Source organism: Jaculus jaculus, chromosome 7 (assembly GCF_020740685.1).
Source record: "Jaculus jaculus isolate mJacJac1 chromosome 7, mJacJac1.mat.Y.cur, whole genome shotgun sequence".
NCBI lineage: Eukaryota > Metazoa > Chordata > Mammalia > Rodentia > Dipodidae > Jaculus > Jaculus jaculus.
Window position 1 is genome coordinate 136,734,192 of NC_059108.1, and position 72,089 is coordinate 136,806,280.

Below are 72,089 nucleotides of genomic sequence, written 5' to 3' on the forward strand. Positions count from 1 at the left end.
AACCCAAGTTGGATTCCCCAGGATCCACGTAAGCCAGATGCACAAGGTGCCACATGCATCTGGAGTTCGTCTGCAACAGCTGAAGGCCCTGATGTGCCCTTTCTCTCTCTCACTCTCTCCCTCTCACTCCCTCTCTCTCTGATTGCAAATAAGTAAATAATAAGAAAATAATAATTTTGAAAACAATGCCTGGCGTGGTGGCAAGCACTCACACGACAGGGGCTGCCTGTCTCTTCCCACCCCACGCCAGCCCTGGTAGTCATCAGATAACAACTACTTCTTGTTGGAAGACAGAAGTTGCTTGCACAAAAAAGAACTATGAATGCACATTCCTGTTTCCTGAGTAAAATAACTTCTTACATTTTTGATTCTATGAAAAGAGAAGCCATAGAACAGCTTGAATAAATATAGGAAAGAAATGTTCAAGGAAAATTAACAAAGCCATGGTAAGTGGTCATTACAGGCAGGCGGGGTGACTCATATCTACAATCCTAGCAGGTAGGAAGATCGCCATGAGTTTAAGGCCAGCATGAGTTACAGAGTGAGTTCCAGGTCAGCCAAGACTAGAATAAAGCTCTGCCTCAAAAGAAGGGGGGAGGGGGCCTGATGACCAGGTTCAATTCCCCAGTAAAGCTAGATGCACAAAGTGGTGCATGCATCTGGAGTTTGTTTGCAATGGAGGCCCTGGCACACCCATTCTATTTCTCTCTGCTTGGAAATAAATAAATAAAAATATGTTTAAAAATTAAAAAATAAACTAGTGCCATGGCTCAAATGGACAGGACTTGACTAATAAGATGACCAAAGAGGAAAATAAGCCAGAGTTTATGGTAAAAAATAGAGGCAGTCAGGGGTGGGGAGGTGGTTAAGTAGATAAAACGCTTGCTTGCAAACATGAGAACTTGAGTTTGGCACCTCAAAATCCCCATAAGGCTGGGCACTGTAATGCTAGCGTCTGTAACCCCAGCGCATCTACAATGAGAGTGCAGATGGGAAAATTGTAAAAGCCTCAGAAGTTCATGGGTCAGCCAGCCTGGCTTACACAGCAGTGAACAGAAACCCGTAAACATGGTGAAAGGCAAGGACCAGCACCAGGGCTTGACCTCTGACCTCCACACATTTACAAATACACATGAAAATTACAGGAAGTCTGTAGAAGCACTGTTAATTGCAGAAATGAACACAAGAACAAAGGAAAATGCAGAAGAAGAAATGACAAAAAACAAAAAAGCAAAAGAAAAAAGTTGTAGCTGGGTGTGATGGCTCATGCCTGTAATTGCAGCCCTCAGGAGGCCAGCCTGGGCTGCATAGTGAGTTCCAGGCCAGATGGGGCTATATATAGTGTGAGACCCTGTCAAAATGGAGTGCGTGAGAGAAAAAGAGCGAGGAGATTTATAAGATATCATTCCTTCATCCCCTCTAATGTGAATGATGGAAAACAAATGCTGAGGGGTGTGAAGACACAGGGTCAAGGAGAGCTTTTCCCAAGCCCTGAAACATGCCCCAGGCTGGGCTCCTGCCCTGAGAGCTGACCACGGACTGGTGCTGGGAAAGCAGAATGAATGACACAACGTGATTAAGGAGAAGGTGACAGCACCAAGCCTCGCCCTGCTATGGGGTGGGGGTGGGGGGCAGGAGGGGAACAGGCTGAATCAACATGAGGCCTTTCTGTCTGCAAATGCCTTCACTGTCACCTCTGTCTCCACACACACAGGCTACCTCCCTTCATGTGGTCAAAGAAAAAGGGCTCAGTGAAATATTTCACAAGACAGTGGTGAGGACAAGTGTTTTAACGGATTTGAAGAACCTATTGGCACATGTTCTGGGATGGAAGATATTGCAGTAAAACTGAATACTGCCATTGAGACCATCTTCACTGCATGAGACTTATTTCTTCTTGTTTTGTCAGGGAAAAGAGGACTGGAAATGTGTTGCTCTCCTGCTTAGGTAAAAGGTTTTATAAACAGGTATTTAAAGAACTTAGGTTGGGCTGGAGAGATGGCTCAGCAGTTAAAGGCACTTGATTGCAAACACCTGATAGCTCATTTCGATTCCTCAATACCCAGAAAAAGGCAGATGCACAAAGTGGTGCACGCATCTGTAGTTCGTTTGCAGTGGCAAGAGATCCAAGTGTGCCAATACTCATTCTCTCTGTGTGTCTGCTTCTTTTTCTATGTTGCGCTCTCAAATAAATAAAAATATTTTTCTAAAAGATAAAAAAATCTACATAAACAGTAGTACTACTTTACCTGAGTTTTTTTTAAATACCTGTTTTTTTAATTGTTTTTAAAATTCTGAAAATTTTCAATCTACTTGTTGCATTTTTTTTCTGCCTGCTCACCTCATGTCTAACTCAAATTTATACAATAAACTGAGATTCTTAACACATAAGTTCTTACTTTTTATAATGTTCTGTTTCTTAATAATTATTCTGAATCCAAGGCAAAAGAGTCCTGTGTATACACACGCTTAGCCAAATACGAGCTACATACTCCTTGTCTTCAGTGTGGCACCTGCGCTTGTAAGCGGCCCCAACAATGGACTACGTTTCCCAAGAGCGTAAGCCGAGTGAGTCTCATGAAGTGCATTATGGGAGTTGTAGTCCTAGGGGAAATCGCTCTGTGATTCAGACGCTACCAATTAGCTGGGGCCATGTCAGGGAGGCCGTGGTCCAACTGGGAAAATCGGTGTGTAAACCTCGCACGGTGATTGGTTGAGGGTGACCTCGGGGGCGGGGCAGCGAGGAAGGCGGGGAGACCACGGCAATTGGGCGAGGAGTCCGCGGAGGCGGGCGGTGATTGGCTGGCGCATTGGGTCGAGGGCCTGGGAAGGGGCGGAGGGAGGAAAGTAGAGCAGGAAGAGCGGCGGCGAGGCGGCGGCGGCGGCGGCCGAGGCAGGCAGAGGCGAAGGCGACGGGTCTGGACCTCCAAGGGCAGGATGCAGGTCCGGGTCGGGCTGACGCTTCTGCTGTGCGCGGTGCTGCTGGGCTCGGTGTTGGCATCCTCGGGTCAGTATCCGCCCCTCGGGCCGAAGGCCTCGGGCCGTGGACAGGGCCGTGCGGGTTCCGCGCTCCGGACCTCGCTGCCCCTGGTCACACCCTCGCCCTGGCCTGTCACTTGCTCTTTCCTTGGGCTTCGGTTGTCCTGGACCAAAGAGGGTGGCTTAGGAAGCTGTAGGTAAGGAAGGGATGGTCGCCTTGCCCACGCCTCTCCGCACGTAGCAAAGTTTACGTGACTTCCCACGAATGAGGACTTCGCCCTGGGGGGATGGATCCCGACAGCTGCCCGACGCCGGGACCCTTCCCCCGCCTGGGCCCCGCGTCGCTGCCGAGGGGACGTGTGTGCATGGTCCCGGAGCCCTGCGTCTTGTAATTGGCACTTGTGGAGCTGTCACTTTGGGCAGTATGTTGACAGTGAATGAGGTGAGCAGCATTGCTCAACATCTGAGGTGATCCCTGATAAGTTAGTCTTGTTTTTACTATGATTTTTTTTTTCCTCCAACGGAGACCTCTGTTTTAATTGTAGCCACTCTCCCTTTTTAGAAACCTTCCTGAGAAATCGTAGTGTTTCTGAGTTGTCCCATGCTTGGGTTTAATGATTATGATTGTTGACAAAGATTTGGGCCTTATAAAAAGAATGGAAAATAGTTTCATCTTTTTTTACATAGATATAGAAAATCATGTGCTTTTGAATTGATTTTTCAATTAGCTGTCATAAACTCTCATCCTGAAAATTATTTCTTTTCTCATGTTTAGATCTGCCTGTATCAGAAAACTTGCATGTGAGAAGTGCTTATTTAAGAAAAAAAAAAAAACAAAAAACGGTACTGCTAAGTGTTGATACAGTAAAATTTTGGAATGTTAATGTTCCCGTTAAGGAGACAGCTGTTAAGTGGCTTTAAGGTTTTTTTGAAACTGTTCACAGTGTAAATGTCAACTCTGTTCTTTTGCAACAATTTCCCAGATGTTTGTCTGAATCCCCAAATTATCTGTCCCAGTTGTAAATCAAAGCCATAATGTCATCCTACTTCTAAAATAAGAAATACAAACCAAAATTTTGTCCATAATTTGCTTTGAGACACCATTTCAAAAGCAACAAGCATATGCCAGTTACTGCCAGCATCATGCTGGAGGTCCGTTCTACTCCAGTGCCAGTGATAACTTGTGTTTATGATCAAATCTTTAAAGACTATACAGTGTGTAACTCTTGATGTAATTTTAGCCATTATTTGTTCGAAATAAGTAGGCAGAGAAGCAGTGAATTTCATGGGTGGCGTTCCTGATTATGGACCTCCTGCAACAGAATTGCTCCAAGGAGTTTGTTAGGAATTAAGTTTTAGGTCTAGAATGAATACATCATGTATTTACAAGCTTTGTGGGTGATTCTTCACACTATAGTTTGAGAATTACACTAAACATTAACTGTATACATGAATTTAATTTGCAGAGCTTAAAGAAATTAAAACATACAAATTTGCACACCTCTTCCTTTGACTGTATTTCATATACTTAGAGTTTGGAGTCAATGGATCAACAGTCGAGACACTCAGCAGGTTATTCTAGAAAAGTGTTATTACTGACTATTGAGTCTTGGGATTGTACTGATGAAAGCCAAGTACTGAGCTTAAGAACTGTCTGCTCTAATGTCCAACACAGTGTGTCCCACTGTGCTGAAACATTTCTCCAGTACAGGCAAAAACCTTAGCCAGAACTGCACTGTAGAGATGCATGGTGAAAGGCAACTAGGGCCAGTAGGCCCTCCTGATGCACAAGTTCCCCACCATCAGAGTCAACCAATCCAGGTAGAAAGTGTTAGGGGGAAAGACTGCTGCTGCACTGAACATTTATTTTTTAATTTCTGTCATTATTTCCTGAACAACTAGTACTTGCATAACATTTACACTGTATTTGATACTGTAAGTAATGTGGGTTGTATGTACATGCTGTGTTATTTTATATAAGGGACCTGGCTATCCTTAGATTTTGGTACTCAGGGGTAGGGCATCCTGGGGTGTCCTGGAACCGGACCTCTGATCCTCAAAGTTTAAATACCTGTAAAGTTTTATAAAGGCTGGATTTTTGATTTGGCTTCTTCATTGAAGTGTATATTTACATAGGATTTCAGTCTCATTTTTAAAATTTAGATTTAAAACTCTGCTCCTATATAAAAAATCAGATTTAGGGCTGGAGGGATGGCTTAATGGTTAAGGCATTTGCCTGCAAAGCCAAAGGACCCAGGTTCAGTTCCCCAGGACCCATGTTAGCCAGATGCACAAGGGGACGCACACATCTGGAGTTCATTTGCAGTGGCTGGAGGCCCTGGTGCGCCCATTCTCTCTCCTTCTCTGTCACATAATTTTTTTTTAATCAGATTTAGCTGGGCATAGTGGTTCAGATCTTTAATCCTAGCACTGGGAAAGCTGAGGTATTGTTGGTTTGAAACCAGCCTGAGCTACAGAGGGAGTTCCAGGTCAGTATGGGCTAATGTGAGACCCTGACTCAAAAAACAGTAACAAGAAGCCCAGCGTGGTGGCGCACACCTTTAATCCCAGCACTCAGGAGGCAGAGGTAGGAGGATCGCTGTGAGTTTGAAGCCACCCTGAGAATGCAGAGTGAATTCCAGGTCAGCCTGGACTAGAGTGAAATCCTACCTCGAAAAAAAAAAAAATTTTTTTTTTTTGGTGGTAATTCTGTGTTTAAATGTTAATGGTACCCAGAAAAGGTTGAGTTTACAATCAAATAAAATGTGTTTAATCAACCAAGTGGATTCCACACCTGTCACTGTTAGTGGCTATTATCTAATATGTTGTTTTAGAGACACATAAAAGCACAGTACTTACATTAGGAATATTTTTTCTTCCCTGTCAATAAGTAAAATTAGAGTAAAAAATACATTTCTGGGTTGTAGAGATGGCTCAGTAGTTAAAGGTACTTGCTTATAAAAGTATATTTCTCCATTTTCTCAAGACAATGGTGAAAAGGTGATCATTTTTCTCACTTAGAAATACATAGTCTGTTGAGGGTGGGATTGCAGCCTATTGATGATAGTGCCCCTACTCAGCATTGTAGGAAAAATTCAATCCATAGCATTAAAAAAAAAAAACAAGTGATTTACCTTTTTTCCCCTTTGTGCCAAACAATTCCTCAGCCTTTTAAATTAGATCCACTACCAGATATGTCAGTAAGTTAGATTAATTCCGTGAATTCAGGGAACAAATTTTAGAATGTTTAATCTTTGCTGTATGTTCCTCACATCTTAGTGCACCCGCAGGACAGCTGGTATTATCTCCCTTTGACAGATTAAGAACTGAGGCTGAGCAAGCTTGTCCCGTCATATCCTTGTGCGTTCAAGTTAATTTGATGAAGCCAGGTGTCAGGCTTAGTTCTGCGGTGACTTAGCCTCGGGAGCGTCCTAGGACCTGCACAGATCTGAGCAGAGGGCGGGATAGCTGCTCTCTTCGCCCGACTCCCCCGACTTTCCGTGTTTGCACGGGTGCAACAGGTGCTACTTTGTTAGCTTACTTGGCAGGGGCTAAGGTGAATTTGTCATAATCACCCTTCTCTGAAAACTTGTCCTAGTACTTTACAACTTTATTAGTTAGTATACTAAAAATGAAGAAATAGTAAAATTAAAATGAAGGTGTACAATTAATAAAATAGTAGTTTGACAGTTATATTTTGAATATGAGAATGACAAGTGAGAAATGCATAACTCTTTATTGAATCCTTTTGCATTTTATCTTACTGCTTAATGTCTGTGTTCCAATAAAAGCATTACTGTTTACTTTTTACTTATGTATAACTTCAGTGTCTTTAATATATACCTGAAGGCCGCATTTCAGAAGTGCTTAGTGTTTTAAGCAACTTTTAAAAGAAGTTATGTGAATATCAGCTTTAAAAAAAGAAGCAGCTTTTTCTTCAAGCCTACCATGTGGAGTAAGTTTCCCCAGTTTAGTAACTGAGAATTCTTTTGTTTACCCAGTCATCTTAATATATACTCAGAGTTTGTGAAAGCAAGAAAAGCATGATGCAATTCACATGAAACAACCCTGATGTCACAAGTCATTTCTCTTGGAGTTTAAAAACACATTTTGCTCCTCTAATACCCAACAGCTTGCAGTGTTCCAAATGTGTATTGTTCACATTTATTTACAGGTAACTATTGCTTACCTAGTAGCCACCTCTGTGACCACTGAGACAAGTTAGTGATTAGTATTTCCAGTTCCCATCAATCCAAGGGCCCATGTTTGGAATATGTCATAATGCGTTTGCACACTTAATGTTTGCTCTTTATATATTAACTAGTAGTTTGTGATTAATGGCATTTGTTAAATACAATTTCAATACATTGTAAAGATGGACTCTTCCTCTTTGTGAAAGATTTGCTGAGAACAGAATTTGAGCTACCTGTTAAGATCTGGGCTGAGGGGTGAGCTCAGTGGGACTAACTCACGCCATGGCCTTCCTCCGCTCACGCCTGCCAAAAATATATTTTGAAGGTAATTTGGGAATGTGAATAGTTGCTGTAATCTGAGTTTTCATTGACTTGAGAGCACTGCTGTATGGCAAAACATCACCAGTAGACTACTTTTCTCAGATATTCGAATACTGTTTTGTGTATGAGTTGATTGCACTTCTTAATGTTAGCTCAATATTTTGATAAAGCTATGAAGCATTTTTTTGTTGTAAGACACAAATATATAGGATATCTCTAACTGAAATAAAAATAACCAAGCTTGGCAGTAAAAATCAAATGGCTTTATAGTACTTCATAGTTAATGTCTCATAGAGCTTATGGAGGAGGGAATAGGAAAACTTGCCCCACCATAAAAAGCAGGTAGTTGTTTTTTTTAATTTTTATTAACATTTTCCATGATTATAAAATATATCCCATGGTAATTCCCTCCCTCCCCACCCCCACAAAAAGCAGGTAGTTTTAAGAAGGAAATTCAAACCAGCTGACAGATCTGTTTCTTTAAATTGGCCAGGACTACAAAGACCAAACATTTGCACCTGGATGTTGAGCCAGGTTTACATAAAGAATGGGGGGGGGGGGGGAGTAGCAGCCAGCCAGGCTAGTAGAAATAACCGGAAAACATGGAAAGCATGCTAGAAGGGAAATTGTAATCTGTCAGAACATAAGGAGCAACGTGTGTGAATTTGGAAGAAAGGTGTAACTGATGGCTGAATTTGTTCATTTTACACTGGGTCTGAACGTCTTAATGAATTGTTCTCATGACCGTACAATGCTACATTTTACCTGTACCTGCTGCTCCAGTAAAAGAGAACACACATCCCAATCCCAAGTGTATTTGTGTAAATACATTTTCAAATCTACTGATTAATAATAATAGTTATCCGTAGTTCCCACCCTATAGTGTTAAGGAACAGTAAAACACTAGTTAGTATTATAAATAAGCTAATGTAATTCCAGACCCTCAGCAGAGAAATAATAGGTAGGAACCCAGAATATGAAAGTACAGATTTAGTTTTATGAATTTAGATGTACTCTGAAAAAGAAGCTGAGGTGTGTATATGTGTTTGAGTTTGAGGGGATGAGATGGAGGCTTTTAGTTTTCCTACTTGGAGAAAGAAAATATTTTTACTCTTTCATGAACAATCACAAAATGCAATCAACTTTTAAATAATTCTAGGTTAGCTAATCCAGTGGCTGGTTATTATTTGATAAATTATCAAAACGCTTTCTAATAGCATTTATCATTCCCAACAAAAAGAGATTAAACATTGTCTTAAAATTTCTTTGCAGATGATGAAGGTAATCGGGATGAATCCTTAGATCCCAAGGTGGGTACCAAAATTTGCATTGACCAAATTAAAAGCAGAGAATTGTGTGCCCTAGAAAGGTACATAAGATCTGGATCTTTCCACTATCAGAATTGAATGACAAAAGAGAAAGATAAGATGATACTAATCTTGGGCTGGAGAGATGGCTTAGCAGTTAAGCGCTTGCCTGTGAAGCCTAAGGGCCCCAATCCAAGGCTCGGTTCCCCAGGACCCACGTTAGCCAGATGCACAAGGGGGTGCACGCGTCTGGAGTTCATTTGCAGTAGCTGGAGGCCCTGACACGCCCTTTCTCTCTATCTCTGCCTCTTTCTCTCTGTTGCTCTAAAATAAATAAAATAACAAAAAATTTTTTAAAAAAAGATGATGTCAATCTTATTTCTAGCTCTTTTAGCACAAAAAAAAATTTTTTTTAAATACTAAACCGGCAGTTGGGTGGCTGACGGAGGACTTTGAGGCCAGTTCAAGCTACAGAATGAGTTCATCAGCCTGGGGTAGCAAACATTGAGTGTTATCTGTTAGATTTAATTTCAACTTGAAGATGCTGTGTGCACCCACATAAAAGATCCTTAAGACAGTAATTTGTAGAGAAACTTGATTTTATTCCTTTTCTTCCTCTTTTTTTTTTAGACAGGATTTTACATAGCCCAGGCTAGCCTTGAACTCACTATGGAGTTGAGGATAACCTTGAACTAATGATTTAACTATCTGTCTCCCGAGTGCTGGGATTACAGGCATGCATCTGTACTGTCACATCTGGGTTTTTTTTTTAATATTTATTTATTTATTTATTTATTTGAGACAGAGAAAGACATGGGGGGAATGGGTGTGCCACTGCAAACGAACTCCAGATGCATGTACCCCCTTGTGCATCTGGCTTACGTGGGTCCTGAAGAGTCAAACTGGGGTCCTTTGGCTTTGCAGGCAAACGCCTTAACCACGAAGACATCCTTCTAGCCTACATCTGATTTATTTTACTCCTGTATTTTTATATGTTTTAATTTTGTTTCTGCTTATGACTTTTTTTTTTTTAATCTAAGCAGTTAATGCACTTTCTTGTTGATTGCAGAGTAAGTATAGCTGATGCTCATATATCAAAGGAGTTGTGAGCACTAATCTCAGAGGAAACAGATAAAGTCAGGGAGCCCTAGTTCAGATCTGTCACAGGAGAGGTATCAGAAAAGATGGGAGCATACAGAAAGCCTAGTCTGGCCTCAGAGGATTATAGAAGGCTTCCTGGGTAACAAACGTGTAAGTTGAAATTCAAACTTACATAGGTGGTGAAGGCATGTGATGGACACAGCCACTGCCTGTAGGGAGCTTTGCAAAGAGCTGCAAGAAGGCTTCCGTAGGTTGCCATCACACTGGGTTGGAGCTAGACCACATACAGTTGATGACCAACCGGTACTTTGTATTCCCAGAGTCCTTTGCCATCAGATGAGTCAGGAAAGGACCAAAGCCCCACAGGCAGAGTGGTCGCGGGCCAGATATTTCTTGACCCAGAAGACGCAGAATTGGAGTCTTCAATTCAAGACGAGGAAGACAACCTCAAGATCCAGGAGGGGGAACGTATCGCCGAAGAAATCAGCTTTCTGGACTCTCCGAGTCCAGACAAGGACTATGAAGATCCAAAGAAAGTGCAGAAGCCAGGTAGTGTGGACAGTTTTGTTTGATTTTGCTGGATTTAGGAGAGAGACCCTTGAAGTTTTAACACCAGTGAATGTAGAAACACTGAAGGAGGCCATTCCTGCTGATTACTGACCGACCATGTAGAGTATAGTTTTGCAGGATTTTCAAGATTTTACTAAATCAAAGTCAGTCACTTACCATATGTGATCAGTTACATGGCCTAAGGTTGAAAGATAAAATTGCATGCATTTTATATTAGTATTCTAACATTTATTTTGGATAGTAACATGTATTTGAGAAATGTTTGCAATAGTGTGTCAGGGTGGCACAAACACAATAGATAAACAAATTGTCAGCACACTGATTTGGTTTTCAGAATTGCATTGGGATTTTTAAAAACATTTATTTATTTATTTATTTGAGAAAGAGAGAGGAGGAAATAGAGATTAAGAATGGGGTGTGCCAGGGCCTCCAACTACTGCAAACAAACTCCAGACACATGTGCCATCTTGTGCATCTGTCTTACATGTGTACTGAGCAGTTGAACCTGGGTCCTTAGGCTTTGAAATCAAGTGCTTTAAACTAAGCCATCTCTCCAGCCCTGCATTGGGATTTTAACTATGATAACCTCTTAATAGTCTAATAAGCTTCCCCATCAACCCAGGTATTTGGATTTAGGTGTTTACCCCTCACCACTTGAAACTTTATATAAGCTTTAGCCCCCTTCTTTCACCTACCTGACACTTCTCTTAAATTTGAAAGTGGATCTTTCTCACTAGAGTGTGCTAAGTACCTGTCCTTTGAAACAGTTAGCATTAACAGGTTCATCCTGCCTTCTCCTGCCACTGCCTTGCCGTGTAGTGTGTTATTTCACTTGGCCATTGCAGCCACTTACTTCATTCTTAACCACTCTGAGAAACTGGTCCAGATTTAGTTCTTTAGTCCATTCAGCTACAAATAATAGCTACTAACATCAAGAGAACATGTTACAGCCATTTTTCTCTGTGGATGTGTAAGGTTTAAGAACACTAAATTGGATAATAGTATTTCATCTGTTTCATAGCTAGCATTTTGCACTTACAAGTTTACCATGAGCAGTTTCCCATGTTATTTAGTATTATTTCCAATTTGATATTGAGTATAGTGTTTTGCTGGGAGATCATTCTTGATTTATTTGTGTGCACATTGTGGAAATTTAACATTCTTTTTTTCATGTTTTTGATTTATTTGCAAGCAGAGAGAGAATGAGAATGGGTGTGCCAGGGCCTCTAGCCACTGCAGATGAACTCCAGACACATGCACCACTTTGCATTTGGTTGTTTGTGGGTACTGGGAAATCAAACGCAGACTGTTAGGTTTTACAAGCAATTGTCTTAACCACTGAGCCATCTCTCTAGCCCCAAATTTAGCATTCTTAAATTTGCTACAGTAAGTGTAAATTCAATAATACATCCATTAAATTGGCTTTTAGAAAAATAATTTATTTCCTTTGAGGCTATTCTTTTCCTACACCTCAGCCAAGTGTGTGTTACTATTACAAAATTTTGGCAGGTATTTTACTTTAATTTGTTCTTTTTAATTTTTTACTAGAAAGGTATTTAAATATCCACAAAAAGAGGGTGTCAAGCCCTGTTGCCTACCTGGTCCCCAGCTGTAGCAGCTGTCATATTCCCCTTTACCTGTCCTATACTCTCTCAAACTTCTCTTCCTTTCCTAAAGCGTTTTAAAGTGTAGTCTACATGTTCTTTTACTTGTGTTCAAAAGGATGAGTTGTTTTCAACAAAATCCTAAAATCGGCTTTTACTCCTTTATCCTGAAATGCCCAGACTGTTCAGTTTTCCCAGTTCCTTCAGGTGTTCAGCGTGAACTGTACTGTTTCTCCAAAGCTGTCACAGTTTCCCTGCCCTTGATTGGCAGGTTCATTTTTTCTGTGAAGAACAGTATCCTTTGTGCTGTACACTTCCCCACGGCCTAGATCTAACCGGCTGCGTCCTTGTGATGTTACATAGCTCATTCTACTTGCTGATCCTTCAGTAAGCTAGACGTCAGCTGGAAGGGGTTGAGGGGATTTGGTTCTATTTCTGTGGAGTGTTGTACTTCCTGTTGAATTACACAGGAAGCCTTGTAGTCCTGCCTTAGTGACGTTACAATTTGCCAATGAGGTAAAATAGCAGCCTGACCAGCCATCCCACAGTGCCCCGTGGCCTTTGCCTCGGGTTTGCTTACAACTGTTGGTGGTTGCTTTCTGCATCCTTTGTTTCATTGGGGGCTGCAAAGTGGTAACTTTTAATGGTTACCTTTCCCCATGTGTCTGTTACTTGATATTCTTTCAGAAAGTGCTTTCCCTCATCAAGAATTTGGAGAAAATAAGTTCTTGACTTCCCTACGTTGAACTATTTTCAAACAATAATTTGGTTCCCCACCAAAGAAGCCAAAATGTATGGGACTTTGTATTTGGTTTTTTGTTTTCCATCATCGTTGAAGAGAGATATATGTAGAGAAAAACCAGTGTTTTTCTTTACTCACTCAGTGAGACAGTTTCCTACCTCAAGCAAGCAGGCCTGCCTTGGATCCTTCTATAAACACTTCCTGGCGTCCTCTGATCTAACTCAGCACCTGAGATGGTGGGAGATCCCACAGGATGAGGGCTTTACCCACAGGGCTACCACCTGCCCCACTTCCCATGCTGGCCGCAGCCTCAGGTGGCTGTGCTTCTGACAGACAAGCTGTGTAAATCAGACTTCCCATGACCTTGTCCTTGGCTTGAGCCGATTTGCTTGAACAGCTCACAGAATTCAGGGAACGACTTGTGTTTATTCATTTGATTATTAAGGATGACAAGGACACAGGTGACTAGCCAAAAGAGGCATGTGCACTTGTATGTATCTGACTTGTGCCATCAATTGCATATGCATGGCCCTGCGTGGGCTGTTCAGCCACATTAGATGGAGTGTTGTGACAGTTGCATCTAAGCTTTGCTCCTTTTGTCAGCTCCTCATCGATGTTGCTGCTGGAATAATCATCCAGAAGCTCCAGCCTGGCCCTGTAACCTCTTTATTCATAGCCATTCCCTCCTCATTTTGCCTTATGAGATGACATGTGGACTTCTTATCCTGATTCCCAGAGTCTCCGGTGTCTGGAATATCCACTGTTTTCTGTCACCTCACTTCCTGCCACACTCCCCAACACCCTATGTCAATCGGTTCTTCAAAAGTACTATGCAGCTTATGAAAGTTCTCCCTGCTGCTTAAAAGTGGTCCCTTAGCCAGCGTGGTGGTGCATGCCTTTAACTCCAGCACTTGGAAGGCAGAGGTAGGTGGATCACATGAGTTTAAAGCCACCCTGAGACTACATAGTGAATTTCAGGTCAGCCTGAGCAAGATTGAAGCCCTACCTCAAAAGTAAATAAATAAATAATAATAATAGTAATATAATAAATAAATTAATTAATTAATTAAAAAGTGGTCTCTTGAGTGCTGGAGAGATGGCTTGGCAGTTAAATCGCTTGCCTGTGAAGCCTAAGAATGCGTGTTCGAATCTCCAGGTTCACATAAGCCACATGCACAGTGATGCCAGCATGCGATGCCGCACATGCACACAATGGGGTGCACACGTCTGGAGTTGGTTTGCAAGGGCTGAAGGCCCCGGTGTGCTCATTCTGTCTCTTTCTCTCTGTGCCTCTTTCTCACAAATACTTTTTTTAAAAATGGTCTCTTAGGCTAGGGACATGGCTCAGCACTTACAAGCATTTGCTTGCAGAGCCTGCTAGTCCAGCTTTCATTTATCAGGGCTCATGTAAAGCCAGAAACACAAAAGTAGCACATGCATCTGGAGTTTGTTTGCAGAGGCAGACAGGAAGTCCTGATACAGCCATATTCTCTGCCTCCCTGTCTCATAAATAACAATATTTAAAACCATAAATCTGAATCTCAATTTCATAGGCACTCAAATGGTATTAATATGAACAATTTATTTTAGAAAATGCTTTCTTCACCCCTCAAATAAACTCATCTGTCATAGTTCTGCTCTTCTTTAAATCTCCTTTCTTTAGCAGTTCATACACCTCCTAGGGTAATTAAAGAACATCCTGCACGTAAAAGCCTAGACTAGAGCAGGACCCTACCTCAAACCCCCCCCCCGCGTCCCCCCATCCCCAAAAAAGAGGCAAACTTGCAGAATCACACAGGACTAGCTTAACAGCAGTAAGTTATAACACGTTAAATGTCTTCTACCAGAAGAGCATTAGAGACCCTGTACCTGAACTTTTTACTGAGAGCTGGGAAAGTTCACACATTTTGCCTGGCATGTAGCATCAGTGCAGACTCTCATGAAGAAAGCAGTTGTTCAGCATTAAGTATCTGTTGTATAGTTTGGTTGAGCCACTTTTCTCAGTCCAGAAGGTGGGGACTCAAACATGCCAACAAAGGCAGCCTTTGTCAACAGACCTTTTCAGGGATAGACTTGAGACCTGCTGTGTTAATTCTCAGCACCATCTACCCTGTGCTCGCTGGCCAAGGCATCTTTAAAACAAACTATTTTCAATAAGACCCAGAGTGGTGAGGACATGGGATTATTTTCTGCTTTGTTAGTTGGGAGTCTTGCACTTAACCAATGAAGTTTAAACCTAACCAGTTAAACCAGATCCTGTCAGCTTCCTCCTTACATTTCTGTACTAAACTTTTATAACAGGCCCAAAGCATCAATGTATACCCACCTTGACTGCATCTAGTCAGTTGCAGCTAGCCCAAAAGCCTTCAAGAATTGAGGTAGCTTCCTGAGAAGTTCCATCGCATAAGGCTCATGTGGTAACCCTGCAAACAAGGAGTTTATAGTTGTTGAACACCTCAAGCAGTATGTACATAATGTGGGCATCCACCACACGGGCAGCTCACCCAGGCTTTCTGATCAAGCCCAAATAATTTAGTGCAGGCCTTGATTTCAGAAGAACTCCAGTGGGTTCCATGTGATGGTGCTGTCCGTGACCTCGTCCATCAACCTGATGAGTCCGACCAGCATCTGGAGGGTTTTGTGTGGAAAGGACAGAGCCAGCCTAGAGTGTGAGTCGTAGACAGTGAGAACCCAGTTACTGACAGCAGCTCAGAAATGCAAGGAGAGCTTTCCTGTGGAAGAAGTGGCAGTTTCCAGAAATAGTTTTGGAAACCAAAGATCATTCATGCCCTCTTTGCACCGTCTTGCCTTTCTAGGTACAGAAGTTGTAATTTATTTTGTGCAATTGTTAGAAAAGCAATGCTTCCATTCAGAAATCATAATTGTACTTTTTTTTCGCCATCCCCTAATCTTATCAGTATTTGTCTGGAGGGATTGTATGAAAGAAAGAAAACAGTGTCCCAGAAAAGCCTTTTCACAGGACTGTACCAGAAATTGGACATAATGAAATTCTAAATGTCCAGAAAGTTTTGAAGTGGGTTTATACATTATCTTACCCAGATGATTTATTTAGCAGCCGAGGAAAGAGCAGTCCTGTTGGGAGAGCTGCCCTTGATCAGATTTCACTGGGCTGGGTGGGGAGGTGGTCAGGCAGCCGAGTTAGGTTGTCAGTCCAGTGTTGCAGACTGCAGCTGATGGGGAGAGCAAACACCAGCCACCAGCACAAGATGCACTCCAACAGGAGTCACGACGACCTGCCCAAAGTGAGCGAAAGATCGCAGTCTGTGCTGTGCCCAGTTCCAGAGTGCCATCAGTCACGTATCTGATGTAGACAGCCAGTTAGCAGCTGGATTTCAGGTGGTTCCATCAGAGAGCAAGCCATTCCCTGTGGGCCTTTCTACCTGACCCTGTCAGGCCGGCCAGGCCAAGCAGTAGGGATTTTTTTTTAGACAAGGGCCCTAGTGACCAGTGTCCTAAATGTACAAGGCTGCAGGAGTCTGTGTCTTGTTCATTGAGCCCATTTCTGTTTTCAATTCAGCACAGCTCCCAATGGGGCTGACAACCTATACCAGCCATTAGGTTTTAGGTCAGAATCTAGTCCAGGCAATTAAAGTCTGTGAGCTCAGTATTTAAAAATAAAGAAATAAATAAAAATTTTTTAAAAAAAGCACCCGCCAGACTAGTCTTAAGCAAGGTGCTCAGGGTCAGAAAGTCCAAGTGATAATGATAAGCAAGGTTTTCCTATGTGCTGTTGGTCTTGTCAGTCTTTAGGGTCTAAAGTGACATGTTTAAAGTACATAGATCAAGTTGGAAAGTTGTCAGCCCTCAGCTTTCACAAGAGCTACTAAACTAAAACTTGCTGTTTGAAACTCCAAAAGGAAACCTCCATTTTTCTCATTGCCTCCACTTTTCCACACCTTCTGTAGCAGAAGCTGTCAGCTTTTGAACTTGTTCTGTTTTCAGTTCTGAGTTTAAATACCAACCCAAACTTGTGTCAAAAAGCAAAAAAGCCAGGGGTGGAGAGATGGCTTAGTGGTTAAGGTGCTTGCCTGCAAAGCCAAAGGACCTTGGTTCAATTCTCCAGGACCCACATAAACCAGACATACAAGGTCGCATGCATCTGGAATTCATTTGCAGTGGCTGGAGGCCCTGGTGCACCCATTCTCTCTCTGTGTCCCCTCTCTCCTTCCGTGTGTGTATGCCTCTTTCCCACTCTCAAATAAATAAAATTAAAGAAAAAAGCAAAAAAAAAGCCAAAGGACTGAGGTTTGATTCCCCAGGACCCATGTAAGCCAGATTCACAAGGTGGCTTATGCATCTGCAGTTCATTTGCAATAGCTGGAAGCCCTGGTGCACCCATTCTCTCTCACTTTCTTTTGCACACTTGTGCGCTCGCTTGCACACGCACTCACTCTCTCTCTCTCTGTCCCCCCCCCCCTCTCTCTCTCTCAAATAAATAAAAAAAATTTAAAGCAAAAAAGTTGTTTCCCACTAACAAACCTTTCTCTGTATGGGCTCCCATTGATCAGGTTGATGCTATAAGCATTTATAAAGCCATTAAGTACTTAATGTTTTGTATTTTTTTAAATGTTTATTATTTATTTAAGAGAAAGAGATAGAATGGGCATGCTAGGGCCTCTAGCCACTGCAAATGAACTCCAAACGCAAGTGCCACCTTGTGTTTTCTGGCTTACATGGGACCTGGGGAATTGAACCTGGGTCCTTAGGCTTTGCAAGCAAGCGCCTTAACCACTAAGCCATCCCTCCAGCCCTAATGTTTTGTTTTGACCATATATCCAGATGTACTAGCCACAAAATATAGTCCACTAAATGTGTTTGTTCTGCATTTGTTTTTCTCACTGCAGTTTACTCAGCCCCCAGGACTAAGTTCAGCATTGCTCTACTGCATCAGAGCAGAGCAACCAGGAAGACCCAGCTGGAATGCTGTGGAGGGTGGGCTGCGGGAGTCGCTGCAGCAATGCAGCTGCTCGGTGTTATTCCCCTCCCCCACCTTTTTTTCTGGCTTATAATTTTTTTTTTCTGCAACACTGAGACCTGATTTATCACCTTCCCAGGTGGGGGCCACCCCCTCACACACCTAGGAAAGAGAATACTGTGAATATTTTTGCTTCCTTTGTGGATCCTGAGAGTTTTAGGGCCGATCAGAGGACAGAAACAAAGTCAAAAACATCACATATCGCTTGGGCTACTCTCTCTAACCATTGGGAATAACTGTAGCCAGAAGATGGGAGCCAACTGTATTGGAGGTGGTGCTCTCATTTGCGGGTCCCAAAGGTGATTTTATCTTACTCAGACAGCCCCTGAAAAACTGCCTTGTGTCACAGATAGCTCCATAGTCCACCTGGATCCCTGACATTTACTATAGCTTGCCCCATGACATGGTGCCTGCTGGTGCTTTCACTGTGTTACAGTGAGTCAGTCATTTTAGCAGATCCCCCTGTGAGGCTGTGTGTCAAGGTACCCAAGGCTATCCCAAGGTTGGATTTGCTAGAACAAGCACAGGAGTTTGGCTATGATTTATTACAGCGAAGGGATAGGATGCAAGGGGCAAAGTCTAAAGGGAAGAAGATGCAGGCTGCAAGGTCCTCCCCCAGGAGGGTCACGCTGTTACCTGAGCCCTGCCCTGGGCCTGACTCTGGGTCTGAATACTCACTTACATTGAGAGAAAAAACAGAAACAAATAGAAAAAAAATAGAAACAGAGGAATGGATTTATCTGTAGTTTTGACAAAACTAGAAAGGAGAAATTCTTATTCTGTGAACAGCTAAGCAATGTCACAGCATGTAGACAAGGTGCAACAGAAGTCAGTGAACGTGCATATGTGGATTTAGCATTGTGCCCCGATTATCTGAACTGGATGCTAAGTCTCTTCCCCTGACCAGAGTATTGAAGACTGGCCAGTTTTTATTCCTTGCATGGTGTTTCCTGTGAGAAGTTGGAGCTTGAAAGCAATGTATGTCTAATTCCCAGAGCTTCCATTTTAATATAGGATGCACTCGTTTCCCTCAGCAGAAAATTACAACAGGTAATGAAACACTGCCTGCCAGGAAGTTGGTTAGAGACTTAGATGCCTGATGTTTTGAATGGGAACTAGTCAGGCATTCACCTCTGCCTAGCATGTAACCAAATTGTATACTCACAAAGGGGAAAACAAGTGTCGAGCATGATCCACATGTTTGTACGAATAAGTCATGCACAAGGAATCACTTTTGTTCGTCAGAAGGATAGAAACTCTCCAGAAATCTAAATTCCCAGACACCAGCCAAGAGCCCACTAAGCGGCCTTCCATCAGGCTTGCTGTGTCGACTCCTTTCTCACATCCTCTCAGTAAACATTTGTTAGGAATGAATAAATGCCTACCAAAAAAGGAATGGTTATACTGTAATATTCCCCGTTATAGAGTACGTCTAACTGTTTAAAAAGGAACATTGGCTGCATATAACAAAGTCTCTCAAAGAGTCACCTAACCAGTGCTCCTTCACAGTCTTCTGCAGTCAAGGGCTCTGGTTCTTTTTTTCCCATCTCTTCAGCCTCTCTAGTAGATGGGTTGTTTTTATGGTCAAGCCTGACGGGGGCTGTGCCAGCAGGCCCTAAGCCCTCAGGAGTACCTGCTCATAGACCTGCCATTCTGCTCTCTGCTCCTGAAGATGCTGGAGGTGTATGAGAGAAATGTATGAGAGAAAATGTCATGTTGTAAAATATTTCAGTGTGATTCTTGGATATTTTTCCCCACAGTACAGTCACACTGTAGGCCAAGCTGGCCTGGAATTCATTCTGTAGCCCAGGTTGACCTACAATTCAGCGATCCTCCTCCTTCAGCTTTTTGCTGAGGTACTGCTGTGATTAAAGGCTTCAGCCATGATGCACAGCTTCATTGTGATTCTCTGAGTCAGAGCTGTTCAGGAAACAAAACCAAAGGTAGTCTGTTAGCAGCGCTCTTGTTCAGGTAGGCCTTCAGCTGACTGACACAGTGGGTCTGGAGCGGCTCTGCTTTGCTTAGAGCCCACTTTGCAGAAGGGTGCAGAGAAGTGTTTGACCAGTTATCTTGGCACTGTGGCCCAACCATGTTGACACAGAGTTTGTCATCACAGATCTCTCATATGAAAAGAAAAAGGCCCTTCTTTGCATGTTTGCAAAGAAAAAGAAAAAGGTCCAAGTCTTCTCCACTAACAGTACTTCCTTAACTCTGGAGAAGGAATTTGAAGTGGGAAGTAGATATGATTGCTTTTTCTTTAATTTTGCCTACTTTCCAGATATTTGCATTGTATATTATTAAATTTTTTTCTTAATGTAGAAGAGATATCCAGATCTTTTTAAATAGCGCATAAGGAATTGAAACTTATTAAACCAGATTTGAAACAAGTATGCTGGCTGAGGAGTAGCACAAAGTCTCTGTTTCTTCGCTGCTCAAAGGAAGGTAGGAGGTCAGAAAATGTCAGCAGTGGCCTGCAGCAGAACCTGACTTTGATGGAAAGGAATATATGTGTGTGTGTCTATATTTACATATTGTTCCTGTTGACACAAAACACAGTTCTCCCTGCAGAGGGAATGAGAGAGTTTATTCTGAGCAATTGTGAATGCCTGGGAGCTACCTTGACTGACAGGCTCCATCGTGGAAGCGGTTACATGAACTTTCTATAGTTACAGAACTAAAGAAAGTCACAGAGCGTGCATTTACCAAATACACTGGTGAGGGCCTCAGGTGGGGGGGTTATGGTGAAGGGGGGAAACCTCTGCTCCAGACTCCAGTTGCTATCTGATGACATTTCTAGCTTTGGGGCTGGTGGAAGCTAGTGGTCTGCCAAGGTAATACATTCCACAGGCTTTTCCTGATAGTTCAAAGGATGGTAAGTCCGATACAGGGCTGCTGACAAATGTCTGGCAGGGACTAAAGATAGCCAAAGATCTGCAGCCACTCAGTTCTCCAGTCACTGAATTCTAATCAATCAGGCCACGGAATCTTCAACATACATGCGGCTTTTTTCTAGAGAACTTCAGTTCACTTTCCTCTTGGTTTGGTTTGGTAAGCTTTAGTTTGGTTTTGTGAGGAAGTGCTTGTACAAGCAAATGCCTGTAGGAGAACATCTCTGTGGGACAGCACCCCTTGCTCATCCTCACCAGGGCCTCAAAAGAACTGCCAGTAAAACCTTTATGTAGAGAAATTAACTGTCCTCAGTTACCAGTTTTTCTGGGCAAGTTTTGGCAATTCTGTCACCTCTGCACGTGGGCCAGTGTTTGTTCTATTCCTACTTTACAGTGACTAGTTGCCTCCATACAGGGAGCTGGGCTTTATATGAATTGTAATCTTAGTTTCATTCATTCACTGTATGACTCCATTTCACTTTTCTTCTGATAAATATATTTTAATCTGTAAAGCAATGCCTCCTTTAGTATTGTGTTTGTTTATATGTCTCCAGTCACGATAACTCCATCTTCATGTGGTCTACACCATTTGCTTTATTTTTTCAGTTGACAGATAACATTGTATTTTGTTTGCAGGTATGCGTGGCATGGTGTGTGAATGATGTATGCATATGTGTTGTGCGGATTCACGCTCCCCGCACATGCATATAGAGGTCAGAGGAGAATGTTAAATGTCCTTCTCTCTCGTTCATCTACACGTGTCCTTAACATGGAGGCAGCCCAGAGACAACCCCAGCGATTCTCTGGTCTCTACTCCCATATGACTGGGGTTCCAGGCACACAGCCACATCCAGCTATTTACATGGATGCAGGAGAATGAACTCAGTGTCTGCGCCTAATGCTGTGTCAAGCGCTCCTACCTGCTGAGCAGTCTCCCAAGCCCATTGCATGCCTTAAGCGTGCTCGGCATGATATGTTGAAGGTCCTGCACACTGTATTGTGGAATGGCTCAATGTAGCTGGCTAACAAATATATCCTATCACACAGTTATTTTTGTGGTTAAAAAAAACCAGTTTTGGGCTGGAGAGATGGCTTAGCGGTTAAGCGCTTACCTGTGAAGCCTAAGGACCCCGGTTCGAGGCTCGGTTCCCCAGGTCCCACGTTAGCCAGATGCACAAGGGGGCGCACGCGTCTGGAGTTCGTTTGCAGTGGCTGGAAGCCCTGGCTCACCCATTCTCTCTCTCTCCCTCTGTCTGTGTCTCTGTCTGTCACTGTCAAATAAATAAATAAAAAATGAACAAAAAATATTTTTTAAAAAAACCAGTTTTGCATATGTCATGATAACAGTATGATCATCATCAGCTACAGTAGATCTCTTTAATTTATTCCTCCTGTCTGTAATTATGGATTCTTTGACCAATATCCCCCCAGTCCAGTCTCTTCCCCATCTCCACTCTGGCTTTTACTTTGTACTTCTATGAGGTGAGCTTTGTTAAATGCCACCTGTGAATGAGATCATACTCCACTGCTTACCTTAACTCAGGCTTATGTGGTGCATCTGTACTGGTGCTTTGTTTTGGGGTGATGGATGCTTTGGTGATGGCCTTTTATCTTGGTGTTTAATGAAATTGTTAGACAGTTTCCACTGTACTGTGATTGGTAGTATTTTAACATGAAATAATTGTGTTTCAACAGTATTTGACTGCAAATGTATTTGATTCAAATGCCATATGCTGTGTGCTTAAAATATAAGATTGCTTCAAATGTGTAACATAGATAATCTTTTTCTATTTAACAGAACACCCATCCACATTTATAACTAAATTTATAGATAATATATAATTTTCCTAGCTAAATTCTTTTCATTTATCTGTGTAGATCAAAAAGGTTACTTTTTTTTAATTTTTTTTAATTTATTTATTTTGAGAGCGACAGACACAGAGAGAAAGACAGAGGAAGAGAGAGAGAATGGGCGTGCCAGGGCTTCCAGCCTCTGCAAACGAACTCCAGACGCGTGCGCCCCCTTGTGCATCTGTCTAACGTGGGACCTGGGGAACCGAGCCTTGAACCGGGGTCCTTAGGCAAGCGCTTAACCACTAAGCCATCTCTCCAGCCCAAGAAGGTTACTTTTTTGAGTTTTGTTTTGATTTTTATAATTAAAAGTAAGGAAAGGGTGTGTCGGTATGCACAAACAATTTAACTGAGTATATATGCAACAACATTCCAGCGCAATTATGTTTTCCCCTCTTGGATTCATTCCTTCAACACTCAACCATGCTTATACATTAAAAACCAAAACCTTGGGCTGAAGTGATGGCTCAGTTGTTAAGACACTTGCCTGCAAAGCCTAATGACCAGGGTTCAGTTTCCCAGTATCCACATAAAAGCCAGATGCACAAAGTACCTATTCTCTTCTCTCTTTTATCACTCTCTGCTTACAAATAAATAAATAAAAATACTTAAAAAAAAAAAAAACTCTTGGAGCCGGGCGTGGTGGCACACGCCTTTAATCCCAGCACTCAGAAGGCAAAGGTAGGAGGATCGCCATGAGTTCAAGGCCACCCTGAGACTCCATAGTGAATTCCAGGTCAGTCTGGGCTAGAGTGAGACCCTACCTTGGAAAAAAAAAAAAAAAACTCTTGGGACTAGAGAGATGGCTCAGCAGTTAAGACTTGACTACAAAGCCTAACAACCCAGGTTCAGTTTTCCAGTACCCATATAAAGCCAGATGCACAAAGTGACACATGCATCTAGAGTTCATTTGCAGTGGCTGCAAGCCCTAGCATGCCCATTCTCTCTCTCTCACTCTCTCACTCTGCTTAAAAATAAAAAAGTAAAATAATAAGAATAAAAACCTTTGCCCTAAGGCTGGCCATGGTGGCACACGCCTTTAGTCCCAGCACTCGGGAGGCAGAGGTAGGAGGTGAGTTCCAGGCCAGCCTGAGACTCAATAGTGAATTCCAGGTCAGCATGGGCTTAAGCAAGACTCTTCCTCGGAAAAAAGAAAGAAAAAAAAAACAACTTTTGCGCCCCCCGCCCCAAGTATCTCGCCAACCCCTACTCAACCTCTGCTCCCTTGATGGCACTGTGTGGACACAGGGGTCCCTGACTTCACCTCCTTGCTTCCTGTCTCCAACTCCAGGCGGCTCAGACACCCTCCACACCACTAAGTCTGCCCTTCCCCACCAGCTACTTTCTGGATTCTGTTTGCTGGTCAGTCCTTGATCTTCACCTTCATGAGGCCTCACCAGCATTTGTTCACATTTCGGGGGATTCTCCTGTGGCTGCTGGTTGTGGTGTTCCGTGCCTGAAACGTGAGCTCCCCCTGGCCTCCACCCTCCATGTTCAGGAATTTCCTTCAGTGTCAGGAGTGCCCACGTTTCTGTTGAGTGCTGAATCACCACTAATCTAACAATAGACCTTTGAGCACTTTTCAGTTTTATGATTTTAAAATTACAATGCTACACAGATATCATCTTGCATATACTCTCTGTGTATTCATGCTTGCATTACCGTCAGTAAAATTCTAGAAGAGGAAAAACCAGATCTAAGATAAGAATCTTGTAATTGAAAGAATTATCACCAAATGTCCCTCTAAGAGAGGTTGTATTAATTTATACTCCTGCCAACAGTATAAAGTATGCTTTTGCCCAAACTCTCTATGTTTTCTATGTATGTTTTCAGTTTGTTCTTTTTTTACTTTTTATGGCTTTATTGAATACGTTTTTGTATTTTATATATTTATTTGAGAGAAAAAGGCAGGGAGAGAGAATGGGCGCACCAGAGTCTCTAGCCACAGCAAATGAACTCCAGACACATGCATCACCTTGTGCAGCCGGCTTACATGAGTACTGGAGAATTGAACCTGGATCCTTAGCCTTAACCGCTAAGCCATCTCTCCAGCCTTTTATTGAATAATTTTAATTGAATGTGTGAGAATGAAATGATACAGGAATTTGAGGTGTCTTTGAGATCAGTGGAGCCTTTATCTGCTCTTGGTTGGGCTCAGGAATAGGCTGCCAACCACTCATGGCCACAGAAAACTTCCACTGAGTCAGTGGTCTCGAGGTTCTTGCTTGTCAGTTAGAAGAAGGAATTCCGCAGACCATAGAGGGTGAGGTTTCATAAGATTGTAGTATAGAGTATAAAAAAGAAAGAAGGCAGAGCTCTTGCATAGCAGGAGAGGACTCCAGAAATGGGAGAAAAATATAGAAGGTTTGAACGGGTGAAGGAAGAAGGGATGAGAAGGTCAGTGCAGTTCCCATGCCACTTGCCTTGCAGTCTTCCTTACACCTGGTTCCTAGGGAATGGGAGCTCCTTTAGGGAAGAAGGGATAAGAAAAGGCCTTCTGGTATTTCTGGCCTCTAGCAAGATGGGGGCTGGGAGGACTCCTTTAGGGGAGAAGGTAAGGCAGAAACTGAGCAGGTTCAAGCGCATTTCTCACTTCCATCTACATTGAGCTCATTTTCAGGGCCCTGTTAACCCTGAACTGCCTCGGCATTTCTACTAACTGAGATTCAAAGTGGTCTGTTTATTATTACAAGCGCATTGTTAGGTACCACAAGTTAATTTTCGTTCTCTTAATGTCTAAATGTACTATACTTTGACATGATCATAAAGCCAAATGCTTCCTTCTCTAGAAAAGAGAGTTTTAGCCAGGTGTGGTGGCACACACCTTTAATCCCAGCTCTTGGGAGGCAGAAGTAGGAGTATACCATGAGTTTGAGGCCACCCTGAGACTACAGAGTGAATTCCAGGTTAGCCTGGACTAGAATGAGGCCCTACCTTGAAAAACAGAAACAAAAAAGAAAAGAGAATATTAAAAATGATGTCATGACCTCTTTTCCCCTTTCATTGTAAGCGTCAGATTTTAAAACTACCTCATGTGTGCACGTACACACACGCACGTTCCATACACATGTGTTCAAAGGCTAGAGAAGGATATTGGTTGTTCTTTGTATTATTCACTATTTGTTGCTCTGAGCATATACCTGACAAGCAGCAGCTTGGAGAAGGAAAGGGTTTATTCTGGCTTACAGTTTGGAGGGAATACATTGCATCCTGCAGAGGAAGGCATGCCAGCGGAGAGCTGGCTGGTCACCTCACAGGACAGCCGGGAAGCAGAGGATGGGCAGGAAGTAGGGCCAGGCTGTCAGGAGAATTGGTTTGGTTGAATTTGTCATGTTTTCTCTCATTAGGCAGGAGTTCTGGGAGCTTTTCATGGTTGTTTTGTTTTGTTTTGTTTTTTATTTTTGAGACAGTCTCACTCTGCAATCCAGGCTGGCCTCTAACTCATAACAGTCCTCTTAGGCAGGAGCGTCACAATAGACTTTTAACATTCTATGGTTATGTCTCAAGATCTTAAAGTCTAAGCTCGATGCAGATGTGAGTCGTCAGTCACCCTCGCTAAGGTGACTTGATCTGGAGTCCTCTGCACTTGGTTTAGCGCTGGCTCGCCTGTGCCCCCTGGAGGTCGTTCATCAGGTCGCTTTGTCTCCAGCTTGAAAGAACTGAAATTGCTGAGTCCATAAATAGCAACGGTTTGTTCCCACTTAGGCTTTATCTTTCTTTCCAGTCTTGACAGCCATCGAAGGCACAGCACATGGGGAGCCCTGCCACTTCCCCTTCCTCTTCTTGGATAAGGAGTACGATGGGTGCACGTCAGACGGAAGGGAAGATGGCAGGCTGTGGTGCTCCACCACCTACAATTACAAGGCAGATCAGAAGTGGGGCTTCTGCGAAAGTAAGTACTGCTCGCTCAGAGGTGCGTCCCCAGTGCTCTGTGTCTTGGGCAGCATTCCTAAGGCCTTTGTCTGGCCTGGCTCAGTAAGGGCCAGGGTTCACACACAGCATGGTGAGCACCCAGAGAACCGACTTAAGAGCTGCCAGCATGTGCTGGGCTTGCTTTCAGGCTGTCACTCAGCTTTGCACACCTACGTCCTACTTATTTGTAGGTGGTTTTATAAACACACCAGACAGGCTGTTGAATCAGTTAATGTAAAAACATTTTTGTCAGTAAACAAACCATTATGGTGAAGGTCAGTATAATAAGAAAACTAAATAATACCCTTTAAAAATGCTTTTAGTGAAATATGCTGTGCTAAGGAAACAGTATATTTGACAGATACAGTATATTTCACCATCCCACAGATAAATGTCATTATAACTGTATGACTTCTGTGGGCAAAATCATGTTTGGACAACAAAATTTTTTAATCCCAACTAACATTTTCAATGTAATGGCTCTGGTAGGCTTTTTTGTTTTTGTTTTTTTTTGTTTTTCGAGGTAGGGTCTCACTCTGGCTCGGGCTGACCTGGAATTCCCTACATAGTCTCAGGGTGGCCTTGAATTCACGGTAATACTCCTACCTCTGCCTCCCTAATGCTGGGATTAAAGGCATGTGCCACCACGCCTGCTTCTGGTAGATTTATTTGAGCATCCCTAGAAGTTAACATCAGATACAGGCTATCTTCCAGAGTAGGCCCATATGAGTAGGAACTTTAATACATCAGATTTTTTTCTATACTACCAGAATTCACTTCTATTTCTATAAATATTGATTCTAATGAAATACATATCTTTTGATGAATTCTGTATTTTATTAAGTGGTGTGTTTAAGTAACAAAATAATCTGCAGTAGTTCTGTGATTTTCAGTGTTACATTAGTATGAGAAAATTACCAAACTTGCCTAGGGTTGTAGCTCAATTGGTACAGAATGTTTGCCTAGCATTCACAGAGACCTGTGTTTAATCCTTAGCACCACATAAGCCAGGTCTTGTACTACACTTCACTGTTACTGGAGGCAGGAGAATCAAAAGTTTAAGGTCATCCTTGGCTACATACCAATCCTAGGCCAGCCTAAGATATGTCTCAAATATAGAAAAAAAAAATTAAAGAACTTGAACACTAAATCTGGATCTATATTTAACTATCATTTTTTATTATATAATTACTTCATTCTTGTACAAAAAAAATCATCACTTCAGATAAGACTTTTATTTTGCCACTACTTTTTAAAATATTTATTCATTTATTCATTTATATGAGGCAGAGAAACAGAGAAAGAGAGTGTGTGTGCACCAGAGCCTCCTGCCACTGTAAACAAACTCTAGATGCCTGTGGCACTTTGTTCATCTGGGGACTCGAACCCAGGCCATCAGGCTTTACAAGCAAGTGCTTTTAACTGCTAAACCATCTCTCCAACCCCGTTTTACCAGTATTTTATTGCCATTCTTTTCTAGTATCTTTCTGTTATATTTATTTTAGCTAGACATATAATTGAAATTTTAGTTGAATTATATAAAAAATGTATTTCTGTCAGCAAAGTGCCCTCCAAAAGCAGAGAGTGATTTCAGTGGGTGTTAATTTTGAAAAGTCTCTGTCTGTAAAGGGCACACTTAACCTGAGGGTATCTGGAATAGAAAAAGCTCATTCATTGTATTTGTGTTACCACCTAAAAGGAAGTAAGTGTGTTTGTTTTTGCCAAGGCAGGGTTTCATTCTAGCTCTGGCTGACTTGTCACTTACTCTGTAATCCCAGTCTGGTCTTAACTTCGCAATGATCCCCCTATGTGCTAGGATTAAAGGTGTACATCATAAAAATAAATAAATTAATTAAAAATAAAAAATAAAAGGTATACATCACCACGCGTGCCCAGTGAGAAATAAGTTTTGATGTTGCATAAATGATGCTATATCTGTAATAACTCACTGAAGTAGACCTTTTACTTTTAGCTGAAGAAGAGGCTGCTAAGAGACGACAGATGCTGGAAGCAGAAATGATATATCAGACGGGCATGAAAATACTCAATGGAAGCACGAGGAAAGTCCAGAAGAGAGAGTAGGTAGCCCCATGAGCCCCACTCTCACCCCAGTGTTGCAACAAATAGCCAGGACTGCGTGGCTCAAGACATTTAAGAGTTAAGCTGTACCAGAAAACAATGTGATGTGGACATTAGACTTTTATCAGTCACTTGTTAGGATAAAGAGATTATAAACATTGAGCAAAGTGATAAACAGTAAGGAAAATGGAAATGCTAGACTAAAATTGTAGTCCTTTCTAAGAACCAAAAATGCATATAATGTTCAGTATTCAACATGACAAAAGGAATTGCCATCGGGTATATTGATTTTTGGGTTTGCTTTGTAATTTTCACCTGGAACTTAATTTGTACTTGGAAAGATTGTGAAACAGGTGGGCTGTGTTATAACATTTTATATCTTTTTGATTTCTCCTGATATTTGTAAGTCTGCAAAAAATTGAAAAAAAATTATTAGGATCTTTATTATATTACAGTGCTTTTATTGCAAATCCAGTTAACCTTTTTAACAGATGTTCTTCAAATCACTATTAGTGTAATTAGACTATTCCAAGATATCAGGTAACAGGGAGGAATTGATACTGTGTCTACATCAAAGTGTCCAGGGGGTTTTCTACATAAATAAATAACATGGCTTAGTAGGAATAATGATGACGCTGATTAACAAGTTTATATAGGCTACATTTTAGTATCTTAAAAAAAAAAACCTTAACAGTAGTCATAAATCTCTACTGACTTGTTTTTTCATCGCCTACATGTGAAGAGCATATCGCCATCTTCAGAAGGCAGCAGGCATGAACCACACCAAGGCCCTGGAGAGAGTGTCCTATGCGCTATTGTTCGGTGATCACCTGACACAGAATATCCAGGCAGCTAAAGAGATGTTCGAGAAACTGACAGAGGAAGGCTCCCCCAAAGGACAAACTGTAAGTGCACACAGATTGGAAAGCTTCACACAGCTCCCGTAAGTTCTAACAGCAACCTGTTCTCTATGCCCTGACCTCTTTTAACAAGCCAGACTGGGTGGTACCATAGCTTTGGATATTAATTCTCGGATACTCCTTTTCCATAGTCCAAGGATATCTTTGGTCAGTGAAGACAATTTTATAGCCGTGTCTTGCCTCCATGTCACATGTAGTTTTCCCATATTAGACCTGTAGAGATTGAACTAAGAGGAATTCTGCTTGTCTATATCTGAAGTTACCATTCAATGCATTTTTCCCAAAGATTAGAAAACAGCTTTTGTTAATAGTGATCTCTTTTAAAAATACATTTTATTATAGAAAGTAATATGTGTCTACCATAGGAAATGAGAAACACAAACTTACCAACTAAGAATAATAAGAGAGCAAGCATGGCCTGTGCACCCCCGTGTGGTGGTGGTAAGTGCACACATGCCCTGCTTGCCCGTATTCATGTACGCACGAGGTTTTTTACTGCAATGGGATGCCGCTGTCCACTTTCCCATAACTTGCTCCTTTCAGTTAGCAACTTTCACTTTTGCATTCCTGCACATTTTTACATCACGTACTCACAATATATTCATATAGCACTGAATTAAAACTTGTTATTTTTATAGATTCTTGTCCAAGCAACTTTGTAAAACCCTGAATGGGTTTCTGAGGCTCTTAATTTCACCATCGTGCATAGTTACATTCAAATCTTTCAGTATTTACATAGACTCTTACGTTGTTTCATAGTGTGTAAAACTGTGTGTCTTTGATAAACTTTCACTAAAAAAAGAACTTTTACGTTTTTAATTTTACTTTAGGCTCTTGGCTTTCTCTATGCCTCTGGACTTGGCGTTAACTCAAGTCAGGCAAAGGTAATAAACAGCATTAAATTATTATTTCTTTTTTGCTTATATATGTATGTGTGGTGTGCATGCATGTACGTAGGCATTTTTGTGAGTGTGGATGCACATGCGTGTACAGATGAAGGCAGGAGGTCAACATCAGATGTCTTCCTGCATTGCTCTTTACCTTATCTTCTGAGACAGGGTCTTGCACTGGACCCTAGAGCTCACCAATTTTGCTAGACTAGCCAGCCAGCAAGCACCACCGTCTCCACTTCCCCAGTGCTGGGGTTCCGGGCCCTAGCTAGTATGCCCAGCTTTTAGGTGGGTGCCACAGATCCACACTCATGCCCTGTGCTTCAGCAACAAGTGCGTTAGCAACAGAGCCATGTCTCCATAACCTTTCCTTAAATGTTATTCTGTACTAAAATTTGAGTGAAATAAACACTAGCCAATGTTCTTTCCCAGGCTCTGGTATATTACACCTTTGGAGCTCTTGGAGGCAACCTGATAGCCCACATGGTTTTGGTGAGTATGACTTCATTGGAGGACAAATAACATTAATGACAAAATTTGTGCTTGACCAAAGGTTTTCTAACCTTCAGGTTTTCTTCATACCAGATATTCAGTTAAACATTCTTCAGATTCTTGTTAATGGTCATAACACATGGAATTGACATGTGGATAAAAGTATTTTAAATTGGGATTGTCAGGATTATTTTTAAATTGGATTATCAAATTTTGCATTTAAATTGTTGAAGGTCATACTACCCAAGCAACTATATCCTGTGAAGGCACCTTAGAGCATGTCTGCATTAGCTGATGGTGTTGATCACTTAAGAAGCTTAGATGCTGGTTTGTTTGTTTGTTTGTAAGTAAAAAGTCCCTGCCAGATAAATTTTCAAGAGACATGAAGATTATGAGTTCAGATGGAAAGTGTATATTAAACATTTGTAGAAATCTTTTTAAAATTATATTTACCAACCTTCTTCAATCACGGCTACAGAATCAGGACATTAAGTATTAACCCCTATTATATAGTAATACCAGGGGATGGTAGAGTTTATAATCACTAGTCAGTGCAGAGTGAATGCAGAAAACTCTCCTTTGTCTTACATCTTTGTCCTTGACTCTGTTCTTACTATGAGGTCATTTGTCAGTACTGTTACTGTGCCTCTTTTCAGCAGTCTCAGTTTCCCCACTTAGCTAACTCTGTTTCTTTACTAGCTGGGAAATCACCTCATTTTTGTTACAATTGTGTGTAAAACAAGATTAAAATTAGTTCTCGAGACTACATAGTGAATTCCAGGTCAGCCTGGGCTGGAGGGAGACCTTACCTCAAAACAAACCAAAAAAGAAACCATTGGTTCTTAGGTGTGGTGGTGCATGCCTTTAATCCCAGCACTTGGGAGACAGGAAGGTGACCATGATTTTAATGCTAGTCTGAGACTGCATAGTGAATGCCAGGTCACCCAGGGCTAGAGTGAGACTGTGCCTCGACAAACAAAAACAAAAAATGTTTCTTGAAAGCTCTATGTACATACCTCATACAAGTTGGGCTTACTTACAAGTGGTTGCTTAGGAACATTCTTTCTTAGTTCTCAGCTAAGACTTCTTTTTGAAATCTGTGTCAAAAGGGAGAAAAGTGATATTCCAAATTTGGTTAGCATGAATTATTTCAAGCAGGCCACAAAGGCCCATAAACAGCTCTCTTCTCACTCGAAGGTGTCTTACAGGGTTACAGGTACTGGGCTGGCATTGGAGTCCTCCAGAGTTGCGAGTCAGCACTGACCCATTATCGTCTTGTCGCCAATCATGGTAGCTATTTTTTTTTCTCTTTTACTTCCAAGAAAAGCATAATGAGTTTCAAATACATCTATTTTTATTGTAGTGTTTGCAGAACCCTGAATGGCTTTCTTAAGTGAGCTCATCCTTAAGCTAATGGGCTAAGAAGTACTCTCTTTTGGGCTGGGAAGATGACTTAGTAGGTAAAGCACTTGCACACAAACAGGAGAGCCTGAGTTCTGATCCCCAGAACCCACATAAAAGTCGGACATGGTAGCGCACACCTCTAATCCCAGTACATCTTTAGCGAGATGGGAGGCAGAGACAAGAGACTCTCCAGAAGCTTTGGTCCACTGAGCCTGACATGCACATCAACAAGCAGTAGGAGACTCTCTCAAACAAGTGGAAGGTGAGATTTGGAAACCCAAGCTCGTCCTCTGACCTCCACGTCGGCACACGTCCATCCACAGCCACACACATCAATACATGCATACATTAGTGCTTTCTATATACATTTTGTTTTGGGATCTTTTAAACATTTTATGAAGTCTGATTTATTGATAGTTTGCTGTTTTGTAATCCATAGACTTGTGTAGAAACAGTCCTGCTAGCCTAGTGTCTGTCCACATTTGGTATATGGAGTCATGCTTCTCTGTGGGCAGGTCTTCTGACTTCGCTTCTACTTCTTATTTCAGTGGCTAGTGACATCTCGCTGACAGGAGGGTCCGTAGTGCAGAGAATACGGCTGCCTGATGAAGTGGAAAACCCAGGAATGAACAGTGGCATGCTGGAAGAAGATTTGATTCAATATTACCAGTTTCTAGCAGAAAAGGGTGATGTCCAAGCACAGGTGTGTGTTGAGACCTCTAAGAGGGTATCTTGCTGAATTGTTTGATTGAATCTATAAGCAAAGGGCACACACTTATCTGTAAGTAGCATTCTCATTGCTCTGAAAAAGTTACTAGTCAACAGTGTCTCCAGTAATGCATTATTTAAAACGAATCTCACTCTGAGCACCTTTGTTTCTGTTGGACTTGCAGTTACTTTTGATCTAGGGTACATAGAAATAAGCTATATATACTTACTAAATGAAATTAGTTTTAATTAAGAACATAGAATGCAGTCTCAAGGAAAAACTAACAAGTTTTCTGTTCTGCTTGCTTTCTGTTTGTCCTGCTTTTCCACATTCCCTTTCTCTTCCTTTTGGCCTGGGTGGTCTGGGTGCTTTCTGTTGTTCACTTGCCTTTCCTCTCTCCACTGGCATGACAACTGTACATTGCTTGGCTCGCAGCATTTAATTTACCTAGAGAATGGTACAAACATCTCTGCTCCATGGGTCTAGAAACTGGCACACACATCTCTGCTCCACGGGTCTAGAGAGTGGCACACACAACTCTGTTCTGCGGGTCTAGTGTGGGTGAGCCCTTTCACTGCTCCCTGGACAACAGAGTCCTTAGCCTACTCTGTCTGTGCTTTAATTCTATGTAATTTTGAAACTTACAACATACTTTTGTTTGATGCAATATGTACTAACTTAGATCTATACACATTTATCTTTTTTTTATTTGTTACTTTATTTCCTACTTTCTCAGATATTTTTGTCGCTGGAAAAGCACCCTTTAGTATTTCCTTTACAGTACATTCGCTGGGGATAATTGAGCATTAATTTGTCTAAAAAGGCCTTTAATTCACCCCTATTTCAGAAGGATGCTGTGTAATTCAAAGCATACCGTTTTAGCTTTGGGCCATTTAAAATTAATTGAGATAGAGTAACATTCAGGCTTGAAGACTGTGTTTCTAGTCTTTTGAGTGATGAATAGAAGCATTTTATAACCCAGCCATTTCCTGCTGGTCTGGTCTTATGTTGACCCTCAGGTCGGTCTGGGGCAGCTGCATCTGCACGGAGGCCGTGGGGTAGAGCAGAACCATCAGGTAAGCGCCCACTCCAGGGCTTTGAGCCTTGAAGAGCCTCCGCATCTCAGGACTTCAGTGAGACTATAATGACTGTTACCCACTTGCTGTGTGCATGTAGCCATTCCTACCCGTCCTCCTGAATGTGACACTAGCCTATAATATGTCTTCCCTCAACCCAGCCCCATTCCAGGGACAGGGAAAGACCACATGCAACAAAGGATTTCTGAAAACCTGACTTTTTCACAGGTCTTGTCCATTGTAAATCACTTTATCATATAACTGAGTTGTTTCACCTGATAGAACCTAAGTCTAAGAGATTATGGGTATGTCAGCCCTGTTCACCACTATAAGTTAGAAAAACCTCCAAAACCAAGGAAATCAAAGAGGGGAATATTCTAGAAGTTCCTGTTGGGAAAAATCTAACTTGAACTAGAATCATGTTAATAGCAGTTAGTATGGATGGACTCAAGATGTATTTTGTAGCTGGGTGTGGTGGTGCGCACCACCCAGCATTCTGGAGGCAGAGGTAGGAGGAGTGACATGAGTTCAAGGCCACCCTGACAGTACATACTGAACCAGCCTGGGCTAGAGTGGGACTGTACCCCCTACCCCCCCAAAAAAGATGTATTTTGGAGATCATATAATGGCTTGGATACAAGAGTAAAAGAAGATAAGCATCTTCAACAGCCAGCAGATGATACACATGGCCTACTTAAGCTGAGGTACTAAGTAAAAACAAGTTAGGGTCAAGAACGTTTCATGCATTGAATGAGGTGTTCAGGGAAGCTCAGTGTAAATTCAGGAGTCACCTCGCTAGTCTATGAGGCCATGGAGTAGGTTAGAGCACTGAGAAAATGTACTGAAGAAATTGAATCCAGGAGAACTTGAATATTTAGACATCAACTGTTAGAATAAGAATCACCAAAGGCTTATTAAATGATACAGGTAGAGAGTTAGGAAGGAAACCAGGAGAGGGTGGCATGTTAAGCTCAAGGACTATTATACACTACAGAGAGAGCTGGAGGGAGATGAGAGATTTTTAGTGACAATGTGGTGGTCATTGGTAACTCCATAAACTTTCTCTTTTCTTGGTGTCATTCTGGCCCAGGCTGACCTGGAATTCACTGTGTAGCCTCAGGGTGACCTCAAACTCATAGTGATCCTCCTACCTCTGCCTTCCAAGTGCTGGGATTAAAGGCATGTGCCACCACGCCCAGCTTCCATGAACTTTCTTCCTGAAGTGGTTGATGAAAGCCAGTTAAGACTGACTGAAGAGTAGAATGAAGTCCCATGGACGTTTGACTGGATAAGCTTGGCTACAAAGGAAAATAGCTAATGAGTAACAGTATCAGTGGAGAGAAATTAGAGCTCTAAACAAGGACACATTGTATGTTTGGATATTGTTTTTTAATAATAGATTACTAGAATCGTGCTTGAGGAAGAAAAGACCAGACACTAGCAAGGGAAAGAAAGGATCATCCTTAGCAAAGATGAGCAGTAGAGTTGGGAGATGGTAATGAACTTCCACTGATATCACTGGGTTCAGTGATGTAACTTACATACAACCACAAACTTTTCAAAATACGTTCTCTGCCTTGTGAGGACTGTGGGGGGTTTTCCTTTCTTCTGTGGCCCCAGTACTGAAGTAGACAAGTAAAGTTGAGCTTCTGTGAGATACCTTTTCAGCAGCCTGATCTACTCACTTGCCTATAATAACAAAAGTCTTGTTGGCTCCAAAATTATTAGGAATGTTCCAAGAAACTTCCCTGTGGCTGTAGCTATGGCTAGGAAATGAAAGCACCTGCATATAGCTATCAGATACAGTACAACATCATGATGTACAGATTGTGCTTTATTTTTAAATACATATTTTTTTAATTTTTTTTTTTTTTTGAGAGAGGCAGAGAGGGAGAATGAGCACACCACGGCCTTTCAGCCACTGTTAACGAACTCCAGACGCATGCACCCCCTTATGGGAATGCCTGGTATGGCACGCTTGTGTCACTTTTGCATCTGGCTAGATGTGGGATCTTGAGGATTCAAACAGGAGTTCTTAGGATTTACAGACAAGCGCCTTAATCGCTAAGCCATCTCTCTAGCCTGATGATGCCTTATTTTAAAGCCATTGTAACAAGGTTTGCTTTCTCATGTTCTTGAAAGAAGTATCTTGATTAAAACTGATTTTATCAAGAACTAATTATTTTCCTCAATTTTCCTGTCACAGAGAGCATTTGACTACTTCAGTTTAGCAGCTAATGCTGGCAACTCACATGCAATGGCCTTCTTGGGAAAGGTAGGTACTCCTTGGGAACGTGCTATGTGACAGCAAAACGAGGCATTGCATCTTGTCTTAAGGTAAATGCAATTCTCAGGCATTTTCTTAGACAACCTTAACATTGTGTTGGTTCATAAGTATATGAGTTCTTTGCTGAAGTTAGCCATCACTGAGCTCTTCCTGTGCATGGTATGCACAATAATGAGGTGTTTGTGCTAGGACTCATGATGTCTGCTTCCTTTCATGCTGAACAGAGATAGTTTGCCAAAATTTACCTGAACCCCCTTGCACTGTTTGACAGCTGGGAGCTGCCTCTCAGGATAACTCTTTTCTCAAGCAAGGAGATATTTATGTCAAAAAAACTAGTGAACACATCATATGGTCAGGAAAAAAAATCTCAAAACTTCCTTTTTCATTATTTTTAAAATGAATACACTGTGGACTAATGAGCATTTTCATCAATAACCAGATACTGTAGTAAGGAAGTCCAGGTGAACCACATGTTTTGTTTTGTTTTGTTTTTATTTAGGGCTTGGGTTTTGGTTTTGATTTTTTGAGGCAGGTTCTCACATAACTGAGGCTGGCCTCAAACAGCAGTACTCTTACCTCTGCCTCCCAAGTCCTGGGATTAAATGCCTATGCCACCATGCCTGGCTTTCATATTTTGACATTTACCCTGAATTACTAATTAACTGTCTGTCAAGGACAATTGTATTAGTTGTTTCCTTAATGTGCACATGGATGAAAGACAGCATTGGCCGTATTATTTTCCTTTGTTCTTGGACTTTGATGATTTTTATGCCTAATACTATAATTGCTCAGTATTTTAAGTCTTGTTGAATAATCTTTTACTTGTTTGCCTGTACTTATGGACCATTACTGCCCTATTTTGGGGACAGTGTGGCAGAGGACAGGGAAGAGGATACCTTGACCCTGACAATCTGCTCATCCTCACAGAGTCAGTCATCTGATCCCAAACAGATTGTTAGCCACTTCACTGCCCTGGTTAAAGTGAGAAAAAAGATTTGCCTTAAAGTTAGAGATCTCTTTTCATAGAAGTGACAGTGGAATGTTCAGCAGTAAGTGAGACATCTCTATCACATCCTCCAAGCTCAGAGTTCATTGCAGCAGAGGTGGTGGAAAGAATGTAAGAGCCAAAAGGGAAAGACTGCTTGCTTACAATGCTGTCTTCCAGACACAAAATGGCCTTGATATTCATAACCTTGTAGTGCCTAAAACTACCTACACAAGGCCTTCATAATAGAAGAGAGATGAATTGGAAATAGGATAGAAGATTTCAAGAAGAGAGACGAATTGGAAAGAAGGGATTCAATGGAGGGTGGATTTAAGAGGGGGAAAAGGAGGTGTAGTTGGTGGGAATTACAGTTATTGTCTATACTTACGGGAGCTATCAATAAAAACTTAAGAAAAGGGGGCTGGAGAGATGGCTTAGTGGTTAAGTGCTTGCCTGTAAGCCTAAGGACCCTGGTTCCAGGCATGATTCCCCAGGACCCATGTTAGCCAGATGCACAAGGGGGTGCACATGTCTGGAGTTCGTTTGCAGTGGCTGAAGGCCCTGGCGCGCCCATCCCCCCCCCCCCATCCGTCACTCTCAAATAAATAATTTTTAAAAAAAATTTTAAGTTAAGAAAAAGGCCGGGCATGGTGGCACACACCTTTAATCCCAGCCCTCGGGAGGCAGAGGTAGGAGGATCACTATGAGCTCGAAGCCACCCTGAGACTACATAGTGAAGTCCAGGTCAGCCTAAGCTAGAATAAGACCCTACTTCAAAAAACCAAAAAGAAAAGGGCTGGAGAGATGGCTTAGTGGTTAAGCACTTGCCTATGGAGCCTAAGGACCCCGGTTTGAGGCTCAATTCCCCAGGACCCATGGACCCACGTTAGCCAGATGCACAAGGGGGCATATGCATCTGGAGTTCATTTGCAGTAACTGGAGGCCCTGGTGCCCATTCTCTCCCTCCCTCCCCCTTCCCCCCCCCACCTGCCTCTTTCTCTCTGTCTGTCACTCTTAACTTTAAAAAAAATTGTTTATTTTTATTTATTTAAGAAAAATATTCTCATGAGGTAATCTGTAAGCTGGTTTATATATTCATGCATATAAATAACTCTGTTTGATTTGACATCACATACATAAAAATATAAAAATACTGAGCTGGAGAGATGACTTAGCAGTTAAAGGTGCTTGCTTGCAAAGCCTGATGGCCTGGGTTTAATTCCCCAGTACCCACGTAAATAAAGACAAAGTGTTGCATGCATCTGGAGTTTGTTTGCAGTGGCAGGAGGCCCTGGCATGCGCCTCTCTCTCCCTCTCTCCCTCTCCCCCTGTGTCTGTCTCTGTGTGTGTGTGTCTGTCTGTCTGTCTGTCTGTCTCCCTCCCTCCCTCTCTCTCTCTCTCTCTCTCTCTCTCTCTCCTTGAAAATAAATAAATAAAAATATTTATTTAAAAAATACTAAAATACTTCCAAGTTTGCTTTTATTTCTAAAATATCCTGTGGAGAATTCTTAACTTTGTGGGAAGATTTCAAGAAGCCAAAATGAGATGAGACAGAAGAAAAATAGAATCAGAGGGAGGGATACAGCTCCAAATGAAATTAGGGTCTGTTTTCCAGATGTATTCCGAAGGAAGTGACATTGTTCCCCAGAGTAATGAAACAGCCCTTCACTACTTTAAGAAAGCTGCTGACATGGTAAGACTTCATAGCTCTGTATTGAAATGTGTGTCTTGTGAGTGGAATTTAGTAACTGTGCTAGGTTGAAGGATTAATTGTAACCAACTCATGCCATAAGTTGCTGAAAGTGCAGTGTAAACATGAGTGTTGTGAATGTGTTCACTAGACAGCACCTGCCCAATACGAAGCAGTTTCTTTTTTAGGATCAACATTGTTCAATATCAATACTGTTCTATTGAGGAAAATGATGATTTTAGCAATGAAATTGAGAGTTACAGAGCTTGGCTTATTTGCACTGTGAATGAAGATTGAAAGCTTGCATAATCTAGTTTTGATGATAGTTATTATATATAATTTGGGCTTTCTTTGTCCAAGAGAAAGCTGCATGTGGATGCTTGAGACCCTGTGTGTCTCGGTGCGCTCACCTCTCTGCCATTGCACTTGCAGACGGCATCAGAGTGCTTTCGGAGGGATGCTGGGACAGTTTCTAAGATGTCTCTGCAGTCTGATTTGAGTGAATTCTCGGCTCTTCTGTTTTCAGTCTCAAATCCTGATTATCTTACCCGTGACACTCGTCTGATCTTATGTGTATCTTGCCACCTGCAAGTAGTACTAATGTTCATATGTTACATTGACTCTACCTGACATTCTCCTTCTTCCCTGGAGCAAGAGGTTGTCAAGGGAAAACTGCCTCCCCAAATGTGACCTGCCTTTGATTTCTGTGAAATACATTAGTCATGTTTTGTATCATAAGTTCACAGAGTATGTGGTCATAATCTAAGTCCCCCAAATGAATCAAAAATGCACTTACTGTTTAATCTTTACTGACAGCCACCAGGTACCTAGAGCATTATGTTTAATCTGATGGAAAGTTTTGTTTTGTTTTGAAAACTAATAAGACATATGTAAACATGCTCCACAGACATTAACCTGCCCTATTTTTTTAATGAAATCTTTTCACGCATGTCTGATTTCTTTGGTTTGCAGGGCAACCCTGTTGGACAGAGCGGGCTTGGAATGGCCTACCTCTATGGGAGAGGAGTACAAGTTGTAAGTCTAGCATTTCAACTTTACCAGGCACTCAATATTGTTAGAGAGGATGTTCCATTGTCACCAAAGCTGAGCCCTCTCCTGTTGTCTCTCTTTGTATCCCACAGTCATCTCCACTGTCTTAGGCTGTCTCCATCTCTGGTCCCCTCTGCAGGGCACAGTTGTTTCCTCTTCTGTCTCTGCCGTCTGCAGTCTGTACTCTTACTGTTTTTCCAGGACTTACCATCGCCCTTGTCCACTTCTTTACTCTAGCCTAAGAAAGTGCTCAGGTTTCTCTCATGTAGGAGGAGGATGCTTCCCTGTCCTTTGCTCCCTGTGGCTCCTGCCTCTCTTCTCCCAGCCACTCATTCATTCTTTAGTCCTCAGTGGTCAGCCTTCTGTTCATACAGCTTCTGTCTGTGTCCAAGTCACCAGTGACCTCCTCAGTGTCTGTCTTTGATGTGTGCTCCCTCACCTGAAAACTCTCTTCCCTGTGGTTCTGTCACTAGACACACTTGGTTTTCCTTACCCTGCTCTTTGTCTTGATAGATATTGCTGAATTCATGGCAGTTTTTTGTGTGGTCACTTCAAGAAGTTTGTTCTGTTAATTTAGGGCAGAAACTAAGAGCTGTGTTTGAAAGTCTAATCTATAGTAATTATCTAGCACAAAACTGAATAATGTGGTCTTTCTTTGATTTCTGCTCATTTAAGGATACTGAAATTCACAGTCATCTATAATTTAACTTTTCTCTGGGGATATCTATGACCTTTAAAATCTGTAATCATCTAGTGTCTGATCAAAGGAAGGAACAAAAAATGTGGAGAAAATATTTTTCCTTAATATTAAAAAACTGAACCAAAAACATAAAAAAGAAAAGAAAAACAGCCAGGCATGGTGCCACACACCTTTAATCCCAGCACTTACAAGGCAGAGGTAGGAGGATCACTGTGAGTTCAAGACCACCTTGAGACTATACATAGTGAATTCCAGATCAGCCTGGGCTAGAGTGAGACCCTACCTTGGGGGGGGGGGGGGGAAGGAAGGAAAGAAAGAAAGAAAAAGAAAAGTGGAGGTTTAAAAAGGACTCAGGCTGAAGAAGAAATGGCTTTATGGTTAAGGCAGATTGCGAAGCATAAGGACCCAAATTCTATTCCCCTGTACCCAAGTAAGCCAGATGTGCAAGGTGGTTCATGCATCTGGAGTTTGTTTGCAGTAGCTAGAGGCCCTGGCACACCCATATTCATTCATTCTTTCTTTCTCTCCCCCCCGCCTTCCATATATATATATGGATGTGTGTGTATATATATATATATATATATATATCTGCCTGTCTCTCAAAAAGTTGAGTTATTTTAAAAAAAAAACTAGTTTTAAAAAGGACTCAGTAGAAGAGAGTAACTGTTTCTTAACTCCTGTTCCACTTGTGTTTGTGTTCTAAGAAAGTGTGTGTATGTGTGTATGTGTGCATGTATGTATGTATGTATGTATGTGGATATATATTGTTTCACAAACAGTACTTGCTTTTCCTCACAGTGTGAACTACTAAAACCCCTTTGACCTGAAGTATTAACAACAACTGTGTAAAATATAAGATAGTCCTTAAAATGACTCCTCAAAAATGTGTCCTTTATTCATTCCTTCTGAAGAATCTCCAACTAAAGGGTGTTTCAACCTTTTGAGCTCACTCATAACATATTTTTCTGCAGAATTACGATCTGGCCCTGAAGTATTTCCAGAAAGCTGCTGAGCAAGGCTGGGTGGATGGGCAGCTGCAGCTTGGTTCTATGTATTACAGTAAGTAACATTGGCATTAATGTTGGACACACAAAGATTACCTATGCTAACCCACTGTAGCAGTTATGTTCTTCTTGCTGGGATAAAACGCCCACCCACGAGCAGTTTATGGAAAGAAAGGATTTATTTCAGGCTGGCAGTTTCAAGGAGAAGCTTCATCACAGTGGAAGAAAAACTTGGTTCACAACTTCACATGCCCACAGCAGAGAGAGAGCAGCAAGCCAGAGCGGCTGTCAGCACAGTAGGCTGGACTTGTCGGCCCCAAGTCCCTGCCCCCAGCAACATCCTCTACCAGCAAGGTTCCACCTCCCAGAGCCTCCACCAGCTGGGGACTATGTAGGAGCTCAATCACAAAACCTTAAGGCCATGGGGTATATTTTGCATTCAAACCACAACGCCTAATTTCCACTAGATGGCACTGTGGTGTGGAAATGGGAAATACTCAGTTCTGGCTGATAAATGTTCTCTCAGTTCAGTTATTTGTGCTTCTTGTTTGTTTGGTTATAATTATATTAATGTACATTAATACATTAATCTATATTATTATATTTATAGATTTTACTGAAGAATAATTCTAATTTTCACTAGTTTTATTCCTCATAGAGGCTTCTCTGATGGTTACCAAAGTCCTATACAAGATCATATTGACCTTTCATGTGATTTTTTTTTTTTCTCTCACAGATGGCATTGGCGTCAAGAGAGATTATAAACAGGCCTTGAAGTACTTTAACTTAGCTTCCCAAGGAGGCCATATCTTGGCTTTCTATAACCTAGCGCAGATGCATGCCAGCGGCACAGGCGTGATGCGATCCTGTCACACTGCAGTGGAGGTGAGGGCTTCCTTGTATGTATGTAGCAACTTGTATGTAGGAAGCAGATTCACCCAGTGGGAAGGCGTGCCTTTGTCATTCTAATTTCCTTAGCTTGATTTCTTCTACTACTGTAGAAGACAATTCAGCTTACAGTCATTGACAACTGAGCAAAGACTGGAGATCCATGCATAGTCCTGTCCTCTCTTAGTTTCTTCCCATTACAAGTGATATTTGTAAGAGCAGATGTTGATGTCTGCAATATCTCAGGCACCCTCTACAGCATCAGATAAAAAGAAAGTATGTTCCAAAGGTCCATGTCTCTATCTCCTAGCTGGAAATTTCCCATAGCTGACACTTTAGAGTGCCATTAGTACATGCTTGGCAGAGTCCTTAAGTCTCTATCCTGTATCATCCTCACTTGTAAGATGTGGCTCTGAATAGGAATTACCTGATAGACAGCCCTTCAGGAAACCTTTGGAAGAATATACATAACTTACTAGAATAGCACCTTGCCATGGTAAATAGCACATAACTGCTGCCAGGAAGTCACAGAGAACCTTAGTCCTCACTTGTAACCAAGATGCAAGAGTTGTTTTCTAGCATACGTACCTTCTTTTTCTTCTCTTCTCATAGTTGTTTAAAAATGTCTGTGAACGAGGCCGCTGGTCTGAGAGGCTCATGACTGCCTACAACAGCTATAAGGACGCAGACTACAATGCTGCTGTGACCCAGTACCTCCTGCTGGCCGAGCAGGGCTATGAGGTGGCCCAGAGCAATGCCGCCTTCATTCTGGATCAGAGTAAGGCTCATTTCAGCCCTCCCCAGACCTAACTGCATCCAGGGAGCAGAGTTCTCAAATAGACCATACAAAAACCCACCAGTTTTTTCTAACATTGAATCCCTAGCAATAGCTCATGACTACACTCATTGTTGGCATTAGAACCAGAGTGACTCCATTTTTGGACTCTAACATTTTATTGTAACTTTGTTCCCCAATAGTGACCCAACCACTCCTCCCAATTATCACATTCCGGGAGTGGTCTAGACCACCCATTCCCTGAGGCAAGGTGGACAGCTTTGCAGCCAAGGAATTCCAATGAACTCCCCCCACCCCCCAGCCCCATAAGTATCCCCTGATCTGTAAGGGAAGGGCTTCTGACCTGAATAAAGCCTTTCTCTGCTGGTGAGCCAGGTCTTCCCTCATATTTCTTTCATGCTTGTCCTAACCAGTTGGTTCTATAGGCAAAACCTGCTTCAGGAGGTAACGCCACCCTGAACCTACTGATTCCTTTAAACCTGGTATTTTATTCCAGTACTTGCTTAATTAACTTCAGTACTTCTTAGTTTAGGGTTTGTTGCTCTCCACATGTCCACCCTAGCTTGCAAGTGAAACCTCAAGTCAGTCCTCCCCTTAAATGCCTGACTCATACGTTTCATTTCTCTCCCCGTAGGAGAAGCAACCATTATTGGTGAGAATGAAACTTACCCTCGTGCTTTGCTGCATTGGAACAGGGCCGCCTCGCAAGGTGAGTGGTTGCTTCCAGGATGATGATGCACCCAGGGCCCTTACTGAGTTGATTATTTTAAGGTTCAGTTGTGACCAAGACCACAGAGACCACTCTGAGACAAAGATGGCAGCTTTTATGGGGGGGAGGGCACATGAGCTACCAGGACTTACTCTCAGCGGAGCAGTCAACTTTGAGATTACAGATAATGAGCTCTTCAGTTGCAGGAAGGTGAGGAAGGGAAATAGCTAGGGTGTGACACCAGAACTGTGACCTGCCCTGAGAGATAAGGGGGCAGGAAACCTAATCCTGGGACATTGTTAGGCAAGGAAGGGATAAAGGCTGGGTGGTTCCCTGAGGAATGTGGATGACCCACTTCCTTATGTCTCTGTTGTCAGCCCTCCTGCTGTCCTCAGTGACTTCATTTTGTCCTCACCTAAGAATTATTATCTCCCATGAGCACTGACTCAGTCATTCTTCACCTTAAAGTTAATCAGAGATGCTATAGCTTATCTTGTGTGCATCATGATCAGTATTCTTAAAATAGTAGTTGAATTGCAGGGTCTTTGTACTAGCCATTCTTATCATGCTGAGGCTCAGTGTCTGATTTTCAGTTTGAGACCAGATCATATAAAATGGGAATTGAGTAGGATGTGTAGTAGAACATCCGCCTGAACTGGAAAGGGACTCGTAAGTTTCCTGCCATTTTCTTTCTTCTTTCTCTCTCATACTCCTCTCGACTTTGTCTGCCTCACACCTCTCCTGGCCTACACTGACTGGGGTCCAGCTGAGTTGTTACTTCAGGAGCAGATGATCTGGTGGAAGGGAGCAGTGTCAGTGAGCTAGAGTGCGCCACCCACCTCCTCTGACCTTTCCCTGGCTATCACAGGCCTGCCTACAGGAACTGGACTTGTACTTTAAATTTTTCCTGACTTTATAGCTTGCCCAAGAGATTTATTTTAAAGTTCATGTACTACAGGTTAAAATTCTTTGTTTGATAAGCCGGGTGTGATGGCCCATGCCTTTAATCCCAGCACTTGGAGGCAGAAGTAGGAGGATCACCTTGAGTTCAAGGCCACTTTGAGGACACAGAGTAAATTCCCAAGTCAGCCTGGGCTAGAGTGAGACCCTACCTCAAAAAACAAAAAAGAAAGTAAATTTAAATAAAATTCTCTGATTGCTTTAAGAATACCATTTACGGGGGGCTGGAGAGATGGCTTAGCGGTTAAGCGCTTGCCTGTGAAGCCTAAGGACCCTGGTTCGAGGCTCAATTCCCCAGGACCCACGTTAGCCAGATGCACAAGGAGGCGCATGCATCTGGAAATCGTCTGCAGTGGCTGGAAACCCTGGCGCACCCATTCTCTCTCTCTCTGCCTCTTTCTCTGTCTGTCACTCTCAAATAAATAAATAAAAATAATCCAAAAAATTTAAAACAAAAAAAGAATACCATTTACGGGTGGTCTTTACTTAACTTTTCTTTCAGGCTACACGGTGGCTAGAATCAAGCTTGGAGACTATCACTTCTATGGGTTCGGCACCGACGTAGACTATGAGACTGCGTTTATCCATTACCGCCTGGCTTCTGAGCAGCAGCACAGCGCGCAGGCCATGTTCAACCTGGGCTACATGCACGAGAAGGGGCTCGGCATCAAGCAGGTGAGTGCTGTGCTGAAGTGGGACGATGACAATGCCCAATACCTGCACTTGATTGAAGATGGGTTTTTTTTAGGATTTTATCAGTTTTCAGGGCAGTAGGTTATGAGGCCAATTTCTGATATTTCAGATTACTCTTGGGTTTCTCTGTGTGCACGCATGCACAGACACACACACACACTAACATCCACACTTGTATAATTCGGATACTAAGTTAAACCCAGTCCCACCTCTGTGGATAACTTCTTGTTTAAGGAACTATATGTCCATTTTTTAGCCAATTCTATTGTTTCTAAATTATTTTGAAATTAATTAAAATTCTTTCTAATGACGAATTTATTTCTGTTCCTTCACCTTCCTAATGAAATCTAAAGTAATATAGTCCATGGTATTTTTTATCTATACACAAAAGAAGTTTGAAAGACTGCTTTAGGCTACTATTGACATTTAAAATTTTCTTAAGTTTCAAGATGGTCTAAATTCAGCTATTTAAAATAGGAACACTTGAAATAAAATAAATTTCTCTTAAAATGGCCAATAGACTGTAAATAACTCAGTAATTTGATGCTTTCCATTTTTTTTTAATATGCACCCAGGTTCTTTAATTGACAGTCTTTGCTTTTCTCCCTAAATGTATGTTGTCAGCCACGGTTTCCACATAAAGAATTATGTACTGATACTGTATTTTCAGTGCTTAGGTCTTTTACGTCTTTAATGGCCACTCTTGTCACACTTACCTGAAATAAACAAGTCCACAAACTTTTAATTCTGCTTCTATAATAAAAGTGTTAATTTGCTTGCCAACCAAAACCATAATAATAATTTTTTTTTAATTTTACTTTTCAAAACTGAATGTTGAGCTGGAAAGATGGCTCCGCAGTTAAATGTGCTTGCTTAATGATGGCCTAGGTTTGATTGCCTAATACCCATGTAAAGCCAGATACACAGTGACACGTGCGTCTGGAGTTGGTTTCCAGTGACAAGAGGCCCTGGTGCACCCATTTTTCTCTCGCTGTCTCTCTTTCTCAAGTAAATAAATTTTAAACTAAATATTTTAATGTAATAAAGTATTTTAATTAGTTTATGTATCATTAAATAGATTTAGGTAGCACTAATTTTGTTCATTTTTTATAAATATGTGACTGGAACTTTATTCACAAAAGTAAGTATGTAGAAATGGGAAGAGTTTTAAGTCAATTCCTTTTTTGTTGTATTTTTGGGGTTTTGTTTGTTTATTTTCTATGTATGCTCTTGCTTTAGTTCAGGCTTGGGCTATGTAGCAAGATCCTGTCTCCACAAAGAAAATTATTCCTGGTGTTCTATCTACTGTTCACTTCATTGGGTTCTCCTTTGTTTATGTTGAATTGGAAACCAAAAACTTGCCAAAGAAATGCGTTATGGACACAGGGACTGTTCATATCTGAATTTCTAGGAAGGTACTAAGAAAGGTTACCAGGGTTATGAAATGACCATTAATTGATTATAACACCTACTCTGGCTCTCAGAGTACTTGTTGACCTAATGTGCTTTCAAGTTATTAATGTTACTGTGTTAATATGCCACTTTATGACAGAGTGCCTCTTTGATTACATTTAGATATTTTATTTTCATGTTCATATGTAAATTTTTATGTTTTAAAGTTATGATACTGAGACGTTTAAATATGATTAGATACTTGAGTTGGCAAATCTTTATAATAAGTTATGTAAAAAGAAATGTAATACTCATAATTTTGATTGTGAGGGGAAAACATGATGGATAGTGGAGTTGCAAGGGGGAAAGTGGGGGGAGGGAGGGAATGACCATGGGTTATTGTCTATAATTATGGAAGTTGTCAATAAAAAATAAAAATTTTAATACTCATAATTCAATTTCCAATAGGTATAAATAATATAAATTCTTGAGAATAAAGAGTATGATAAAACACATAGTATTCCTTTAGTAAGAGTAGGAAAGGGAAGTTGGGTTCAGCTTTTGAAAATAATCATATACAAAATCCAAGTAACCACTGCATAGAGATGTGTCTAGAAGGCATCAAAATCACATTTTCTTTTTTTTTTTTCCTACTTTATAAGTTAGTAAACATTCAGACAGCTAAAATCTAACCAGTCCCACACCAAGGATTGCTGCCAAAGTATGAAAATAGGTGATAAGTGGAAAAGGTAATTTGGGATACTGTTTGATACATTTTAATTACCATTCATAGACAACAAAGGCTATTTTAACACATAAAAGTTTTGTCCAAGGGCTGGAGAGATGGCTTAGTGGTTAAGCACTTGCCTGTGAAGTCTGAGGACCCTGGTTCAGGGCTCGATTCCCCAAGACCCAAGTTAGCCAGATGCACAAGGAACTGCATGCATCTGGAGTTCATTTGCAGTGGCTGGAGGCCCTGGCATGCCCATTCTCTCTCTCTGTTTGCCTCTTTCTCTCTCTGTCTGTCGCTGTCAAATAAATAAGTGAAAATAAACAATACATTTTTTAAAAATCCTCAAGACCAGCCTTTAAAAATAAAAATAAAAAAGGTTGGTCCAAGAACCTGAATGATACAGCAGTCAGCAAACAAATTTTGAGTTACCTATTTCTTGTATCAGTCACTGAGCTCTCCTGCACCATTGTTGGAAGGTACTCTTCTTGTTAATGTCACCCTTGGGGACAAGACTCAGAATAAGGAGGAACTGAGAGTCACTGCTTGTCTCTAGTGCCTTTCCTTTCCCAGCTCTCCTGGAATTCCTTCCTAAGAATTTGCGGTTCTTTGACGTTAAGTGAAGTCTTCCACAACTCCCCCAGCCCAGCCTCCCATATATTTGATTTTTGTACCCTCCATCCTGGGCTTCACCCTTTACAGAAAGATGCCTGTGACAGGATGCCCTGTGATGGTTATTTGTTTCTAAAACCAGTTCCTCAAGATGAATTTATGTGGTGACCCCCGCTGTTTTTTCACCCACCTCCACCCAAGAAACGAAGGATCTTCTCAATAGGCTCTGTCAGCACTGTCCACAGAAGTGCCTTGTGGCGGATATTCTTTTTTGGCTTTCCGTTTGATATTTGGGTTTGAGGTCAGGATTCAGCTGCCTTTGAGTGTTGGGTCTTGAATGACAATTAAGTTGTGAGTTCCTTTCTCTTAAGTGAGGAAGACCTTAGACCAATTCTCACTGTGGTGCTGGTCCTGTGCACATAAAACACCCTTAAGAACACCTTTGTGGGCTGGAGAGATGGCTTAGTGGTTGAGGCGTTTGCCTGCAAAGCCAAAGGATCCCGGTTCAACTCTCCAGGATCCATGTAAGCCAGATGCACAAGGAGGCACATGCATCTGGAGTTCATTTGCAGTGGTTGGAGGCCTGGAGCGTCCATTCTCTTCCTCCCACCTCCCTCTCTCCCCCCCCCAAATAAATAAATAAAATATATATTTTTTAAAAAGAACACCCTTGTTCTGAAGTCTTGGAGAGGCTTCTAAAACCTGATACCACTATCACGAGCAGTTTTCCCTGTCGTATCTTAGGGGAGAGGAATGTAAAAAGATAGCCATTTACAAGGGTGGGCACTGACTAGAAGGGAGTCCAGCTCTTTCTTGATTCTAACTCTGGTAGCCATGAGAATGTGAGGGGACCTGGGGAGTGATGTGAACAGTGAGTGAGTGGACAGACAGACAGAATGACGAGGCCTAGACCTGGCTTCCCTTTGATTTGTCCTTTCTTGGGGGATGACATTAATACTGTTTAGGAACAGGTGTAGGCAGCTAATAGACTGTTTCAAACCTGAATATATTGATTCTCCCAAAACTTCCATCACATGAGGAACATACAGGGAACGTCCTCCATTGGACAGAATCTCTGCAGGTTTGTCTCCCCCAGTTCACCCCAAATGCCTTCTCCATGGAGCTCTTTTATCTTAAGACGCTGAGCACTTCGAGAAGTATCTGTCCGCATGTCTGCGCCTGCCCTGGTTTGAACTGAAACCGGAGCTTTGTGCACTGACCCGAAGTTTCAAATAGGGAAAATTTAGCTTGAAATTTAGTGGTCATCCTTGGAAATCTATTGGTAACAGCGTTAAGCATAGATATGTGGCCATATATCTATATCAAGTTGGATTTCCAAAAGTATTCAGTTAGATAATTAAAGAAATTTTAAACTTGTTTTTTCTTTTAGGTGAAGGAAATTCATTGGTAAGTGGAAATGTAAATGGTAAGACAGATTTTCGCAGCACATGAACTAACTACTCCTGGCTTTGCTTTGTTTCCTACATGCAGGATATCCACCTTGCAAAGCGCTTTTACGACATGGCGGCCGAAGCCAGCCCCGATGCGCAGGTGCCCGTCTTCCTGGCGCTCTGCAAGCTGGGCGCCGTCTATGTCTTGCAGTACATAAGGGACATCAGTGTAAGTGGCCTCAAGCTCTTATAATTAAGAGATCAATCGTGGGCTGGAGAGATGGCTTAGCAGCTAAGGTGCTTACCTGCAAAGCCTAAGGACCCAGGTTTGATTCCCCAGTAGCCACATAAGTGAGATGCTCAAGAGCACATGTGTTGGAGTTCATTTGCGGTGGCTGGAGGCTTGTGATGCCCATTCTCTCCCTCCCTCCTTCTCTCTAATAATAGATAAGTAATTACTTATTTTTAAAAATACAAGTCACCAGGCATGGTGGCACATCTCTTTAATCCCGGCACTCAGAAGACAGAGGTAGAAGGATCTCCATGAGTTCAAGTCCACCATGAGACTACATAGGGAATTCCAGGTCAGCCTGAGCTAGAGTGAGACCCTTCCTTGAAAAACCAAAAATAAATAAATTAATAATAATAAAAGTCATGTCAGCTTCTCAAGCCTGCACTTTACAAGCTGGAGTACAGGGACTGAGAAGATGACTTAGTGTTTAAAGGCACTTACTTGCAAAGCCTCTCACCCTGGGTTCAAGTCCCTAGTATCCACATATATCCAGATATACAGTAATGTATGCCTGTAGAGTTTCTTTGCAAGAGACCTTGGCATACAATATATTCCCATATTCCCTCCCTCCCCCTCCCCCTCTCCCTCCACCCCCCTCCCTCTCTTTCTCTCTCTCTCTAATAATTTTTTTAAAAAATTGGAGGACGCAAGAGGTGCATGCTGTCAGTGCAAAGGGCCTCATCAGTGAGGGTGGAGTGCAGACAGCCATCAGCACAGTGCTCAGCTAGTGTCTCCTAGTGGTCCTTGGTGCTCTTGGTGACAGGGGTGTCTGAGAAGCAGGAGTTAACTGAATTCAGTAACATGAAATCCAAGGAATGTCCAACAGTGACTCAAACCAGTGCTTTAAAAGAACACAGAGACAACACTGAGAGCCCACCCCAGGCTGCTGTTTCTCTGATTCTTGTTATACTGGCACATGAAGAATAAATGCTGCCAGGATTTTCTCTCTTAAAGTCGTCTGTGGGCTGAGGAAATGGCTTAAAGGTTAAGGTACTTGCCTGTGAAGCCAAAGGACCCAGGTTTGATTCCCCAGGACCCACATAAGCCAGATGCACAAGGTGGTACATTCATCTGGAGTTCATTTGCAGCAGCTGAAGGCCCTGGTGTGCCCATTCTCTTACTTACTCTCTCACACTCTCTCTCTCAATAAAAAGAAAATATTTCTTAAAAAGCAGCCTGAGTTACTTAAATTGGCTGCTATAGGACCTAGATAGGAGATGGGCCACTTGTTCTCTTCACAAATACCAGCTTTGCTAACAAGGCTTACATGTAATTGTTCTTGGCTTCTGACGTGTATATTTTGTTCCAGGACCCTTAGTCCCTAATAATAACTAAGTGATGTAGCACTTTAGGAGATTTTTCGGTTGGTAAGGCACTTGCCATGCATGAAAACCCAACTTTGGGTCCCCAGCACCCACATAAATGCCAGATTTGGTGGCATGCACCTGTAATCCCTGTGCTCAGGAAATAAAGACAGGCAGAGTTCCAGGGCAAGCTGGCTAGCTAGATTAGCCAAGTTGGTGAGCTCCGCTTTTAGTGAGAGACCTGCTTCACAAACAAGGTGGAGAGCAACTGGAGAAGGCTCCCAGTGTTGACCTCTGGCCTCCACATGCATGTTCATGCACCTACACACGTGTGTCCACATACACCAGAAGTGGTGGGATCGAGCATTTGACTTTAGTTGATTCAGAATGGGAGGTAATGATGTTTCAACCTTTCAGGGATGTCTTTGAGGACAAATAGGACCACCACTTACTAGATTTAAGGTCGGCTAGCTCATGTGAGATCCTTGCTGCTCCAGGACCAGCGAACAATGGATTTCACTCCTTCTGCCACCTTAGCGCACACTGCTGAGGTCCTCCATACATGGGCCGCAGAGCCCAGGACGGTCAGACTTTGTCCACTCAGCTGCTTGTTCACGTGGGTTGTCTGCTTCTCTTTGTAGTTTCTTTGTCGTGTGACCCAGGTGTGCTGTAACTGGTCAGCTGAAACAGTCTTGTTCCTTTAACTAAAGAGCTAATCGTGAGTTTGAGGATGTAACTCAGTAGTGGAGCCCTTGCCTAGTATGTGAAAGGCCCTTGGTTTGATCTTAGCACCACACAGGTATACCACACCAAAGAAACAAAGAAGGAAGGAAAGGAAAGAAAGAAGAAGAAAAATAGAAAAGGATGACAGACAGTGGCATCCTCAAGCTTCTCTCAGGACTAGTTCAGACCCCTGTCTCTCACCATTCTCTCACTGACTGTAGTCCAGGATTTAATATTGTAATATACCGTAAAGAGTGTAGCTTTGCTGTTTTTTTAATACAAAAATAGACAGAAAACAATAAAATAGCCCAGCTAGAAAAATACAAGCAGTGAGATATTCTAACTTTAAAAAAAGAGTAATAAGTATAGCTGATTAGAAAATCAACCCAGCCGGGCATGCTGGCGCACGCCTTTAATCCCAGCACTCAGGAGGCAGAGGTAGGAGGATCGTGAATTCAAGGCCACCCTGAGACTACAGAGTTAATTCCAGGTCAGCCTGGACCAGAGTGAGACCCTACCTCAGAAAAAAACAAAAAAAAAGAAAGTCAAGCCACATAGAAGGGCACAAAGCCTCCAGAGAACATAGTAGTTTTCAGTAAATTTTTTCCTGAAAATTTTAACATCTATCCCAACAAGTATGTATTATGGAGAAAGTAGTGAGGTGTATTTATTCTGACTCTTTTGTTGTTGTTGTTGTTGTTGTTTCTCAAGGTAGGGTCTTGCTCTAACCCAGACTGACCTGGAATTCACCATGTAGTCTCAGGGTGGCCTTGAACTCACAGTGATCGTCCTACCTGTGCCTCCCAAGTGCTGGGACTAAAGGTGTGTGCCACCGTGCCTGTCTATTCTGTTTTTGAGTGAGCAGAGGTCAGAAACTTCCAGAACTCGTGGTGAAAGAAAACCAGAATCTTATAGTCTGAGAACAGAACCTGTGAGTTGCAGTTCACATGTTAAAGTAGGCTGCATCTTAGTTAACCAGACCTTAACCAAAAAGCAGCATTTATTGAGCTGTTGCACACTGGTCGCCGGTTACATGAGAGTAATGGTAAAGCGCTCACTTAGATCAGAGCTCCTTAACGGGTATGTTGTCAGTGCAAGCTGGTGTCTGCCAACATTATAATTTTTCCCTCTGTTCCTTTGTTGTCCCAGTGTGCCTTTCATATATTCTGTGAAAAATGATTGGAAAGTGGTTCATTGGAGCACCGAGGGAAAGAACTCTGTTAGACATACTGTCAAGAAACAGTAGCACAGTTCCCAGGATGCATGACCAACAGCTTTAACTAAAGACTTTTGAACACTTTTTTAAAAGAACATATTGCAGATTGTTTCAAAAAGTACAGAACCTCCAGTTCTATGTTTATCTCTAATCAGTGACATAACTTTCACAGTTCTTCTCTGACACTGAAGTGATAATAGTTTTTATATTATTTTCATTAAGATTCGAGACTTATTTACCCAACTGGATATGGACCAGCTTTTGGGACCCGAGTGGGACCTTTACCTCATGACCATCATCGCGCTGCTCTTGGGAACAGTTATCGCCTACAGGCAGAGGCAACACCAGGACATGCCTATTCCCAGGCCCCCAGGGCCACGGCCAGCTGCTCCCCAGCAGGAGGGTCCACCAGAGCAACAGCCTCCACAGTAATGGCCATCCGTCCAGCCTTGATCTGTGACCACTAAGGAACTTGGTTTGCTGAGAACACTTACACTTGTTTTAGGACTCCGGATGGTGGCCACCTCCTGGAAGAGATGCAAGAAAGCATTGAGTTCCTCAAGCGGCTTAGAACCCGACGCCTTTATTTTCAGGGATGAGTAACTTAACAGAAACTAAGTTGAATGTTTGTTCCAGTGCCATATAGAATAACAATTCTCAGTGGCTTTCCTCTTTTCTTTTTCTTCTTTTTTTTTTTTTTCCTTTCTTTCTTTCTGGAAGCATACATGAGACATCGAAGTAATGTCTGCCATATCCAGCTGTCTTTATGGGGTCCTTTCTGTCATCTCAGTGGGCATAAGTTCTTATATCACCTCATTAAGGTCTTGAGCATTGACACTAAAAACTGATGAACTTGGGAAAACCTAGTTAATTGCAAGTTTAAACCAGAAACCTGCTTTTAAGTCTGAAAGTAGAACTTGCCTTTTAAGTCAGAGACAAAAAAGGATGTCTTAAGTGTTTTGGAACTGTAGTGGCTGAGAGAATCTGCCAGTCCACACACAAGTACACACACTCGACATACTTCGTATTTCAAGGGATGAGGTTGCTTGTTCCTGGCGATTATGACACTTTATGCCATGCTTCTCTTCCTCAGAAACTGAAAGGTTTGTTTTAAGAATTCTGTGTGAACTTCACGGCTTGGTAATGGACTAGAAGGAAAACTCGGAGAGCTAAGGTCCTACACTAACGTGAATTTGCCCACCTACTCAGCATATTGCTTATTTGTTGGAGTATATAGACCCTTGACCCAGAAGCCAGAGGATGGACTGAATTGGAGAATTCAAAAGCAATATTAAAAGACTTCGGATGCTTTCCCGGAGGGGAGCATCTGTTTCTAGGATTTATGTTCCTTTGCATTTCTTATTGCACAAAGAACAGGTCGATCTCCCTCCTGAATTCTTCACACATGAAATACTGTTGTTGGGATATGGCAGACACTGACTCACCTTCCAGTCCTAAAACTCACAGACTCGAAGTGAGTGAGGACAGCCTGTTTGTACCGGTCTGTATGATCAGGTAGCTCTTTACTTAGGCCAGCTTCAGATAACAGTGGAAAGTCATTCCCCTCTCATAGTCACCATCCTCCCTTAGCAACATTAGGAAATTCTAGACTATTATATTTCAGAATTGCCTGCTTAAACACACAGAAATTAAGAACATCACATAATCGCCCAATTGAAAGAATTGAAATATGCACACCTTTAATCCCAGCACTCGGGAGGCAGAGGTAGGACGACCACCATGAGTTCGAGGCCACCCTGAGACTCCATAGTGAATTCCAGGTCAGCCTGGGCTAGAGTGAGACCCTACCTCAAAAAAAAAAAAAGAAAGAAAGAAAGAATTGAAACAATCCAAATTTATGTTTTTTTTAATCATCAAAAGGTGGTGTTTGCCAGTCCTTACCCAGTCAGTGAGCTGACATCAGCTTTATGAATATTAATCTCTAGCTTTTTCCCCATAATCCCCCAGCTGCCAGAAAACTGGAGTTTATTACTTGTAGTGTTGTAGCACTTTGGGTTTTTGCCGGGTTTAAGTGGTCTACAGTGAGCGTGAAGGCTCTAAATGTGGAGTTGTGCACATTTCTGTGTGCTTACTGTAGCATGGGAAATCCAGAAAGCAAACTTTTCTCCCAGCTGCACACTTCCAAAGTGAAAGGTGGACATAGAGAGGACTACTGCACGTATGAAAGCGTAACTTGGAGAAGTAGAAATACTTCTCTCCAAAGTGGAATGTTGCTGTGGGCAGCTCTTGTAGGTGTCTTACGCGTACACAGCATGGTGAGACCTTCAGTGCCCCCCACCCCACCTCCCCTCGAGCAGAACAAGCGTCGTTCATGTAGTGGCCACACTTCACCTAGAGGCACTGTTGTAATTTATTCAGAAGTAACAGCTCAGGGCTCCCAGCTCCCTGCGCTTTGGGAGGCTAGGTAGAAGAGAATCACTTCAGGAGTTCCAAGACCAGCCCGGCAACATAATGAAACCCCAGGTCACGAAGAAATTAATTTTAAAACTTAGAAAATTCCCCTAAGATAAATGCAGCTTTTTTCCCTCTGCCATTCACCTAATATTTGCCTGGGCGGCATCTTTGTGTGTCTCTGCTTCCCATGGTAAGTACTTGAAGAAAGCTTTTCGTAAAATAGCACACACTGCCTAGAGCTGGGTGGGAAAGTGGACTCCCTCTTCGTGTTCTGGCAGACTCCTGTCATGTTCCCCTTGCTGGCCTTGTTCGTTACGGATTCTGCAGACTTCCTTTCCTTGGCTTGTTTCTACCCTGGGTCATTTGCTCTCAGAAGTTTGAACGGTATGTTCAACAGTAACTCGGTTCTAAGGCTTCTTTCAGACTCCCAGTCTGCTTTGTTCCCCCTTCCTGGTCATTCACGGGGCATGGTACCTAAGAAAATAGGAATCGGGTTTGGTATTTCTCCAAAAAACAATGCACAACCCTTACCTAATCAAATGGCATCCATTTGAATAAAGTGGCAATAAAGCTAGTTAATGTCAATGACATTAAGCCAACTCCAGGATTCAGGAGTTCTAGTGTTAGGATTTAGATATACCAGATAGAGCGTGGCTTTCCTGCCCCGCCCTCCCGCGACTCGGCTGTCCTCCTCCTTCCTCTGCCCTTGAGCGCCCGCCTGGCTGCTTAACTGCTAGTTCTGAGCCCAGAGGCCATCCACTTTGCTTCTGTCGTGTGTCACAAAGGTGGCATTGGTGAGTTTTGTTCTTTATTTTTGTGTTTCGAGTTTCTCTACATTTTCTGGTGAGGCTTAGTCTTGGTTACTAGTCAGTGGCATAAGGAAAAAAAAAAAAGTGAATCTAAGACTGCTTTTATTTCCGAGATTTGCTAACACTTAAACCAGATGAATTTATAAATAAATCACTAATCGTCATCGTCTTAAAGATTTGCTTCCCTCTGCATACAAGGTTGGTCGTCACTAATCTGTCCTGTATGTACTATTAAGACGCCTTAAATGCTTCTGCCAGTGACTCGATAGTGAGCTCATGACCAATGGGATTGAAGAGCCTCCAGGAAATATGTGTTCTATAAATAGGATTTTGTTTTTCACTTGGATTATTTGTTTTTCCCCTTTCTCCTCTGCTCCTGTTTGTTCTTCCATGTTTTAGAAGTAGGCTCTTCTGGGCCTCTAAATGAAAGCTTCAGTTCTTCATGTGTGTAGCATGCATACCCATGTCTAACCACATGTGCAAAACCTCTTACAGTGGCTTGAACTAATATTTCACATGTACATTTCAAAACAAAATGCTTCAAGTAAACACCCCCTTGCCCTGCCTACAAAAACAGGGCACTATTTGCTCCAATGACAGCTGGTATTCAAAAGTGAATCTAAAGTAGGATTATACAATATGACTAAACATGTGCAAGAAATAAGAGCAAAAGTATTTTTATGCAAAATTTTTTCATCAGTCATTGCTCAACTATAAGTGAAAGTATAAAAGTTCTGAATGTCATATAGTCTGAGATATAATCCGGTTTTAAAATGTGTAGTATTCTTTGAAAAGAAACTAAATTTCTTCTAAGTCCCAAGTAATGATGATTTGTATCTTGAAGTAACTATTTGCACCAATAAAATTCTGATTCTGTGTGCATGAGAAGGGTCCTTTGGTTATGTGAGGGGAAGCCGTTTAATATGCTGGTTTTACTATTTATTCACAAGCCAGCCAACACTTTTTCTTTGATTTAAAAACAATGCTGTTATGATCAAAGTGTGACCACTATAAATAGATGAGGAAGTAACACCATGGTAGACATTTTTGTAAATTTATTTTCTATTTAATGAAGTGGAGTATAAAGGCTGGTGATGTGTAATATAATTGTGTAAACAAATCCTGTTAATAGAGAGATGTACAGACCTGTTTTGTACTGTGTCTTGAAACTTGTGAAATAAACATCTCACCTCTGGTCATGCTGTATCCTTTAGTGCCCCACAAGTGCCTTTCCATTCAGTCCTCTGCTTTTAACCCAAAAGAATCAACTTTTCAGTGAAGCTTTTTGGAAATTCAAAAACTTTAGAGTGCATTCATCTGGGGCACTGGAATCCATTTTTCATTTTCAACTTGTATAATTCATATTCCTATAAGCTGAAAGTCAGGTATTGCCCTAGGAGAATATGCATTTGCTGGTAAGTATTAGCATTTGTAAAATGACGTGAATCGGCCTGTGGTTTATATTATAATAAGCCTGATTATAGTATAATTTATCTAAAGTCTGTCTGCATACTCTTGTCTCAGGGAATTTTAACAGGTTTATAGGGGCACATAGATACAACATAGTAAAGCCTATTTAAAATAAGATCTGAATAAAGAGGAAATAGAAAAGAGAGCTATACTAGCCTAACAGTAAGCTTTGTACACAAGATGAAGTTGGGCTGAGAGCGTGGCCCAGGACACAGGGCTTGCCACCCATGTGAGAGGCCAGCAGTTCCATCCTCAGTAAGCAAAATAAAAGCAAGTTACAAGTGATCTGTAGACTTGACCCTCAGCTCCCCAGTAGCCAACTCAAGGAGGTGATCAAGGCAGAATGTTCCAGCATAGCAGTGTCAGATCCTTGCATAAAAAGTCTTAACACAGGGTTAGAGAGATGACTTAGCAGTTAAGGCGCTTGCCTGCAAAGCCCAAGGACCCAGGTTTGATTCCCCAGTACCCATGTAACCCCTGGTGTACCCAGTTTCTCTCAAGTGAATTTTAAAGTATAATGCAAATTGTTACTGATGGGATGTTGTATCTCATTTTAACTTCAAGGCACACACCCACCCCCAAGGTGACCTTGAGTAAAACAAAAGGACATGTCTGACATCTTGAGTAGCACCACTAGCATTTCGGCAGTTCAGCCCAGAGTCGGATGTGATGCTGGTTTTCCCGGACACCCCCTTTCTGCCCAGTAAAACCCTCGGTCTTCATCAGACATAACTTGATGAGGAAACAGCCTCTTTGAACTTCCTGTATGATACTAACAGATTGCTTCTGCCACCTTTCAAATCTGCTTTGGCTGAGAGGAGGGTTTCAGAGTTCACCTATCTGGGTTTCCTCACTCTCCTGTCATGGCCTTGCCTACTGTGTCCTTGTCTCGGCCATGCATAGATCATATGCACTTCAAAAATCAGAAATAAGCTGGGCGTGGTGGTGCACGCCTTTAATCCCAACACTCAGGAGGCAGAGATAGGAGGATCGCTATGAATTCAAGGCCACTCTGGAACTACATAGTGAATTCCAGGTCAGCCTGGGCTAGAGTGAGACTCTACCTTGAAAAAAAATAGAAATTTAAAAAAAAAAAAAGCCGGGCATGGTGGCGCATGCCTTTAATCGCAGCACTTGGGAGGCAGAGGTAGGAGAATCGCTGTGAGTTCGAGGCCACCCTGAGAATACAGAGTGAATTCCAGGTCAGCCTAGACTAGAGTGAAACCCTACCTTGAAAAAACAAAAATAATCATAATAATAATAAGTAAAACTTAGAAATAATTTCTGTAGTTGAAACTGTGGAAAACAGAAGGGATTTTTTTTTCTAGATTTTTTGTTTGTTTTAGTTTCAAGGTAGGATCTCACTGTAGCCCAGGCTGACCTGGAATTCACTCTATAGTCTCAGGGTGGCCACAAATTCATGGCGATCCTCCTACCTCTGCCTCTTGAGTGCTGGGATTAAAGGTATGTGCTGTCATACCCAGCATTCCAGATATTTTTTGAAGAATACGAAACCTTCAGAATTCACAGTCAAAAAGCAAGCCTTGCCATGTCAAGGGCCTTTCATACTTCTTATACCACTTCTGCCACTATCAAGTACAACAAGAGCATAATTAGGAGCTGAAGAGATGGCTTAGTAGTTAAGGTACTTGCCCTGAGAAGCCTCAAGATCCAGGTTAAATTCCCCAGTGCCCACATAAGCCAGATGGACATGGTGGCACATGTGTCTGGAGTTCATCTGCAGTGGCTAGAGGCCCTGGTATGTACATATTCTCCTTTCTCTCTCTCTCTCTCTCTCTCTAATATAGAAATAAAATATATTTTACAAGAGTATCATTAGATCCTAAAAATTATACCAAACTGTTAACATTTTGTTAATGTTACTTTTTTTTAGGATGGGGTTGAGGTAGGGTCTCTAGCCCAGGCTGACCTGGAGTTCACTATGTAGTCTCAGGGTGGCCTCGAACTCACGGCAGTCCTCCTACCTCTGCCTCCCAAGTGCTGGGATTAAAGGCGTGCGCCACCACGCCTGGCCAATGTTACATTTTGAACAAAACTGATTTTCTTAAAGATAAGTTGTTCTTCTCTATATTAACTTCATCAAAATATGACATGGTGTTAATACAGAATTGAATATTAAATCCCATTTCAAAGAATTATCATGGCATTTTCCCATGTAAATGGAGTAGTATGACAGTGAACCCACCTCAAACATTAATATTGTTCATGTGGAAACTTATCATTTCTCAATCAAACTTCCATTTTTCTTCCCTCTACTTCCTGAAAGAATTATGACTTACCTCTCAGCTTGTAAAAGAATTTCTCATAAGCATTAGAAGACCCAAGTAGCACAAGAAAAGACTCAAAATCTGAAAATGAGCATGCCTTTGAGTTTTACACAATTCAAGGTTTCGGGGTAAACAGAAACCATTTCTGGAAACGGTTATTTCAAACCATGAAAGCACAGATGTGAGTATCAGAGTTTACCCATTTGGGCTTCCCCGCTCCTTTGCCATGTCCTGCCCATTTGATGCTTTCTGAGAAAAATCAGATAGATTGAACTGTATTCTAAATGAAATCTTGGGAAATGTATACAGACTCTTCCTGGTTTTCTGTGTGTAAAATGGACAGTGGTGGACAGTGGCTTTGTTTCATCTACAACAAAATTCACTTGAGTTCTAACCTGCACATGTTTTCTTTACTATTTGGACAGTGTTGGTTAGTAATGTCTTACACAATGTATGAAAATTTACTTCTTACACAGAGACTGGAAAACAGCACAGTATTTCCCTATATAGCCCTATTTTAAAGATTTTACTTTGTATTTATTTGAGACAGACAGTGAAAATGGGTGTGCCAGGGCCTCTAGCCACTGCAAACGAACTCCAGATGCATTTGCTATCATGTGCATCTGGATTACATGGGTACTGGGGAATTGAACCTGGGTCCTTTGGCTTCGCGGCAAGCATCTTAACCACTAAACCATCTCTCCAGCCCAACCCTATTTTGACTTGAACTGAAATATGTATTACAGTACATATTTCAGTTCAAGTCCACACTGGAGCTGTGAGGAGCTGCCTTTACGTTTTCAAAGACAAAGGAAAACGTCATTTGAAGGAGCCTTAACTTTGTTTAGTTGGTATCTGTTCCATCATTTATTTGAGACTTAAAAGCAAACTCATAACAAAATTGACATTTTGTTTGCTCAGGCTGGCTAAGCCATGAGTCTTAGCGCATGCAGCTCAGTAAGTTATGAATAGGGTGTTAATGTCTTACAGTAGCGGAACAGAGGAAAGGCTATGCACAGGGCTGAACTCCAGCATGAACAACAAAAAAAGCTGGTTGCATCCCATCAGGCCTATTACCATCAATGAGGGCTTTTGTCATTGCGTCTACCAGTGGGACAGACGCATTCCCATGCACTTCGCATCACCACGCTGCAGTTGCCTGATAAGAGAGATTAGGGGTCAGTCTTAACTCCACCACATGTTCCTGAGATGCAGGGAAAGAGAGGAAGGTGCTAAGAGGAAGAAGTCTGAGGTGAGTGGCTGGGGACCCTTGGGCAAGCCACTCCACCTGGCCTCCACAAGCATTGAAGACTGGTTGGATTGGCAAGAGGGTGGGGGAGCGATCACTGAGGTCCCATCCAACGTTTGGGATGCCAAATATAATTTAAAAAGCCAAAGGTAATTAAACTGACTTTTTCACTGGCACTAGACTTCATGATGGAAAGGACATGCACTATTGTCCTAAAATGGTTATCTCTAAATAATATACAGGCAAAGTTGCCCATTGAAGTGTATAAGGTCTTGTTTTTGTCTTTCATTCAGCAATCGTCTTGTTCTAAGTTGAGTCTCACTGTAGCCCAGGCTGACCTGGAACTCACTCTGTAGCCCCAGGCTGTCCTCCTACTCAAAGCAATCCTCCCACCTCAGTGCTGGGATTAAAGGTGTGCGCTCCCACACCCGGCGTTAGCAGCAGTCTTAGTTATACTGGAGGCGCTGTGCGTGCACTGAGATGTAAAATGAATTGAAAAACAACTAGGAATGAAAAAACAAATTTAAAGGGCTCTTGTCCTCTAAAAGTCATCGTCACCGTTGACTGAATACAACATGTGCAGTGACAGGCACTGAGTGCTTCCCATGCATTATTGAAGTGGATGTGAAATACGTGGCAACATCTGTACCATGCACAGCACTCCTGCTGAACAGAAGAAAAAGCAAAGGTAGAAAGATGAAGCGACATATGATTGCTCAACTGGTGTTCCTCATGAAACTGACATTCGGATGAAAGTGTGCCTTGACTATAAAACCCAAGTTCTCACCACAGTGAAATAAGATTGATAGCAGAGTGTGACCCACGCGTGGGGAACAGGTAAGCATAACAGTGAAACATACAATATCTGTCCCTCTACATGTCGGCCTGTCCACACTGGCAAGCCGCTCTTCTTTTTTTTTTTTTTTTTAAGTCATTTTTTTTTTAATTTATTTATTTGAGAGCGACAGACACAGAGAGAAAGTCAGATAGAGGGAGAGAGAGAGAATGGGCGCGCCAGGGCTTCCAGCCTCTGCAAACGAACTCCAGACGCGTGCGCCCCCTTGTGCATCTGGCTAACGTGGGACCTGGAGAACCGAGCCTTGAACCGGGGTCCTTAGGCTTCACAGGCAAGCGCTTAACCACTAAGCCTTCTCTCCAGCCCAAGCCGCTCTTCTTATCGTGTGCTGCCGAAGGAGTGTTTGCAGGTAGCTCACGCATTAGGAGTTTTTTAAGATTTACACTTTATTAGATTAAGAGAAGGAAAGAGAAAAGAAGGTGCAGAGAGCTCCTGCCATGTGAAGGCAGGAGGGGGTAGAGAGCCCATGGGAGAGTAGAGGTCCCCCCATCTCAGCAAACGGGGCTTACCAGAGAAGAGACAGGAGAGGAAAAACCAAGAGCCTGTGTTGTAATTCTAAAGAGTGTTTTCAAGCACATCATACTGTTAAGACTTTCAGGAGCGTTTGCAGGTGTCCCGAGCTGTTGTGGCTTTCAGGGGTGTTTGCATATGTCCCGTCCTGCTGTGGCTTTCAGGGGTGTTTGCAGGGATTCTGTGCTGTTAGAACTTTCAGGGGTGTTTGCCGGCATCCCAGGCTGTGTTCAGCTTTTCAAAACAAAAGACATCTTCACCGCATGAGGAGTAGCTCATCCGTGCCCCACCTTGTCCAGGGGCTGGGCACATGGCTTCAGCAGCAGACAGACCCAGGCTTCTCCCCATAGGTCAGCTGGCAGGATCCGAATGTCGCAGATAGCTCCTGTACTCGCACGCCTGGCACCTGGGCTTGGCTGGCCAAATATCTGGGAAGTGGCCAACGTCTCTCTATGGATTGGGGGGGGGGGGAGGGTCTTGGTGTGAGGGAAAAAATATGACCTCAGAGCAAAAGTGTCACCAGCCACAAGGCTGCTTAGAACGCAGAGCTCAGCACGCTGCTTATAGATCGTAGGTTAGTTATGGTAATGTCAGCGTTGACTTGCTTCTAGATAACATCTGTGCACGTAGCTTGTGCTGTTATGGATGGTGGAAACACAAGGGTGACACCAGCTCACCCTCTTGGACGTCCCTCAGAAGGTTCTCGTGACCAAGCTGTTTCCCTGGTTGCAATTTTCACAAGCTTCTACTGCAACTGCTACCAGATTTAGAACAGAACCACCCCCATCCGTTCTCCTGAAATACCTGAGCGGGTGGAAGAGATGAGCAGAGCAAATGGGGCATGTGCACCACAGAGCATCCCTGCTTCAGCTCTCTCAGCCTGAGGCTGCTCTCCCGGCTCATGCTGCTCCTCCAGTCACTGCCCAGACTTGCCTATGCCCACACTGAGTCGGGTCCATCTAGGAAGCAGCCTTCCAGTTCCTTGCTAGCCTTTCTTATCATTGATTACAGCACTTGCCAAGTCTTCATCTCCTAGTTGGTAGATTCCCAAGACAGGCACCAGTCCGTCTTAATCATCAGTGTGTGTCCAGGGCTGGGCACAATGCCCAACATGCAAATTAATTTGAGTCCTGATTGAATTAGCAGATGGGGTTTCCAGTAGAAAGAATATTGTAAAAGATGGTTACGATCCAGAGTCTGGGCTGGGGAGATGGCTCAGTGCTTGTTGTGCAAACCTAACGGCCAGAGTTCAGATCCCCCAGGATCCACATAACGCTGGATACAGATAGCATGTACATCAATGACCCCAAAGCAGTGTGAGATGGAGTCAGGTAAAATAAGAAAATTCGCAGGACAGCTAATCTAGCACTGGCAGTGGCAACTGACAAGAAAGACCCTTCTCAAATAAGGCGAAAAGTGACGAAGAACACCCTGAGATCATCCTCTGACCAGCATATGTGCACACCCGAACATGCACATACAAAACCCAGGGTCTGCTCCCAGGAGAGTTCAACTACCTTCAAATGCACATGAACAGTTTTCATGGTGCTGTGTGGCTTGACGACTCCTATAAAACTTCTCTGAACTTCCTATCCGGTTCTCCCAATCCCTAAGCGAATCAGCAGAAAGTCGTTCTGGGAAAAGAGCTTAGAGGAGGAAGAGAAAGCCATGTGCTCTCATAGCCTCTGGGGAGGGGGCAGGAATGACCCCCCCCCACACACACACACCCCATCTCTCTCTCTCCTCTCTCACACACACACAGTCTGGAAGTGTTCTAAAAATAAGAACAGAAGGCTCTACAGTGAATTTGGCCCATTGAAATAACAACTCTTTGCAAACTGGGAAGCAAGAACCACTAAGTACTTGAACCACCATTGAAAAGAAACCAAGACAACCTCTGGCCTCCTATGCAAAGCTGCCTGAATATTTATCACGTCGAAGCCCGATGCCAGGAAAGTCCAGTGGAGCTGGGGCAGGTGGGCCTGTGAGCGCCCCCCGGGGATGCTGTCTTGTCACTGCAAGGACATGAGCTCTTCCCGCCGGCCTTTCTTCACCCCGGAGGCTGATGCTGCCCAGCCTTTGTAAGAATGAAAACCTCGTTAGGGAATGTAGCTGGGGCTTTTATTAGGTTTTCTCAAAAGTCTTTCTAAGTAAATGGTACTCCAGAAAAAAACTAGGGCTGGAGAGATGGGGCTTAGCAGTCAAAGGAACTTGCTTGCAAACCCTGACAGCCAGAGTTTGATTTCCCAGTATCCACAAAAGCCAGAAGCACAAAGTCACAAAGTGGTGCATGCATCTTGCGGTTTGTTGTTGTTTTTGTAACAGCAGAAGGCCCTGACAAGTCCATAAATGCTTACCCTCTTCCTCTCAGCAACATTTTTTAAAAACACAGCTGGGTGTGGTGGCACACACCTTTAATCCCAGCACTCAGGAGGCAGAGGTAGGAGGAATGCCGTGGGTTTGAGGCCAGCCTGAGACTACATAGTGAATTCCAAGTCAGCAAGAGCTAGTGTGAAACCCTACTTTCAAAAAAACAGAAAAAACCTAAAAGCTGGAAAGTGTTTGATATCTGTACATCACTAAAAGTGCCTTGATCCTTTCCTAGGCTTCTGTGACTGGGACAGATATCTGGCCACCTGCCTTGCTTGCTTGTGGTGTTCAGGTAAAGAGGACACCAGGGGCCTGGATCCATAGCACAAGCAAGCTCCTCTGCCTAGCGTTGCTTTTCTCAAGGATGAACAGTGAGCTGTGTTGAACTATCATTTAGATACTCTAAACTTGTGTGGTATGTGGATGGACCTTGTATCATTGCTCCCAGTCTGCAGAGACTGGGTCCTCTGACAGCCCTGGAACCCATGTGATCAGAAAGGCAGAAGTGGGTGAAGGAAGGGAACCAGCAAGGGATTATAAGGGGATATGGGAGGGCACTGGGGATGGGAACAAGTTATAACAAAATAGAATGATCCATATGTGCGAAAATATCACAACGAAGCCTAGTACTTGTCCAACCTAAAGCTTTTTAAAACATCAACTCCTGGGGCTGGAGAGATGGCTTAGTGATTAAAGCGCTTGTCTGTAAAGCCAAATGCCCCCAAATATGCCAGATGCACAAGGTGGCACGTGTGTCTGGAGAATTTTTTTTGCAGTGGATGGAGGCCCTGGTGCACATATTCTCATCTCCTCTCTCTCTCTCTCTCTCTCTCTCTCTCTCCCTCCCTCCCTCCCTCCCTCCCTCTCTTCCCCCCTCCCTCTCTCCCTCTCTCTCTCTCTCTCTCTCTCTCTCTCTCTCTCTCTCTCTCTCTCTCTCTCTCTCCCTCTCTCTCCCTCTCAAATAAATAAATTAATTAATAATAAATAATTTTTTAAAAAAAATCAACTCCTCCCAAGAATGTGGCTGTAGTTATCACAACACACTCTAGAGGGCACCAAAGTGCCACACCACAGAAAAAGTTGTGGTGAAAAAACTTCAGAACTTTTCCAGAAGTTCTATCTGAGCGGCCAGGGCCCCGGTGCCTCACAAGATAACCGCAGCTGCTCTAAGCGTCGCTTGAGCCGGAACGTAGCATCGCCAACGCTGCCTCGATGCACGCCCTGCTGGGCGTCGTTTTGGTTCTGTTTCCTTGGTTTTGAATGAGAACACATGCCTGGCAGCTGCCAACCCACAGAACCACCCTGTCAGCCAGCGTGCAATGACCCGGGGAAACAAAGACGTCAGGGGCTTTGCCCCCGCGCCAGCCTCGTCTCACCGGGGCATCCCACATGCTCCTTCCAGCCCTGGGGGGCAGAGGCGCTGGATGTGGGAACCATCACCCGCAGTGTCTCCAGCCGAGGAGAACTCAGATGAGCGCAGAGGGAGGAAGAGGGGGATCCCGCTTCTGTAGAAGACCGCAAAGTGCCTCGGTGCCACCTGCATTTCTATCTGTTACTAGCGAGGTGGCCCATCAGATGCCACAAGCATTTCTTTCTGTGCCAACCGGTCATCATGCTCGCTCACGTTTCCTCCTCGTTGGCTGAGCTTCACTGACCCCTGAGAGTGTCTGTCTGGACTGCCGGGACAGGAACCTCCTGGTGGGCAGAGCTCCACCAGCTTCTCCTTGACTTTTCTCTTGGGCCCTGCTGAGTTTTGTCACGCCTGTGTTCTGCCATCAAATGTCCCAAGGTTTTATTTATGGTTTCAGGGACTTTCGTCTGTTGGTTTGTTTTTTTTTTTCCTCATGTATATGGGCGTAGTGTGTGTGCATGCATGTATTCTTGATCATATGTGTGTGGGCATGTGTGTTTATGTGTGTGGAGGCCAGAGGCTGCCTTCCAGTGTCTTTCTCGAAAACTCACTCACTACCTTTTTTTTTTTTTTCTTTGGCTTTTCAAGGTAAGGTTTCACTGTAGCCCAGGCTGATCTGGAATTCACTATGTAATCTCAGGATGGCCTTGAACTCCGCCTCCCGAGTGCCGGGATTAAAGGCATGTGCCACCATGCCCGGCCCTACCTTATTTTTTTGAAACAGGATCTTTCCGTGAACTTAGAGCTCACCAATTTGGCTAGACGAGCCGGCCAACAAGCCCCAGAGATCTTCCTGTCTCCCCTCTTCCTGTCTCCCCTCCTAGTCGCTAGGATTCCACCACCTTGGGTCCTGGGGACCCAAACTCAGGTCCTCAGCGATGCGCCCATAAGCAGTATACCCACGGAGCCGTCCAATTCAATTCAACTTTTGTCTTTTGTTTGTTTTGTTTTTCGAGGTAGGGTCTCACTCTAGTCCAGGCTGACCTGGAATTCACTATGTAGTCTCAGGGTGGCCTTGAACTCATGGTGACCCTCCTACTCTGCCTCCCGAGTGCTGGGATTAAAGGCGTGCGCCACCACGCCCGACCAACTTTTGTCTTTTTAAATGCAGGTTTCCAAAAACAAGGGCTATCATGGAAAAAAGGAAGACTAATCCAGGCTGGACAGAATGTGCTGGGTAGGTAAATTAACAGACACACTCCCAACGAATATTCTTTTAATATTACTTAAATGTATCAAAAACTAGTGGGACGGGAGGGGGCAGATTTTGGGAGCACTAAGCAGCTATCCAGGACTCCTAGTGCAGGCCCCTAAGATGGGTGAGGAGACCCCACCATACACACACATTGGCATTTTGCTGACCCCCCTCCCCCAGAGCCTTGCACGTGATAAGCAAGCGTTACATCACCAAGCTACAGCCCAGCCCTTCACTGACACCTCTTGGCTCTCACGCCCAAGTCTGCACACTCCTCCCAGCTGACTCCTCTCCTGAAGTACAACAGGAATGGAAACTGTCTTGTCCAGTCAGAGACAGGAAGCTGGTTGGGACCCAGAAGGCTGGGGGAGGGCTGGCAACAGCTGGGGAGGAAGAAAATGGGGTGATGGACTGCAAAAGGAAGCGGCCGGGCATGGTAGGGGGAAAGGCTTCCTGCTGTTTGTGCGGGAACAGTTTCTTTTTTTGCAAGAAACAGGGAGCTGTGTGTGAACCCCACTATCTCTTCAGTGGTAAGATGGTGTTTACACTGGCCCGCACAAGAGCAGAACATACAGTCATTTTTAAATGGATCTACCTTGGACATCAGTCCTTCATTTCTCTTTCAAAGGATGTCAACAGTAATTTCCTTGAAGGGTGTTGAAGCGTTATGTGATATTGGTGCCAACGTAGCTCATGAATAGACTTTAAATGAGTAACAACATTGTGAGCCTTTTTTTTTTTTTAAAGATTTTATTTATTTATTTGAGAGCGACAGACACAGAGAGAAAGACAGATAGAGGGAGAGAGAGAGAATGGGCGCGCCAGGGCTTCCAGCCTCTGCAAACGAACTCCAGACGCGTGCGCCCCCTTGTGCATCTGGCTAACGTGGGGCCTGGGGAACCGAGCCTCGAACCGGGGTCCTTAGGCTTCACAGGCAAGCACTTAACCGCTAAGCCATCTCTCCAGCCCTGTGAGGCCTTTTTTAAAAAAACAAACAAACAAAAAAAAAAAACCTAAAAGTTCTGAAGCGAATTAAAAACATGATAATGGGTCAAGTGATTCTGAGTGGAGAAAGAGGCGTCCCTCCTGCACCCCACGCTCTGCTCTCCACACCCACGGCAGAGTCTCCAGGCAGCCGCACAGCCTCAAGACTGAAAAGTTGCTGAGTGCGCTCCAGCAGTCACCTCAGTTTCTCCTTTTCATAACCTCCCGACTTTGACACCTCAAGCTGGACCCAAGCCAATTAGAGCTTGCAATCCTGTACTCCAAGATTTTGTTTTGTTTTTGAGGTAGGATGTCACTCTAGCCCATTCGGACCTGAAACTCACTCTGTGGCCCCTAGCCTGGCCTTGAGTTCATGGTGATCCTCCTACCTCAGCGTCCCCAGAGCCGAGCTTAAAGGTGAATGCCACCACGCCCGGCTGTCCTGTACTCCTTTGACACTGCAGATTGGGCTGCGGAAATGTTTCCCAACTATTTTTTCCTGGGTGTGATCTGAGGGAGCATTTTAAATATTGCTCTAATTGTGCTCTCTAGTAATATCGATGCCACAGTTACACTACGTATCTGCTTATCTACTGTTTGCGTATGAGAGTGGTATAAAGGACGGGACAAGGATTTCTTTGTCCTTACAGGAATGCATTTCACCCCCTGAACGCTAGTATTGCCCCATTTGCAAGGATATCGCAGAAAGATTCATAACAGTAAAAAATTAGAAATAAATATCCATCAAAAGAACCGGCAACATGGAGGATGACATATCCAAGGAAAGTGATACTGGGAGCCCCAAAAAGAAGGAGGCGTCCTTCTGTGTGATAATACGATAAAATCTCCAAAATACATCAAGGAAGTGCAAGGAACAGAACGATGCTTGTAAACTGGTGCCCTTTGTAAATGGAGAAGAAGAATGGCTGAATTATGACAGAAAGGACACATGCAGAACAATCAATCACCTTGGTGACATTAGATGGAAGAAAACTGGGTTAGAATCGGCAGAGGTGGAAGACAAACTCCTTACAGCTTACCATGACCCGTGGGATTGTGTTAAACGTGAAAAACCTGAATTTAAAGTTAGCATTAGCAATGATACTTTTTAGAGCATCTTAAATAAAACATGAGTGTGATGTAATTTATAGAGTTCCCCTTAAAAACACTAACTGAAAGGTGGTCTCATTTGATGGACTTAAGGTTCTGACAACATGGCTCTTTTTGCTTCCAGTGTCACTTCTATGGTCTCGAAGCAAAGTTTGATCATCTTGAGTTTCCAATAACACCTCCTAGGAGAAAATATTATGCTTAGCTTGAAACAGTATTTCCCTGAGTCTCCATTTTCATCCTTCTAAGCAAACACACAGTTGGTTCCCACATCACCACTCACATTTATTCACAATATATATGGCTTTACAAGACCTTTTGCACCTGCTACAGTAACTTTGTCCTAAGGCAAAGAGTCGTTGCCTCCTTTAATGAACATTCTGAGGCCAAAAATTTCCTCCAAATATTTCTACATTTTCTTTTTAAATATTTTTAGTTATTTATCTATTTGTTTAACAGAAAAAGAAGGAATATGGCATGCCAGCCTCCTGCCACTGCAGAAGAACTCCAGGTGCACATGCCATTTTGTGTATCCAGCTTTAAGTGGGTACTGGGCAATTAAACCTGGACCATCAGGCTTTAAATACAAGGGCCCTTGACTGCTGACCCATCTCTCCAGCTCCATTTCTGCATTTTCTAAGCATACAGAATCATAATCTCATAACTCATTCACTTTGTCACTCAATTGGATGGTCTCTTGAAACAGCCTGGTTATCAAGTTGCCATCAACAGTTATTTCTGGTCTCAGGAACCCTTTTCTCATACTGTTGATAGCAATTCAAGGCTTGATCTAGACACTCTCTCCAAGGATTAGTGATGGTTAACTCATATATAGTCATGGGCAAAAATTAAAACCAAATGGAAGTCCATTGACATTCATTCCACGGGAGTGTGGGAGCACTGTGAATGTGCTAACATGTTCTCCAACATTACTAGGTATTCTGGTTTGAATCTGAAATGCCCCCCAAAAGCTGTATTAAAGGTTTGGTTACCAACTACAGGCTCTGTGGAAGTGACTGGATTCTGACAGTATCAATGGATTAGTTCTTTAGGGGTCTGTGATACACTGCCATGGTTGGGAGGGGTAGGAAGTAGGCAGTGGGGTCTAGTTGGAAGAAATGGAGACACTGTTCCCTTCATATCTCTCATTCTACCCCGAGGAGAGCAGCTTTGCTCCTCCACACCCTTCTGTGATCATTTTTCTCCCTCTCCATAGGCCCAGAAAAAGGGAACTGGTTGACCATGGCCAAAACCTCTGAAACCATGAGCCAAAGTGCATTGTTTCTCTTCTCGGGAGTTTCTCTCAGGCAGTTACCACAGCAGCACCGTAACTGACCAACACACTCATCAGCTATGGTGATGTCACTCTGTGTGTGTCATTGTTCTATAACTTTGAATAAATCAAGACAAATTAAAAAAATATTTACAAATATGATTTTAAAAATAGGGCTGGAGAGATGGCTTAGCAGTTGAGGTGCATGCCTAACTAAGGACCCAGGTTTGATTCTCCAGGTCCCACGTAAGCCAGATGCACATAGCGGCACGTGCATCTGGAGTTCATTTGCAGTGGCTAGAAGCCCTGGTGTGCCCATTCTCACTCTCTCTCCCTTTGACTGTAATAAATAAATAAAAATAAAAATAAATCACTTGGTGCTAACTCCCAGCTTTGGGGGTTGGGTCCAGCCCCTCTTTTGGCCGTGAGATCTAGTCAAGAATGGAGATGCAGGGGCTGGAGAGAGGGCTCAATGGTTAAGGTGCTTTCCTGCAAAGCCAAAGGACCAAGGTTTGATTCCCCAGTACTCACATAGGCCAGATGCACAAAGTGGCACATGCATCTGGAGTTTGTTTGCAGTGGATGGAGCCCCTGGTGCATGCATTCTCTTTCTCTCTTTCTTTCTCTCTATCAAATAAATAAATATATAAATGAAACATTAAAGAGTGGAGATGCAATGTGTGGGGTTGCTGG

The 72,089-nt window shown here is 42.8% G+C and overlaps 1 protein-coding gene across 1 annotated transcript; it reads left to right on the plus strand.

Annotated features, from left to right (window-relative positions):
• Positions 1-2,859: 2,859 nt before the first annotated feature.
• Sel1l (SEL1L adaptor subunit of ERAD E3 ubiquitin ligase) lies at positions 2,860-57,875 on the plus strand. The gene is made up of 21 exons (XM_004649362.2): positions 2,860-3,007; positions 8,766-8,803; positions 10,222-10,450; positions 26,277-26,444; positions 28,437-28,542; positions 29,286-29,448; positions 30,294-30,347; positions 30,786-30,845; positions 32,054-32,135; positions 32,798-32,952; positions 33,978-34,034; positions 36,241-36,309; positions 38,922-38,999; positions 39,969-40,031; positions 41,718-41,805; positions 42,487-42,635; positions 43,251-43,416; positions 44,069-44,143; positions 45,606-45,778; positions 50,022-50,150; positions 53,679-57,875. Exons 1-21 carry the CDS (start codon positions 2,938-2,940, stop codon positions 53,886-53,888), a joined length of 2,382 nt encoding a protein of 793 aa, XP_004649419.1. The 5' UTR covers positions 2,860-2,937; the 3' UTR covers positions 53,889-57,875.
• The last annotated feature ends 14,214 nt before the right edge of the window (positions 57,876-72,089 follow it).

Excerpts from the sequence above, each read along its gene's own strand:
- Sel1l (XM_004649362.2), top strand. The coding sequence starts at position 2,938 with ATGCAGGTCCGGGTCGGGCTGACGCTTCTGCTGTGCGCGGTGCTGCTG. Across the intron at positions 28,543-29,285 it reads AGGAAAGTCCAGAAGAGAGA|AGCATATCGCCATCTTCAGA; the intron begins GTAGGTAGCCCC and ends CTACATGTGAAG. Across the intron at positions 32,136-32,797 it reads TCGTCTTGTCGCCAATCATG|TGGCTAGTGACATCTCGCTG; the intron begins GTAGCTATTTTT and ends TTCTTATTTCAG.